Raw genomic sequence first — 72,089 nt, 5'->3', positions numbered from 1 at the left:
GCTGAAAGTAGCTCTAAGTTGTGTATTCAGTGCTGGAGAGTGACACACTCTACGTAGGTTACACAGCGTGTTGAGAGCAGCAACATGTTTCAAACTGAAACTGCTACAAGGTGTGTGTAGCATGCGGAAAGAAGGCTTGTCATTTCAAAGAAGGAAGAGGAAACCAAAATCCAGGTAGTGAAACGAGCACACCAGTACGGGAGATGTGCATGTGGACAGTTTCAAGCAGCAGCTCTTTGTGGACACTGGGGAAGAGCGCTGTGAAAAAATTTCGTGCAAAGCAGGATTTGGCCAAAGTTGAAAGACCTTCCAAAACCAGCCCTAAAGACCTTAGCCAAACAATGAATGTTTCATTCAGCTCCTGCAGGAAAGGTGCTTCTATGACACAACCCCCGATCAGGTAGCTACATTCTGCACAGTACAAAATGCAAATGAATTCCAGGCTGAAAACTCTCCACAGAAGAATGAAAGGCATGTGTTTCTCTCTGAACGAACACTCAGCCACTATTCTTTTGCTTGCTCCTTCAAAGTCTTTGTAGAAACGTGTTTTCACTGCTGGAATACGTTGTGGGATGCATTGTTTCAATCTCTTGCAAGCCTCATGTTCTTTCTTAGGCGATGTGGAAAAACAAGGAGGATGTTTCCCAAATCACTTGCAATCCAGAAAAACACACACCGCATCACTCTTGCCCAAGCATGCTCTTTCTCCTAATGCGTTGAGAACATTCAAGAAAGCAGAAAGGAAGAGCATTTTGTAGTGAAATTCAGACTGGCATGTACAAAAAGCCATTTCTTTCGGTTTCAGGGTGTAAAAGCATGATGGTCTTCATGTTCTCGATGAAACCCTTACATTTCCAATTGACCACAATTAGGGCTTTCCCAAAAAGATGTGTTTGCGTGTCTGTGGCGAAAGGAGCTCTAAGTTGTGTATTCAGTGCTGGAGAGTGACACACTCTACACAGGTTAGACAGCGTTCTTAGAGCACCAACATGCTTAAAATTGAAACTGCTACAAGATGTGTGTAGCATGCTGAATGAAGGCCTTGTCATTTCAAAGAAAGAAGAGGAAACCAAATTCCAGGTAGTGAAACGAGCATGCCAGTATGGGAGATGTGTATGTGGACAGTATCAAGCAGCCGCTCTTTGTGGACACTTGGAAACGGCGCTGTGAAAAAATTTCGTAGGAAGCGAGATTTGGCCAAGGTTGAAAGACTTTCCAAAACCAACCCTAAAGGACTTAGCCCAACAATGAATGTTGCAATAAGCTCCTGCAGGAAAGGTGCTTCAATGACACAACTCCCGAGCAGGTAGCTACATTCTGCACAGTACAAAATGCATATGAATTCCTGGCCGGAAACTCACTCCAGAAGGAAGAAATGCGTGTGTTTCTCTCTGAAAGAACACTCAGCCACTATTCTTTTGCTTGCTCCTTCAAAGTCTTTGCAGAAACGTGTGTTTTCACTGCTGGAATACGTTGTGGGATGCATTGTTTCCATCTCTTGCAAGCCTCATGTTGTTTCTTAGACACTGTGGAAAAACAAGGAGTATGTTTCCCAAATCACTTGTAATCCAGTGAAACGCACACTGCATCACCCTTGCTCAAACACGCTCTTTCTTCTAATGTATTGAGAACATTCAAGAAACCAGAAAAGAAGTGCATTTTGCAGTGAAATTCAGACAGGTATGTTCAAAAGGACATTTCCCTTGGTTGCAGAGTGCAAAAGCACGACTGACTTCATGTTCTCGATGACACCCTTACATTTCCAAGTGACCTGAAGTAGGACTTTCACAAAAAGATGTCTGCGTGTCTGTGCTGAAAGTAGCTCTAAGTTGTGTATTCAGTGCTGGAGAGTGACACACTCTACGTAGGTTACACAGCGTGTTGAGAGCAGCAACATGTTTCAAACTGAAACTGCTACAAGGTGTGTGTAGCATGCGGAAAGAAGGCTTGTCATTTCAAAGAAGGAAGAGGAAACCAAAATCCAGGTAGTGAAACGAGCACACCAGTATGGGAGATGTGCATGTGGACAGTTTCAAGCAGCAGCTCTTTGTGGACACTGGGGAAGAGCGCTGTGAAAAAATTTCGTGCAAAGCAGGATTTGGCCAAAGTTGAAAGACCTTCCAAAACCAGCCCTAAAGACCTTAGCCAAACAATGAATGTTTCATTCAGCTCCTGCAGGAAAGGTGCTTCTATGACACAACCCCCGATCAGGTAGCTACATTCTGCACAGTACAAAATGCAAATGAATTCCAGGCTGAAAACTCTCCACAGAAGAATGAAAGGCATGTGTTTCTCTCTGAACGAACACTCAGCCACTATTCTTTTGCTTGCTCCTTCAAATTCTTTGTAGAAACGTGTTTTCACTGCTGGAATACGTTGTGGGATGCATTGTTTCAATCTCTTGCAAGCCTCATGTTCTTTCTTAGACGATGTGGAAAAACAAGGAGGATGTTTCCCAAATCACTTGCAATCCAGAAAAACACACACCGCATCACTCTTGCCCAAGCATGCTCTTTCTCCTAATGCGTTGAGAACATTCAAGAAAGCAGAAAGGAAGAGCATTTTGTAGTGAAATTCAGACTGGCATGTACAAAAAGCCATTTCTTTCGGTTTCAGGGTGTAAAAGCATGATGGTCTTCATGTTCTCGATGAAACCCTTACATTTCCAATTGACCACAATTAGGGCTTTCCCAAAAAGATGTGTTTGCGTGTCTGTGGCGAAAGGAGCTCTAAGTTGTGTATTCAGTGCTGGAGAGTGACACACTCTACACAGGTTAGACAGCGTTCTTAGAGCACCAACATGCTTAAAATTGAAACTGCTACAAGATGTGTGTAGCATGCTGAATGAAGGCCTTGTCATTTCAAAGAAAGAAGAGGAAACCAAATTCCAGGTAGTGAAACGAGCATGCCAGTATGGGAGATGTGTATGTGGACAGTTTCAAGCAGCAGCTCTTTGTGGACACTTGGAAACAGCGCTGTGAAAAAATTTCGTAGGAAGCGAGATTTGGCCAAGGTTGAAAGACTTTCCAAAACCAACCCTAAAGGACTTAGCCCAACAATGAATGTTGCAATAAGCTCCTGCAGGAAAGGTGCTTCAATGACACAACTCCCGAGCAGGTAGCTACATTCTGCACAGTACAAAATGCATATGAATTCCTGGCCGGAAACTCACTCCAGAAGGAAGAAATGCGTGTGTTTCTCTCTGAAAGAACACTCAGCCACTATTCTTTTGCTTGCTCCTTCAAAGTCTTTGCAGAAACGTGTGTTTTCACTGCTGGAATACGTTGTGGGATGCATTGTTTCCATCTCTTGCAAGCCTCATGTTGTTTCTTAGACACTGTGGAAAAACAAGGAGTATGTTTCCCAAATCACTTGTAATCCAGTGAAACGCACACTGCATCACCCTTGCTCAAACACTCTCTTTCTTCTAATGTATTGAGAACATTCAAGAAACCAGAAAAGAAGTGCATTTTGCAGTGAAATTCAGACAGGTATGTTCAAAAGGACATTTCCCTTGGTTGCAGAGTGCAAAAGCACGACTGACTTCATGTTCTCGATGACACCCTTACATTTCCAAGTGACCTGAAGTAGGACTTTCACAAAAAGATGTCTGCGTGTCTGTGGTGAAAGTAGCTCTAAGTTGTATATTCACTGCTGGAGAGTGACACACTCTACGTAGGTTACACAGCGTGTTGAGAGCAGCAACATGTTTCAAACTGAAACTGCTACAAGGTGTGTGTAGCATGCGGAAAGAAGGCTTGTCATTTCAAAGAAGGAAGAGGAAACCAAAATCCAGGTAGTGAAACGAGCACACCAGTATGGGAGATGTGCATGTGGACAGTTTCAAGCAGCAGCTCTTTGTGGACACTGGGGAAGAGCGCTGTGAAAAAATTTCGTACAAAGCAGGATTTGGCCAAAGTTGAAAGACCTTCCAAAACCAGCCCTAAAGACCTTAGCCAAACAATGAATGTTTCATTCAGCTCCTGCAGGAAAGGTGCTTCTATGACACAACCCCCGATCAGGTAGCTACATTCTGCACAGTACAAAATGCAAATGAATTCCAGGCTGAAAACTCTCCACAGAAGAATGAAAGGCATGTGTTTCTCTCTGAACGAACACTCAGCCACTATTCTTTTGCTTGCTCCTTCAAAGTCTTTGTAGAAACGTGTTTTCACTGCTGGAATACGTTGTGGGATGCATTGTTTCAATCTCTTGCAAGCCTCATGTTCTTTCTTAGACGATGTGGAAAAACAAGGAGGATGTTTCCCAAATCACTTGCAATCCAGAAAAACACACACCGCATCACTCTTGCCCAAACATGCTCTTTCTCCTAATGCGTTGAGAACATTCAAGAAAGCAGAAAGGAAGAGCATTTTGTAGTGAAATTCAGACTGGCATGTACAAAAAGCCATTTCTTTCGGTTTCAGGGTGTAAAAGCATGATGGTCTTCATGTTCTCGATGAAACCCTTACATTTCCAATTGACCACAATTAGGGCTTTCCCAAAAAGATGTGTTTGCGTGTCTGTGGCGAAAGGAGCTCTAAGTTGTGTATTCAGTGCTGGAGAGTGACACACTCTACACAGGTTAGACAGCGTTCTTAGAGCACCAACATGCTTAAAATTGAAACTGCTACAAGATGTGTGTAGCATGCTGAATGAAGGCCTTGTCATTTCAAAGAAAGAAGAGGAAACCAAATTCCAGGTAGTGAAACGAGCATGCCAGTATGGGAGATGTGTATGTGGACAGTTTCAAGCAGCAGCTCTTTGTGGACACTTGGAAACAGCGCTGTGAAAAAATTTCGTAGGAAGCGAGATTTGGCCAAGGTTGAAAGACTTTCCAAAACCAACCCTAAAGGACTTAGCCCAACAATGAATGTTGCAATAAGCTCCTGCAGGAAAGGTGCTTCAATGACACAACTCCCGAGCAGGTAGCTACATTCTGCACAGTACAAAATGCATATGAATTCCTGGCCGGAAACTCACTCCAGAAGGAAGAAATGCGTGTGTTTCTCTCTGAAAGAACACTCAGCCACTATTCTTTTGCTTGCTCCTTCAAAGTCTTTGCAGAAACGTGTGTTTTCACTGCTGGAATACGCTGTGGGATGCATTGTTTCCATCTCTTGCAAGCCTCATGTTGTTTCTTAGACACTGTGGAAAAACAAGGAGTATGTTTCCCAAATCACTTGTAATCCAGTGAAACGCACACTGCATCACCCTTGCTCAAACACGCTCTTTCTTCTAATGTATTGAGAACATTCAAGAAACCAGAAAAGAAGTGCATTTTGCAGTGAAATTCAGACAGGTATGTTCAAAAGGACATTTCCCTTGGTTGCAGAGTGCAAAAGCACGACTGACTTCATGTTCTCGATGACACCCTTACATTTCCAAGTGACCTGAAGTAGGACTTTCACAAAAAGATGTCTGCGTGTCTGTGCTGAAAGTAGCTCTAAGTTGTGTATTCAGTGCTGGAGAGTGACACACTCTACGTAGGTTACACAGCGTGTTGAGAGCAGCAACATGTTTCAAACTGAAACTGCTACAAGGTGTGTGTAGCATGCGGAAAGAAGGCTTGTCATTTCAAAGAAGGAAGAGGAAACCAAAATCCAGGTAGTGAAACGAGCACACCAGTATGGGAGATGTGCATGTGGACAGTTTCAAGCAGCAGCTCTTTGTGGACACTGGGGAAGAGCGCTGTGAAAAAATTTCGTGCAAAGCAGGATTTGGCCAAAGTTGAAAGACCTTCCAAAACCAGCCCTAAAGACCTTAGCCAAACAATGAATGTTTCATTCAGCTCCTGCAGGAAAGGTGCTTCTATGACACAACCCCCGATCAGGTAGCTACATTCTGCACAGTACAAAATGCAAATGAATTCCAGGCTGAAAACTCTCCACAGAAGAATGAAAGGCATGTGTTTCTCTCTGAACGAACACTCAGCCACTATTCTTTTGCTTGCTCCTTCAAAGTCTTTGTAGAAACGTGTTTTCACTGCTGGAATACGTTGTGGGATGCATTGTTTCAATCTCTTGCAAGCCTCATGTTCTTTCTTAGGCGATGTGGAAAAACAAGGAGGATGTTTCCCAAATCACTTGCAATCCAGAAAAACACACACCGCATCACTCTTGCCCAAGCATGCTCTTTCTCCTAATGCGTTGAGAACATTCAAGAAAGCAGAAAGGAAGAGCATTTTGTAGTGAAATTCAGACTGGCATGTACAAAAAGCCATTTCTTTCGGTTTCAGGGTGTAAAAGCATGATGGTCTTCATGTTCTCGATGAAACCCTTACATTTCCAATTGACCACAATTAGGGCTTTCCCAAAAAGATGTGTTTGCGTGTCTGTGGCGAAAGGAGCTCTAAGTTGTGTATTCAGTGCTGGAGAGTGACACACTCTACACAGGTTAGACAGCGTTCTTAGAGCACCAACATGCTTAAAATTGAAACTGCTACAAGATGTGTGTAGCATGCTGAATGAAGGCCTTGTCATTTCAAAGAAAGAAGAGGAAACCAAATTCCAGGTAGTGAAACGAGCATGCCAGTATGGGAGATGTGTATGTGGACAGTATCAAGCAGCCGCTCTTTGTGGACACTTGGAAACGGCGCTGTGAAAAAATTTCGTAGGAAGCGAGATTTGGCCAAGGTTGAAAGACTTTCCAAAACCAACCCTAAAGGACTTAGCCCAACAATGAATGTTGCAATAAGCTCCTGCAGGAAAGGTGCTTCAATGACACAACTCCCGAGCAGGTAGCTACATTCTGCACAGTACAAAATGCATATGAATTCCTGGCCGGAAACTCACTCCAGAAGGAAGAAATGCGTGTGTTTCTCTCTGAAAGAACACTCAGCCACTATTCTTTTGCTTGCTCCTTCAAAGTCTTTGCAGAAACGTGTGTTTTCACTGCTGGAATACGTTGTGGGATGCATTGTTTCCATCTCTTGCAAGCCTCATGTTGTTTCTTAGACACTGTGGAAAAACAAGGAGTATGTTTCCCAAATCACTTGTAATCCAGTGAAACGCACACTGCATCACCCTTGCTCAAACACGCTCTTTCTTCTAATGTATTGAGAACATTCAAGAAACCAGAAAAGAAGTGCATTTTGCAGTGAAATTCAGACAGGTATGTTCAAAAGGACATTTCCCTTGGTTGCAGAGTGCAAAAGCACGACTGACTTCATGTTCTCGATGACACCCTTACATTTCCAAGTGACCTGAAGTAGGACTTTCACAAAAAGATGTCTGCGTGTCTGTGCTGAAAGTAGCTCTAAGTTGTGTATTCAGTGCTGGAGAGTGACACACTCTACGTAGGTTACACAGCGTGTTGAGAGCAGCAACATGTTTCAAACTGAAACTGCTACAAGGTGTGTGTAGCATGCGGAAAGAAGGCTTGTCATTTCAAAGAAGGAAGAGGAAACCAAAATCCAGGTAGTGAAACGAGCACACCAGTATGGGAGATGTGCATGTGGACAGTTTCAAGCAGCAGCTCTTTGTGGACACTGGGGAAGAGCGCTGTGAAAAAATTTCGTGCAAAGCAGGATTTGGCCAAAGTTGAAAGACCTTCCAAAACCAGCCCTAAAGACCTTAGCCAAACAATGAATGTTTCATTCAGCTCCTGCAGGAAAGGTGCTTCTATGACACAACCCCCGATCAGGTAGCTACATTCTGCACAGTACAAAATGCAAATGAATTCCAGGCTGAAAACTCTCCACAGAAGAATGAAAGGCATGTGTTTCTCTCTGAACGAACACTCAGCCACTATTCTTTTGCTTGCTCCTTCAAAGTCTTTGTAGAAACGTGTTTTCACTGCTGGAATACGTTGTGGGATGCATTGTTTCAATCTCTTGCAAGCCTCATGTTCTTTCTTAGGCGATGTGGAAAAACAAGGAGGATGTTTCCCAAATCACTTGCAATCCAGAAAAACACACACCGCATCACTCTTGCCCAAGCATGCTCTTTCTCCTAATGCGTTGAGAACATTCAAGAAAGCAGAAAGGAAGAGCATTTTGTAGTGAAATTCAGACTGGCATGTACAAAAAGCCATTTCTTTCGGTTTCAGGGTGTAAAAGCATGATGGTCTTCATGTTCTCGATGAAACCCTTACATTTCCAATTGACCACAATTAGGGCTTTCCCAAAAAGATGTGTTTGCGTGTCTGTGGCGAAAGGAGCTCTAAGTTGTGTATTCAGTGCTGGAGAGTGACACACTCTACAGAGGTTAGACAGCGTTCTTAGAGCACCAACATGCTTAAAATTGAAACTGCTACAAGATGTGTGTAGCATGCTGAATGAAGGCCTTGTCATTTCAAAGAAAGAAGAGGAAACCAAATTCCAGGTAGTGAAACGAGCATGCCAGTATGGGAGATGTGTATGTGGACAGTATCAAGCAGCCGCTCTTTGTGGACACTTGGAAACGGCGCTGTGAAAAAATTTCGTAGGAAGCGAGATTTGGCCAAGGTTGAAAGACTTTCCAAAACCAACCCTAAAGGACTTAGCCCAACAATGAATGTTGCAATAAGCTCCTGCAGGAAAGGTGCTTCAATGACACAACTCCCGAGCAGGTAGCTACATTCTGCACAGTACAAAATGCATATGAATTCCTGGCCGGAAACTCACTCCAGAAGGAAGAAATGCGTGTGTTTCTCTCTGAAAGAACACTCAGCCACTATTCTTTTGCTTGCTCCTTCAAAGTCTTTGCAGAAACGTGTGTTTTCACTGCTGGAATACGTTGTGGGATGCATTGTTTCCATCTCTTGCAAGCCTCATGTTGTTTCTTAGACACTGTGGAAAAACAAGGAGTATGTTTCCCAAATCACTTGTAATCCAGTGAAACGCACACTGCATCACCCTTGCTCAAACACGCTCTTTCTTCTAATGTATTGAGAACATTCAAGAAACCAGAAAAGAAGTGCATTTTGCAGTGAAATTCAGACAGGTATGTTCAAAAGGACATTTCCCTTGGTTGCAGAGTGCAAAAGCACGACTGACTTCATGTTCTCGATGACACCCTTACATTTCCAAGTGACCTGAAGTAGGACTTTCACAAAAAGATGTCTGCGTGTCTGTGCTGAAAGTAGCTCTAAGTTGTGTATTCAGTGCTGGAGAGTGACACACTCTACGTAGGTTACACAGCGTGTTGAGAGCAGCAACATGTTTCAAACTGAAACTGCTACAAGGTGTGTGTAGCATGCGGAAAGAAGGCTTGTCATTTCAAAGAAGGAAGAGGAAACCAAAATCCAGGTAGTGAAACGAGCACACCAGTATGGGAGATGTGCATGTGGACAGTTTCAAGCAGCAGCTCTTTGTGGACACTGGGGAAGAGCGCTGTGAAAAAATTTCGTGCAAAGCAGGATTTGGCCAAAGTTGAAAGACCTTCCAAAACCAGCCCTAAAGACCTTAGCCAAACAATGAATGTTTCATTCAGCTCCTGCAGGAAAGGTGCTTCTATGACACAACCCCCGATCAGGTAGCTACATTCTGCACAGTACAAAATGCAAATGAATTCCAGGCTGAAAACTCTCCACAGAAGAATGAAAGGCATGTGTTTCTCTCTGAACGAACACTCAGCCACTATTCTTTTGCTTGCTCCTTCAAAGTCTTTGTAGAAACGTGTTTTCACTGCTGGAATACGTTGTGGGATGCATTGTTTCAATCTCTTGCAAGCCTCATGTTCTTTCTTAGGCGATGTGGAAAAACAAGGAGGATGTTTCCCAAATCACTTGCAATCCAGAAAAACACACACCGCATCACTCTTGCCCAAGCATGCTCTTTCTCCTAATGCGTTGAGAACATTCAAGAAAGCAGAAAGGAAGAGCATTTTGTAGTGAAATTCAGACTGGCATGTACAAAAAGCCATTTCTTTCGGTTTCAGGGTGTAAAAGCATGATGGTCTTCATGTTCTCGATGAAACCCTTACATTTCCAATTGACCACAATTAGGGCTTTCCCAAAAAGATGTGTTTGCGTGTCTGTGGCGAAAGGAGCTCTAAGTTGTGTATTCAGTGCTGGAGAGTGACACACTCTACAGAGGTTAGACAGCGTTCTTAGAGCACCAACATGCTTAAAATTGAAACTGCTACAAGATGTGTGTAGCATGCTGAATGAAGGCCTTGTCATTTCAAAGAAAGAAGAGGAAACCAAATTCCAGGTAGTGAAACGAGCATGCCAGTATGGGAGATGTGTATGTGGACAGTATCAAGCAGCCGCTCTTTGTGGACACTTGGAAACGGCGCTGTGAAAAAATTTCGTAGGAAGCGAGATTTGGCCAAGGTTGAAAGACTTTCCAAAACCAACCCTAAAGGACTTAGCCCAACAATGAATGTTGCAATAAGCTCCTGCAGGAAAGGTGCTTCAATGACACAACTCCCGAGCAGGTAGCTACATTCTGCACAGTACAAAATGCATATGAATTCCTGGCCGGAAACTCACTCCAGAAGGAAGAAATGCGTGTGTTTCTCTCTGAAAGAACACTCAGCCACTATTCTTTTGCTTGCTCCTTCAAAGTCTTTGCAGAAACGTGTGTTTTCACTGCTGGAATACGTTGTGGGATGCATTGTTTCCATCTCTTGCAAGCCTCATGTTGTTTCTTAGACACTGTGGAAAAACAAGGAGTATGTTTCCCAAATCACTTGTAATCCAGTGAAACGCACACTGCATCACCCTTGCTCAAACACGCTCTTTCTTCTAATGTATTGAGAACATTCAAGAAACCAGAAAAGAAGTGCATTTTGCAGTGAAATTCAGACAGGTATGTTCAAAAGGACATTTCCCTTGGTTGCAGAGTGCAAAAGCACGACTGACTTCATGTTCTCGATGACACCCTTACATTTCCAAGTGACCTGAAGTAGGACTTTCACAAAAAGATGTCTGCGTGTCTGTGCTGAAAGTAGCTCTAAGTTGTGTATTCAGTGCTGGAGAGTGACACACTCTACGTAGGTTACACAGCGTGTTGAGAGCAGCAACATGTTTCAAACTGAAACTGCTACAAGGTGTGTGTAGCATGCGGAAAGAAGGCTTGTCATTTCAAAGAAGGAAGAGGAAACCAAAATCCAGGTAGTGAAACGAGCACACCAGTATGGGAGATGTGCATGTGGACAGTTTCAAGCAGCAGCTCTTTGTGGACACTGGGGAAGAGCGCTGTGAAAAAATTTCGTGCAAAGCAGGATTTGGCCAAAGTTGAAAGACCTTCCAAAACCAGCCCTAAAGACCTTAGCCAAACAATGAATGTTTCATTCAGCTCCTGCAGGAAAGGTGCTTCTATGACACAACCCCCGATCAGGTAGCTACATTCTGCACAGTACAAAATGCAAATGAATTCCAGGCTGAAAACTCTCCACAGAAGAATGAAAGGCATGTGTTTCTCTCTGAACGAACACTCAGCCACTATTCTTTTGCTTGCTCCTTCAAAGTCTTTGTAGAAACGTGTTTTCACTGCTGGAATACGTTGTGGGATGCATTGTTTCAATCTCTTGCAAGCCTCATGTTCTTTCTTAGGCGATGTGGAAAAACAAGGAGGATGTTTCCCAAATCACTTGCAATCCAGAAAAACACACACCGCATCACTCTTGCCCAAGCATGCTCTTTCTCCTAATGCGTTGAGAACATTCAAGAAAGCAGAAAGGAAGAGCATTTTGTAGTGAAATTCAGACTGGCATGTACAAAAAGCCATTTCTTTCGGTTTCAGGGTGTAAAAGCATGATGGTCTTCATGTTCTCGATGAAACCCTTACATTTCCAATTGACCACAATTAGGGCTTTCCCAAAAAGATGTGTTTGCGTGTCTGTGGCGAAAGGAGCTCTAAGTTGTGTATTCAGTGCTGGAGAGTGACACACTCTACACAGGTTAGACAGCGTTCTTAGAGCACCAACATGCTTAAAATTGAAACTGCTACAAGATGTGTGTAGCATGCTGAATGAAGGCCTTGTCATTTCAAAGAAAGAAGAGGAAACCAAATTCCAGGTAGTGAAACGAGCATGCCAGTATGGGAGATGTGTATGTGGACAGTATCAAGCAGCCGCTCTTTGTGGACACTTGGAAACGGCGCTGTGAAAAAATTTCGTAGGAAGCGAGATTTGGCCAGGGTTGAAAGACTTTCCAAAACCAACCCTAAAGGACTTAGCCCAACAATGAATGTTGCAATAAGCTCCTGCAGGAAAGGTGCTTCAATGACACAACTCCCGAGCAGGTAGCTACATTCTGCACAGTACAAAATGCATATGAATTCCTGGCCGGAAACTCACTCCAGAAGGAAGAAATGCGTGTGTTTCTCTCTGAAAGAACACTCAGCCACTATTCTTTTGCTTGCTCCTTCAAAGTCTTTGCAGAAACGTGTGTTTTCACTGCTGGAATACGTTGTGGGATGCATTGTTTCCATCTCTTGCAAGCCTCATGTTGTTTCTTAGACACTGTGGAAAAACAAGGAGTATGTTTCCCAAATCACTTGTAATCCAGTGAAACGCACACTGCATCACCCTTGCTCAAACACGCTCTTTCTTCTAATGTATTGAGAACATTCAAGAAACCAGAAAAGAAGTGCATTTTGCAGTGAAATTCAGACAGGTATGTTCAAAAGGACATTTCCCTTGGTTGCAGAGTGCAAAAGCACGACTGACTTCATGTTCTCGATGACACCCTTACATTTCCAAGTGACCTGAAGTAGGACTTTCACAAAAAGATGTCTGCGTGTCTGTGCTGAAAGTAGCTCTAAGTTGTGTATTCAGTGCTGGAGAGTGACACACTCTACGTAGGTTACACAGCGTGTTGAGAGCAGCAACATGTTTCAAACTGAAACTGCTACAAGGTGTGTGTAGCATGCGGAAAGAAGGCTTGTCATTTCAAAGAAGGAAGAGGAAACCAAAATCCAGGTAGTGAAACGAGCACACCAGTATGGGAGATGTGCATGTGGACAGTTTCAAGCAGCAGCTCTTTGTGGACACTGGGGAAGAGCGCTGTGAAAAAATTTCGTGCAAAGCAGGATTTGGCCAAAGTTGAAAGACCTTCCAAAACCAGCCCTAAAGACCTTAGCCAAACAATGAATGTTTCATTCAGCTCCTGCAGGAAAGGTGCTTCTATGACACAACCCCCGATCAGGTAGCTACATTCTGCACAGTACAAAATGCAAATGAATTCCAGGCTGAAAACTCTCCACAGAAGAATGAAAGGCATGTGTTTCTCTCTGAACGAACACTCAGCCACTATTCTTTTGCTTGCTCCTTCAAAGTCTTTGTAGAAACGTGTTTTCACTGCTGGAATACGTTGTGGGATGCATTGTTTCAATCTCTTGCAAGCCTCATGTTCTTTCTTAGGCGATGTGGAAAAACAAGGAGGATGTTTCCCAAATCACTTGCAATCCAGAAAAACACACACCGCATCACTCTTGCCCAAGCATGCTCTTTCTCCTAATGCGTTGAGAACATTCAAGAAAGCAGAAAGGAAGAGCATTTTGTAGTGAAATTCAGACTGGCATGTACAAAAAGCCATTTCTTTCGGTTTCAGGGTGTAAAAGCATGATGGTCTTCATGTTCTCGATGAAACCCTTACATTTCCAATTGACCACAATTAGGGCTTTCCCAAAAAGATGTGTTTGCGTGTCTGTGGCGAAAGGAGCTCTAAGTTGTGTATTCAGTGCTGGAGAGTGACACACTCTACACAGGTTAGACAGCGTTCTTAGAGCACCAACATGCTTAAAATTGAAACTGCTACAAGATGTGTGTAGCATGCTGAATGAAGGCCTTGTCATTTCAAAGAAAGAAGAGGAAACCAAATTCCAGGTAGTGAAACGAGCATGCCAGTATGGGAGATGTGTATGTGGACAGTTTCAAGCAGCAGCTCTTTGTGGACACTTGGAAACAGCGCTGTGAAAAAATTTCGTAGGAAGCGAGATTTGGCCAAGGTTGAAAGACTTTCCAAAACCAACCCTAAAGGACTTAGCCCAACAATGAATGTTGCAATAAGCTCCTGCAGGAAAGGTGCTTCAATGACACAACTCCCGAGCAGGTAGCTACATTCTGCACAGTACAAAATGCATATGAATTCCTGGCCGGAAACTCACTCCAGAAGGAAGAAATGCGTGTGTTTCTCTCTGAAAGAACACTCAGCCACTATTCTTTTGCTTGCTCCTTCAAAGTCTTTGCAGAAACGTGTGTTTTCACTGCTGGAATACGCTGTGGGATGCATTGTTTCCATCTCTTGCAAGCCTCATGTTGTTTCTTAGACACTGTGGAAAAACAAGGAGTATGTTTCCCAAATCACTTGTAATCCAGTGAAACGCACACTGCATCACCCTTGCTCAAACACGCTCTTTCTTCTAATGTATTGAGAACATTCAAGAAACCAGAAAAGAAGTGCATTTTGCAGTGAAATTCAGACAGGTATGTTCAAAAGGACATTTCCCTTGGTTGCAGAGTGCAAAAGCACGACTGACTTCATGTTCTCGATGACACCCTTACATTTCCAAGTGACCTGAAGTAGGACTTTCACAAAAAGATGTCTGCGTGTCTGTGCTGAAAGTAGCTCTAAGTTGTGTATTCAGTGCTGGAGAGTGACACACTCTACGTAGGTTACACAGCGTGTTGAGAGCAGCAACATGTTTCAAACTGAAACTGCTACAAGGTGTGTGTAGCATGCGGAAAGAAGGCTTGTCATTTCAAAGAAGGAAGAGGAAACCAAAATCCAGGTAGTGAAACGAGCACACCAGTATGGGAGATGTGCATGTGGACAGTTTCAAGCAGCAGCTCTTTGTGGACACTGGGGAAGAGCGCTGTGAAAAAATTTCGTGCAAAGCAGGATTTGGCCAAAGTTGAAAGACCTTCCAAAACCAGCCCTAAAGACCTTAGCCAAACAATGAATGTTTCATTCAGCTCCTGCAGGAAAGGTGCTTCTATGACACAACCCCCGATCAGGTAGCTACATTCTGCACAGTACAAAATGCAAATGAATTCCAGGCTGAAAACTCTCCACAGAAGAATGAAAGGCATGTGTTTCTCTCTGAACGAACACTCAGCCACTATTCTTTTGCTTGCTCCTTCAAAGTCTTTGTAGAAACGTGTTTTCACTGCTGGAATACGTTGTGGGATGCATTGTTTCAATCTCTTGCAAGCCTCATGTTCTTTCTTAGGCGATGTGGAAAAACAAGGAGGATGTTTCCCAAATCACTTGCAATCCAGAAAAACACACACCGCATCACTCTTGCCCAAGCATGCTCTTTCTCCTAATGCGTTGAGAACATTCAAGAAAGCAGAAAGGAAGAGCATTTTGTAGTGAAATTCAGACTGGCATGTACAAAAAGCCATTTCTTTCGGTTTCAGGGTGTAAAAGCATGATGGTCTTCATGTTCTCGATGAAACCCTTACATTTCCAATTGACCACAATTAGGGCTTTCCCAAAAAGATGTGTTTGCGTGTCTGTGGCGAAAGGAGCTCTAAGTTGTGTATTCAGTGCTGGAGAGTGACACACTCTACACAGGTTAGACAGCGTTCTTAGAGCACCAACATGCTTAAAATTGAAACTGCTACAAGATGTGTGTAGCATGCTGAATGAAGGCCTTGTCATTTCAAAGAAAGAAGAGGAAACCAAATTCCAGGTAGTGAAACGAGCATGCCAGTATGGGAGATGTGTATGTGGACAGTATCAAGCAGCCGCTCTTTGTGGACACTTGGAAACGGCGCTGTGAAAAAATTTCGTAGGAAGCGAGATTTGGCCAAGGTTGAAAGACTTTCCAAAACCAACCCTAAAGGACTTAGCCCAACAATGAATGTTGCAATAAGCTCCTGCAGGAAAGGTGCTTCAATGACACAACTCCCGAGCAGGTAGCTACATTCTGCACAGTACAAAATGCATATGAATTCCTGGCCGGAAACTCACTCCAGAAGGAAGAAATGCGTGTGTTTCTCTCTGAAAGAACACTCAGCCACTATTCTTTTGCTTGCTCCTTCAAAGTCTTTGCAGAAACGTGTGTTTTCACTGCTGGAATACGTTGTGGGATGCATTGTTTCCATCTCTTGCAAGCCTCATGTTGTTTCTTAGACACTGTGGAAAAACAAGGAGTATGTTTCCCAAATCACTTGTAATCCAGTGAAACGCACACTGCATCACCCTTGCTCAAACACGCTCTTTCTTCTAATGTATTGAGAACATTCAAGAAACCAGAAAAGAAGTGCATTTTGCAGTGAAATTCAGACAGGTATGTTCAAAAGGACATTTCCCTTGGTTGCAGAGTGCAAAAGCACGACTGACTTCATGTTCTCGATGACACCCTTACATTTCCAAGTGACCTGAAGTAGGACTTTCACAAAAAGATGTCTGCGTGTCTGTGCTGAAAGTAGCTCTAAGTTGTGTATTCAGTGCTGGAGAGTGACACACTCTACGTAGGTTACACAGCGTGTTGAGAGCAGCAACATGTTTCAAACTGAAACTGCTACAAGGTGTGTGTAGCATGCGGAAAGAAGGCTTGTCATTTCAAAGAAGGAAGAGGAAACCAAAATCCAGGTAGTGAAACGAGCACACCAGTATGGGAGATGTGCATGTGGACAGTTTCAAGCAGCAGCTCTTTGTGGACACTGGGGAAGAGCGCTGTGAAAAAATTTCGTGCAAAGCAGGATTTGGCCAAAGTTGAAAGACCTTCCAAAACCAGCCCTAAAGACCTTAGCCAAACAATGAATGTTTCATTCAGCTCCTGCAGGAAAGGTGCTTCTATGACACAACCCCCGATCAGGTAGCTACATTCTGCACAGTACAAAATGCAAATGAATTCCAGGCTGAAAACTCTCCACAGAAGAATGAAAGGCATGTGTTTCTCTCTGAACGAACACTCAGCCACTATTCTTTTGCTTGCTCCTTCAAAGTCTTTGTAGAAACGTGTTTTCACTGCTGGAATACGTTGTGGGATGCATTGTTTCAATCTCTTGCAAGCCTCATGTTCTTTCTTAGGCGATGTGGAAAAACAAGGAGGATGTTTCCCAAATCACTTGCAATCCAGAAAAACACACACCGCATCACTCTTGCCCAAGCATGCTCTTTCTCCTAATGCGTTGAGAACATTCAAGAAAGCAGAAAGGAAGAGCATTTTGTAGTGAAATTCAGACTGGCATGTACAAAAAGCCATTTCTTTCGGTTTCAGGGTGTAAAAGCATGATGGTCTTCATGTTCTCGATGAAACCCTTACATTTCCAATTGACCACAATTAGGGCTTTCCCAAAAAGATGTGTTTGCGTGTCTGTGGCGAAAGGAGCTCTAAGTTGTGTATTCAGTGCTGGAGAGTGACACACTCTACACAGGTTAGACAGCGTTCTTAGAGCACCAACATGCTTAAAATTGAAACTGCTACAAGATGTGTGTAGCATGCTGAATGAAGGCCTTGTCATTTCAAAGAAAGAAGAGGAAACCAAATTCCAGGTAGTGAAACGAGCATGCCAGTATGGGAGATGTGTATGTGGACAGTTTCAAGCAGCAGCTCTTTGTGGACACTTGGAAACGGCGCTGTGAAAAAATTTCGTAGGAAGCGAGATTTGGCCAAGGTTGAAAGACTTTCCAAAACCAACCCTAAAGGACTTAGCCCAACAATGAATGTTGCAATAAGCTCCTGCAGGAAAGGTGCTTCAATGACACAACTCCCGAGCAGGTAGCTACATTCTGCACAGTACAAAATGCATATGAATTCCTGGCCGGAAACTCACTCCAGAAGGAAGAAATGCGTGTGTTTCTCTCTGAAAGAACACTCAGCCACTATTCTTTTGCTTGCTCCTTCAAAGTCTTTGCAGAAACGTGTGTTTTCACTGCTGGAATACGCTGTGGGATGCATTGTTTCCATCTCTTGCAAGCCTCATGTTGTTTCTTAGACACTGTGGAAAAACAAGGAGTATGTTTCCCAAATCACTTGTAATCCAGTGAAACGCACACTGCATCACCCTTGCTCAAACACGCTCTTTCTTCTAATGTATTGAGAACATTCAAGAAACCAGAAAAGAAGTGCATTTTGCAGTGAAATTCAGACAGGTATGTTCAAAAGGACATTTCCCTTGGTTGCAGAGTGCAAAAGCACGACTGACTTCATGTTCTCGATGACACCCTTACATTTCCAAGTGACCTGAAGTAGGACTTTCACAAAAAGATGTCTGCGTGTCTGTGCTGAAAGTAGCTCTAAGTTGTGTATTCAGTGCTGGAGAGTGACACACTCTACGTAGGTTACACAGCGTGTTGAGAGCAGCAACATGTTTCAAACTGAAACTGCTACAAGGTGTGTGTAGCATGCGGAAAGAAGGCTTGTCATTTCAAAGAAGGAAGAGGAAACCAAAATCCAGGTAGTGAAACGAGCACACCAGTATGGGAGATGTGCATGTGGACAGTTTCAAGCAGCAGCTCTTTGTGGACACTGGGGAAGAGCGCTGTGAAAAAATTTCGTGCAAAGCAGGATTTGGCCAAAGTTGAAAGACCTTCCAAAACCAGCCCTAAAGACCTTAGCCAAACAATGAATGTTTCATTCAGCTCCTGCAGGAAAGGTGCTTCTATGACACAACCCCCGATCAGGTAGCTACATTCTGCACAGTACAAAATGCAAATGAATTCCAGGCTGAAAACTCTCCACAGAAGAATGAAAGGCATGTGTTTCTCTCTGAACGAACACTCAGCCACTATTCTTTTGCTTGCTCCTTCAAAGTCTTTGTAGAAACGTGTTTTCACTGCTGGAATACGTTGTGGGATGCATTGTTTCAATCTCTTGCAAGCCTCATGTTCTTTCTTAGGCGATGTGGAAAAACAAGGAGGATGTTTCCCAAATCACTTGCAATCCAGAAAAACACACACCGCATCACTCTTGCCCAAGCATGCTCTTTCTCCTAATGCGTTGAGAACATTCAAGAAAGCAGAAAGGAAGAGCATTTTGTAGTGAAATTCAGACTGGCATGTACAAAAAGCCATTTCTTTCGGTTTCAGGGTGTAAAAGCATGATGGTCTTCATGTTCTCGATGAAACCCTTACATTTCCAATTGACCACAATTAGGGCTTTCCCAAAAAGATGTGTTTGCGTGTCTGTGGCGAAAGGAGCTCTAAGTTGTGTATTCAGTGCTGGAGAGTGACACACTCTACACAGGTTAGACAGCGTTCTTAGAGCACCAACATGCTTAAAATTGAAACTGCTACAAGATGTGTGTAGCATGCTGAATGAAGGCCTTGTCATTTCAAAGAAAGAAGAGGAAACCAAATTCCAGGTAGTGAAACGAGCATGCCAGTATGGGAGATGTGTATGTGGACAGTATCAAGCAGCCGCTCTTTGTGGACACTTGGAAACGGCGCTGTGAAAAAATTTCGTAGGAAGCGAGATTTGGCCAAGGTTGAAAGACTTTCCAAAACCAACCCTAAAGGACTTAGCCCAACAATGAATGTTGCAATAAGCTCCTGCAGGAAAGGTGCTTCAATGACACAACTCCCGAGCAGGTAGCTACATTCTGCACAGTACAAAATGCATATGAATTCCTGGCCGGAAACTCACTCCAGAAGGAAGAAATGCGTGTGTTTCTCTCTGAAAGAACACTCAGCCACTATTCTTTTGCTTGCTCCTTCAAAGTCTTTGCAGAAACGTGTGTTTTCACTGCTGGAATACGTTGTGGGATGCATTGTTTCCATCTCTTGCAAGCCTCATGTTGTTTCTTAGACACTGTGGAAAAACAAGGAGTATGTTTCCCAAATCACTTGTAATCCAGTGAAACGCACACTGCATCACCCTTGCTCAAACACGCTCTTTCTTCTAATGTATTGAGAACATTCAAGAAACCAGAAAAGAAGTGCATTTTGCAGTGAAATTCAGACAGGTATGTTCAAAAGGACATTTCCCTTGGTTGCAGAGTGCAAAAGCACGACTGACTTCATGTTCTCGATGACACCCTTACATTTCCAAGTGACCTGAAGTAGGACTTTCACAAAAAGATGTCTGCGTGTCTGTGCTGAAAGTAGCTCTAAGTTGTGTATTCAGTGCTGGAGAGTGACACACTCTACGTAGGTTACACAGCGTGTTGAGAGCAGCAACATGTTTCAAACTGAAACTGCTACAAGGTGTGTGTAGCATGCGGAAAGAAGGCTTGTCATTTCAAAGAAGGAAGAGGAAACCAAAATCCAGGTAGTGAAACGAGCACACCAGTATGGGAGATGTGCATGTGGACAGTTTCAAGCAGCAGCTCTTTGTGGACACTGGGGAAGAGCGCTGTGAAAAAATTTCGTGCAAAGCAGGATTTGGCCAAAGTTGAAAGACCTTCCAAAACCAGCCCTAAAGACCTTAGCCAAACAATGAATGTTTCATTCAGCTCCTGCAGGAAAGGTGCTTCTATGACACAACCCCCGATCAGGTAGCTACATTCTGCACAGTACAAAATGCAAATGAATTCCAGGCTGAAAACTCTCCACAGAAGAATGAAAGGCATGTGTTTCTCTCTGAACGAACACTCAGCCACTATTCTTTTGCTTGCTCCTTCAAAGTCTTTGTAGAAACGTGTTTTCACTGCTGGAATACGTTGTGGGATGCATTGTTTCAATCTCTTGCAAGCCTCATGTTCTTTCTTAGGCGATGTGGAAAAACAAGGAGGATGTTTCCCAAATCACTTGCAATCCAGAAAAACACACACCGCATCACTCTTGCCCAAGCATGCTCTTTCTCCTAATGCGTTGAGAACATTCAAGAAAGCAGAAAGGAAGAGCATTTTGTAGTGAAATTCAGACTGGCATGTACAAAAAGCCATTTCTTTCGGTTTCAGGGTGTAAAAGCATGATGGTCTTCATGTTCTCGATGAAACCCTTACATTTCCAATTGACCACAATTAGGGCTTTCCCAAAAAGATGTGTTTGCGTGTCTGTGGCGAAAGGAGCTCTAAGTTGTGTATTCAGTGCTGGAGAGTGACACACTCTACACAGGTTAGACAGCGTTCTTAGAGCACCAACATGCTTAAAATTGAAACTGCTACAAGATGTGTGTAGCATGCTGAATGAAGGCCTTGTCATTTCAAAGAAAGAAGAGGAAACCAAATTCCAGGTAGTGAAACGAGCATGCCAGTATGGGAGATGTGTATGTGGACAGTATCAAGCAGCCGCTCTTTGTGGACACTTGGAAACGGCGCTGTGAAAAAATTTCGTAGGAAGCGAGATTTGGCCAAGGTTGAAAGACTTTCCAAAACCAACCCTAAAGGACTTAGCCCAACAATGAATGTTGCAATAAGCTCCTGCAGGAAAGGTGCTTCAATGACACAACTCCCGAGCAGGTAGCTACATTCTGCACAGTACAAAATGCATATGAATTCCTGGCCGGAAACTCACTCCAGAAGGAAGAAATGCGTGTGTTTCTCTCTGAAAGAACACTCAGCCACTATTCTTTTGCTTGCTCCTTCAAAGTCTTTGCAGAAACGTGTGTTTTCACTGCTGGAATACGTTGTGGGATGCATTGTTTCCATCTCTTGCAAGCCTCATGTTGTTTCTTAGACACTGTGGAAAAACAAGGAGTATGTTTCCCAAATCACTTGTAATCCAGTGAAACGCACACTGCATCACCCTTGCTCAAACACGCTCTTTCTTCTAATGTATTGAGAACATTCAAGAAACCAGAAAAGAAGTGCATTTTGCAGTGAAATTCAGACAGGTATGTTCAAAAGGACATTTCCCTTGGTTGCAGAGTGCAAAAGCACGACTGACTTCATGTTCTCGATGACACCCTTACATTTCCAAGTGACCTGAAGTAGGACTTTCACAAAAAGATGTCTGCGTGTCTGTGCTGAAAGTAGCTCTAAGTTGTGTATTCAGTGCTGGAGAGTGACACACTCTACGTAGGTTACACAGCGTGTTGAGAGCAGCAACATGTTTCAAACTGAAACTGCTACAAGGTGTGTGTAGCATGCGGAAAGAAGGCTTGTCATTTCAAAGAAGGAAGAGGAAACCAAAATCCAGGTAGTGAAACGAGCACACCAGTATGGGAGATGTGCATGTGGACAGTTTCAAGCAGCAGCTCTTTGTGGACACTGGGGAAGAGCGCTGTGAAAAAATTTCGTGCAAAGCAGGATTTGGCCAAAGTTGAAAGACCTTCCAAAACCAGCCCTAAAGACCTTAGCCAAACAATGAATGTTTCATTCAGCTCCTGCAGGAAAGGTGCTTCTATGACACAACCCCCGATCAGGTAGCTACATTCTGCACAGTACAAAATGCAAATGAATTCCAGGCTGAAAACTCTCCACAGAAGAATGAAAGGCATGTGTTTCTCTCTGAACGAACACTCAGCCACTATTCTTTTGCTTGCTCCTTCAAAGTCTTTGTAGAAACGTGTTTTCACTGCTGGAATACGTTGTGGGATGCATTGTTTCAATCTCTTGCAAGCCTCATGTTCTTTCTTAGGCGATGTGGAAAAACAAGGAGGATGTTTCCCAAATCACTTGCAATCCAGAAAAACACACACCGCATCACTCTTGCCCAAGCATGCTCTTTCTCCTAATGCGTTGAGAACATTCAAGAAAGCAGAAAGGAAGAGCATTTTGTAGTGAAATTCAGACTGGCATGTACAAAAAGCCATTTCTTTCGGTTTCAGGGTGTAAAAGCATGATGGTCTTCATGTTCTCGATGAAACCCTTACATTTCCAATTGACCACAATTAGGGCTTTCCCAAAAAGATGTGTTTGCGTGTCTGTGGCGAAAGGAGCTCTAAGTTGTGTATTCAGTGCTGGAGAGTGACACACTCTACACAGGTTAGACAGCGTTCTTAGAGCACCAACATGCTTAAAATTGAAACTGCTACAAGATGTGTGTAGCATGCTGAATGAAGGCCTTGTCATTTCAAAGAAAGAAGAGGAAACCAAATTCCAGGTAGTGAAACGAGCATGCCAGTATGGGAGATGTGTATGTGGACAGTATCAAGCAGCCGCTCTTTGTGGACACTTGGAAACGGCGCTGTGAAAAAATTTCGTAGGAAGCGAGATTTGGCCAAGGTTGAAAGACTTTCCAAAACCAACCCTAAAGGACTTAGCCCAACAATGAATGTTGCAATAAGCTCCTGCAGGAAAGGTGCTTCAATGACACAACTCCCGAGCAGGTAGCTACATTCTGCACAGTACAAAATGCATATGAATTCCTGGCCGGAAACTCACTCCAGAAGGAAGAAATGCGTGTGTTTCTCTCTGAAAGAACACTCAGCCACTATTCTTTTGCTTGCTCCTTCAAAGTCTTTGCAGAAACGTGTGTTTTCACTGCTGGAATACGTTGTGGGATGCATTGTTTCCATCTCTTGCAAGCCTCATGTTGTTTCTTAGACACTGTGGAAAAACAAGGAGTATGTTTCCCAAATCACTTGTAATCCAGTGAAACGCACACTGCATCACCCTTGCTCAAACACGCTCTTTCTTCTAATGTATTGAGAACATTCAAGAAACCAGAAAAGAAGTGCATTTTGCAGTGAAATTCAGACAGGTATGTTCAAAAGGACATTTCCCTTGGTTGCAGAGTGCAAAAGCACGACTGACTTCATGTTCTCGATGACACCCTTACATTTCCAAGTGACCTGAAGTAGGACTTTCACAAAAAGATGTCTGCGTGTCTGTGCTGAAAGTAGCTCTAAGTTGTGTATTCAGTGCTGGAGAGTGACACACTCTACGTAGGTTACACAGCGTGTTGAGAGCAGCAACATGTTTCAAACTGAAACTGCTACAAGGTGTGTGTAGCATGCGGAAAGAAGGCTTGTCATTTCAAAGAAGGAAGAGGAAACCAAAATCCAGGTAGTGAAACGAGCACACCAGTATGGGAGATGTGCATGTGGACAGTTTCAAGCAGCAGCTCTTTGTGGACACTGGGGAAGAGCGCTGTGAAAAAATTTCGTGCAAAGCAGGATTTGGCCAAAGTTGAAAGACCTTCCAAAACCAGCCCTAAAGACCTTAGCCAAACAATGAATGTTTCATTCAGCTCCTGCAGGAAAGGTGCTTCTATGACACAACCCCCGATCAGGTAGCTACATTCTGCACAGTACAAAATGCAAATGAATTCCAGGCTGAAAACTCTCCACAGAAGAATGAAAGGCATGTGTTTCTCTCTGAACGAACACTCAGCCACTATTCTTTTGCTTGCTCCTTCAAAGTCTTTGTAGAAACGTGTTTTCACTGCTGGAATACGTTGTGGGATGCATTGTTTCAATCTCTTGCAAGCCTCATGTTCTTTCTTAGGCGATGTGGAAAAACAAGGAGGATGTTTCCCAAATCACTTGCAATCCAGAAAAACACACACCGCATCACTCTTGCCCAAGCATGCTCTTTCTCCTAATGCGTTGAGAACATTCAAGAAAGCAGAAAGGAAGAGCATTTTGTAGTGAAATTCAGACTGGCATGTACAAAAAGCCATTTCTTTCGGTTTCAGGGTGTAAAAGCATGATGGTCTTCATGTTCTCGATGAAACCCTTACATTTCCAATTGACCACAATTAGGGCTTTCCCAAAAAGATGTGTTTGCGTGTCTGTGGCGAAAGGAGCTCTAAGTTGTGTATTCAGTGCTGGAGAGTGACACACTCTACACAGGTTAGACAGCGTTCTTAGAGCACCAACATGCTTAAAATTGAAACTGCTACAAGATGTGTGTAGCATGCTGAATGAAGGCCTTGTCATTTCAAAGAAAGAAGAGGAAACCAAATTCCAGGTAGTGAAACGAGCATGCCAGTATGGGAGATGTGTATGTGGACAGTATCAAGCAGCCGCTCTTTGTGGACACTTGGAAACGGCGCTGTGAAAAAATTTCGTAGGAAGCGAGATTTGGCCAGGGTTGAAAGACTTTCCAAAACCAACCCTAAAGGACTTAGCCCAACAATGAATGTTGCAATAAGCTCCTGCAGGAAAGGTGCTTCAATGACACAACTCCCGAGCAGGTAGCTACATTCTGCACAGTACAAAATGCATATGAATTCCTGGCCGGAAACTCACTCCAGAAGGAAGAAATGCGTGTGTTTCTCTCTGAAAGAACACTCAGCCACTATTCTTTTGCTTGCTCCTTCAAAGTCTTTGCAGAAACGTGTGTTTTCACTGCTGGAATACGTTGTGGGATGCATTGTTTCCATCTCTTGCAAGCCTCATGTTGTTTCTTAGACACTGTGGAAAAACAAGGAGTATGTTTCCCAAATCACTTGTAATCCAGTGAAACGCACACTGCATCACCCTTGCTCAAACACGCTCTTTCTTCTAATGTATTGAGAACATTCAAGAAACCAGAAAAGAAGTGCATTTTGCAGTGAAATTCAGACAGGTATGTTCAAAAGGACATTTCCCTTGGTTGCAGAGTGCAAAAGCACGACTGACTTCATGTTCTCGATGACACCCTTACATTTCCAAGTGACCTGAAGTAGGACTTTCACAAAAAGATGTCTGCGTGTCTGTGCTGAAAGTAGCTCTAAGTTGTGTATTCAGTGCTGGAGAGTGACACACTCTACGTAGGTTACACAGCGTGTTGAGAGCAGCAACATGTTTCAAACTGAAACTGCTACAAGGTGTGTGTAGCATGCGGAAAGAAGGCTTGTCATTTCAAAGAAGGAAGAGGAAACCAAAATCCAGGTAGTGAAACGAGCACACCAGTATGGGAGATGTGCATGTGGACAGTTTCAAGCAGCAGCTCTTTGTGGACACTGGGGAAGAGCGCTGTGAAAAAATTTCGTGCAAAGCAGGATTTGGCCAAAGTTGAAAGACCTTCCAAAACCAGCCCTAAAGACCTTAGCCAAACAATGAATGTTTCATTCAGCTCCTGCAGGAAAGGTGCTTCTATGACACAACCCCCGATCAGGTAGCTACATTCTGCACAGTACAAAATGCAAATGAATTCCAGGCTGAAAACTCTCCACAGAAGAATGAAAGGCATGTGTTTCTCTCTGAACGAACACTCAGCCACTATTCTTTTGCTTGCTCCTTCAAAGTCTTTGTAGAAACGTGTTTTCACTGCTGGAATACGTTGTGGGATGCATTGTTTCAATCTCTTGCAAGCCTCATGTTCTTTCTTAGGCGATGTGGAAAAACAAGGAGGATGTTTCCCAAATCACTTGCAATCCAGAAAAACACACACCGCATCACTCTTGCCCAAGCATGCTCTTTCTCCTAATGCGTTGAGAACATTCAAGAAAGCAGAAAGGAAGAGCATTTTGTAGTGAAATTCAGACTGGCATGTACAAAAAGCCATTTCTTTCGGTTTCAGGGTGTAAAAGCATGATGGTCTTCATGTTCTCGATGAAACCCTTACATTTCCAATTGACCACAATTAGGGCTTTCCCAAAAAGATGTGTTTGCGTGTCTGTGGCGAAAGGAGCTCTAAGTTGTGTATTCAGTGCTGGAGAGTGACACACTCTACACAGGTTAGACAGCGTTCTTAGAGCACCAACATGCTTAAAATTGAAACTGCTACAAGATGTGTGTAGCATGCTGAATGAAGGCCTTGTCATTTCAAAGAAAGAAGAGGAAACCAAATTCCAGGTAGTGAAACGAGCATGCCAGTATGGGAGATGTGTATGTGGACAGTATCAAGCAGCCGCTCTTTGTGGACACTTGGAAACGGCGCTGTGAAAAAATTTCGTAGGAAGCGAGATTTGGCCAAGGTTGAAAGACTTTCCAAAACCAACCCTAAAGGACTTAGCCCAACAATGAATGTTGCAATAAGCTCCTGCAGGAAAGGTGCTTCAATGACACAACTCCCGAGCAGGTAGCTACATTCTGCACAGTACAAAATGCATATGAATTCCTGGCCGGAAACTCACTCCAGAAGGAAGAAATGCGTGTGTTTCTCTCTGAAAGAACACTCAGCCACTATTCTTTTGCTTGCTCCTTCAAAGTCTTTGCAGAAACGTGTGTTTTCACTGCTGGAATACGTTGTGGGATGCATTGTTTCCATCTCTTGCAAGCCTCATGTTGTTTCTTAGACACTGTGGAAAAACAAGGAGTATGTTTCCCAAATCACTTGTAATCCAGTGAAACGCACACTGCATCACCCTTGCTCAAACACGCTCTTTCTTCTAATGTATTGAGAACATTCAAGAAACCAGAAAAGAAGTGCATTTTGCAGTGAAATTCAGACAGGTATGTTCAAAAGGACATTTCCCTTGGTTGCAGAGTGCAAAAGCACGACTGACTTCATGTTCTCGATGACACCCTTACATTTCCAAGTGACCTGAAGTAGGACTTTCACAAAAAGATGTCTGCGTGTCTGTGCTGAAAGTAGCTCTAAGTTGTGTATTCAGTGCTGGAGAGTGACACACTCTACGTAGGTTACACAGCGTGTTGAGAGCAGCAACATGTTTCAAACTGAAACTGCTACAAGGTGTGTGTAGCATGCGGAAAGAAGGCTTGTCATTTCAAAGAAGGAAGAGGAAACCAAAATCCAGGTAGTGAAACGAGCACACCAGTATGGGAGATGTGCATGTGGACAGTTTCAAGCAGCAGCTCTTTGTGGACACTGGGGAAGAGCGCTGTGAAAAAATTTCGTGCAAAGCAGGATTTGGCCAAAGTTGAAAGACCTTCCAAAACCAGCCCTAAAGACCTTAGCCAAACAATGAATGTTTCATTCAGCTCCTGCAGGAAAGGTGCTTCTATGACACAACCCCCGATCAGGTAGCTACATTCTGCACAGTACAAAATGCAAATGAATTCCAGGCTGAAAACTCTCCACAGAAGAATGAAAGGCATGTGTTTCTCTCTGAACGAACACTCAGCCACTATTCTTTTGCTTGCTCCTTCAAAGTCTTTGTAGAAACGTGTTTTCACTGCTGGAATACGTTGTGGGATGCATTGTTTCAATCTCTTGCAAGCCTCATGTTCTTTCTTAGGCGATGTGGAAAAACAAGGAGGATGTTTCCCAAATCACTTGCAATCCAGAAAAACACACACCGCATCACTCTTGCCCAAGCATGCTCTTTCTCCTAATGCGTTGAGAACATTCAAGAAAGCAGAAAGGAAGAGCATTTTGTAGTGAAATTCAGACTGGCATGTACAAAAAGCCATTTCTTTCGGTTTCAGGGTGTAAAAGCATGATGGTCTTCATGTTCTCGATGAAACCCTTACATTTCCAATTGACCACAATTAGGGCTTTCCCAAAAAGATGTGTTTGCGTGTCTGTGGCGAAAGGAGCTCTAAGTTGTGTATTCAGTGCTGGAGAGTGACACACTCTACACAGGTTAGACAGCGTTCTTAGAGCACCAACATGCTTAAAATTGAAACTGCTACAAGATGTGTGTAGCATGCTGAATGAAGGCCTTGTCATTTCAAAGAAAGAAGAGGAAACCAAATTCCAGGTAGTGAAACGAGCATGCCAGTATGGGAGATGTGTATGTGGACAGTATCAAGCAGCCGCTCTTTGTGGACACTTGGAAACGGCGCTGTGAAAAAATTTCGTAGGAAGCGAGATTTGGCCAAGGTTGAAAGACTTTCCAAAACCAACCCTAAAGGACTTAGCCCAACAATGAATGTTGCAATAAGCTCCTGCAGGAAAGGTGCTTCAATGACACAACTCCCGAGCAGGTAGCTACATTCTGCACAGTACAAAATGCATATGAATTCCTGGCCGGAAACTCACTCCAGAAGGAAGAAATGCGTGTGTTTCTCTCTGAAAGAACACTCAGCCACTATTCTTTTGCTTGCTCCTTCAAAGTCTTTGCAGAAACGTGTGTTTTCACTGCTGGAATACGTTGTGGGATGCATTGTTTCCATCTCTTGCAAGCCTCATGTTGTTTCTTAGACACTGTGGAAAAACAAGGAGTATGTTTCCCAAATCACTTGTAATCCAGTGAAACGCACACTGCATCACCCTTGCTCAAACACGCTCTTTCTTCTAATGTATTGAGAACATTCAAGAAACCAGAAAAGAAGTGCATTTTGCAGTGAAATTCAGACAGGTATGTTCAAAAGGACATTTCCCTTGGTTGCAGAGTGCAAAAGCACGACTGACTTCATGTTCTCGATGACACCCTTACATTTCCAAGTGACCTGAAGTAGGACTTTCACAAAAAGATGTCTGCGTGTCTGTGCTGAAAGTAGCTCTAAGTTGTGTATTCAGTGCTGGAGAGTGACACACTCTACGTAGGTTACACAGCGTGTTGAGAGCAGCAACATGTTTCAAACTGAAACTGCTACAAGGTGTGTGTAGCATGCGGAAAGAAGGCTTGTCATTTCAAAGAAGGAAGAGGAAACCAAAATCCAGGTAGTGAAACGAGCACACCAGTACGGGAGATGTGCATGTGGACAGTTTCAAGCAGCAGCTCTTTGTGGACACTGGGGAAGAGCGCTGTGAAAAAATTTCGTGCAAAGCAGGATTTGGCCAAAGTTGAAAGACCTTCCAAAACCAGCCCTAAAGACCTTAGCCAAACAATGAATGTTACATTCACCTCCTGCAGGAAAGGTGCTTCTATGACACAACCCCCGATCAGGTAGCTACATTCTGCACAGTACAAAATGCAAATGAATTCCAGGCTGAAAACTCTCCACAGAAGAATGAAAGGCATGTGTTTCTCTCTGAACGAACACTCAGCCACTATTCTTTTGCTTGCTCCTTCAAAGTCTTTGTAGAAACGTGTTTTCACTGCTGGAATACGTTGTGGGATGCATTGTTTCAATCTCTTGCAAGCCTCATGTTCTTTCTTAGGCGATGTGGAAAAACAAGGAGGATGTTTCCCAAATCACTTGCAATCCAGAAAAACACACACCGCATCACTCTTGCCCAAGCATGCTCTTTCTCCTAATGCGTTGAGAACATTCAAGAAAGCAGAAAGGAAGAGCATTTTGTAGTGAAATTCAGACTGGCATGTACAAAAAGCCATTTCTTTCGGTTTCAGGGTGTAAAAGCATGATGGTCTTCATGTTCTCGATGAAACCCTTACATTTCCAATTGACCACAATTAGGGCTTTCCCAAAAAGATGTGTTTGCGTGTCTGTGGCGAAAGGAGCTCTAAGTTGTGTATTCAGTGCTGGAGAGTGACACACTCTACACAGGTTAGACAGCGTTCTTAGAGCACCAACATGCTTAAAATTGAAACTGCTACAAGATGTGTGTAGCATGCTGAATGAAGGCCTTGTCATTTCAAAGAAAGAAGAGGAAACCAAATTCCAGGTAGTGAAACGAGCATGCCAGTATGGGAGATGTGTATGTGGACAGTATCAAGCAGCCGCTCTTTGTGGACACTTGGAAACGGCGCTGTGAAAAAATTTCGTAGGAAGCGAGATTTGGCCAAGGTTGAAAGACTTTCCAAAACCAACCCTAAAGGACTTAGCCCAACAATGAATGTTGCAATAAGCTCCTGCAGGAAAGGTGCTTCAATGACACAACTCCCGAGCAGGTAGCTACATTCTGCACAGTACAAAATGCATATGAATTCCTGGCCGGAAACTCACTCCAGAAGGAAGAAATGCGTGTGTTTCTCTCTGAAAGAACACTCAGCCACTATTCTTTTGCTTGCTCCTTCAAAGTCTTTGCAGAAACGTGTGTTTTCACTGCTGGAATACGTTGTGGGATGCATTGTTTCCATCTCTTGCAAGCCTCATGTTGTTTCTTAGACACTGTGGAAAAACAAGGAGTATGTTTCCCAAATCACTTGTAATCCAGTGAAACGCACACTGCATCACCCTTGCTCAAACACGCTCTTTCTTCTAATGTATTGAGAACATTCAAGAAACCAGAAAAGAAGTGCATTTTGCAGTGAAATTCAGACAGGTATGTTCAAAAGGACATTTCCCTTGGTTGCAGAGTGCAAAAGCACGACTGACTTCATGTTCTCGATGACACCCTTACATTTCCAAGTGACCTGAAGTAGGACTTTCACAAAAAGATGTCTGCGTGTCTGTGCTGAAAGTAGCTCTAAGTTGTGTATTCAGTGCTGGAGAGTGACACACTCTACGTAGGTTACACAGCGTGTTGAGAGCAGCAACATGTTTCAAACTGAAACTGCTACAAGGTGTGTGTAGAATGCGGAAAGAAGGCTTGTCATTTCAAAGAAGGAAGAGGAAACCAAAATCCAGGTAGTGAAACGAGCACACCAGTACGGGAGATGTGCATGTGGACAGTTTCAAGCAGCAGCTCTTTGTGGACACTGGGGAAGAGCGCTGTGAAAAAATTTCGTGCAAAGCAGGATTTGGCCAAAGTTGAAAGACCTTCCAAAACCAGCCCTAAAGACCTTAGCCAAACAATGAATGTTTCATTCAGCTCCTGCAGGAAAGGTGCTTCTATGACACAACCCCCGATCAGGTAGCTACATTCTGCACAGTACAAAATGCAAATGAATTCCAGGCTGAAAACTCTCCACAGAAGAATGAAAGGCATGTGTTTCTCTCTGAACGAACACTCAGCCACTATTCTTTTGCTTGCTCCTTCAAAGTCTTTGTAGAAACGTGTTTTCACTGCTGGAATACGTTGTGGGATGCATTGTTTCAATCTCTTGCAAGCCTCATGTTCTTTCTTAGGCGATGTGGAAAAACAAGGAGGATGTTTCCCAAATCACTTGCAATCCAGAAAAACACACACCGCATCACTCTTGCCCAAGCATGCTCTTTCTCCTAATGCGTTGAGAACATTCAAGAAAGCAGAAAGGAAGAGCATTTTGTAGTGAAATTCAGACTGGCATGTACAAAAAGCCATTTCTTTCGGTTTCAGGGTGTAAAAGCATGATGGTCTTCATGTTCTCGATGAAACCCTTACATTTCCAATTGACCACAATTAGGGCTTTCCCAAAAAGATGTGTTTGCGTGTCTGTGGCGAAAGGAGCTCTAAGTTGTGTATTCAGTGCTGGAGAGTGACACACTCTACACAGGTTAGACAGCGTTCTTAGAGCACCAACATGCTTAAAATTGAAACTGCTACAAGATGTGTGTAGCATGCTGAATGAAGGCCTTGTCATTTCAAAGAAAGAAGAGGAAACCAAATTCCAGGTAGTGAAACGAGCATGCCAGTATGGGAGATGTGTATGTGGACAGTATCAAGCAGCCGCTCTTTGTGGACACTTGGAAACGGCGCTGTGAAAAAATTTCGTAGGAAGCGAGATTTGGCCAAGGTTGAAAGACTTTCCAAAACCAACCCTAAAGGACTTAGCCCAACAATGAATGTTGCAATAAGCTCCTGCAGGAAAGGTGCTTCAATGACACAACTCCCGAGCAGGTAGCTACATTCTGCACAGTACAAAATGCATATGAATTCCTGGCCGGAAACTCACTCCAGAAGGAAGAAATGCGTGTGTTTCTCTCTGAAAGAACACTCAGCCACTATTCTTTTGCTTGCTCCTTCAAAGTCTTTGCAGAAACGTGTGTTTTCACTGCTGGAATACGTTGTGGGATGCATTGTTTCCATCTCTTGCAAGCCTCATGTTGTTTCTTAGACACTGTGGAAAAACAAGGAGTATGTTTCCCAAATCACTTGTAATCCAGTGAAACGCACACTGCATCACCCTTGCTCAAACACGCTCTTTCTTCTAATGTATTGAGAACATTCAAGAAACCAGAAAAGAAGTGCATTTTGCAGTGAAATTCAGACAGGTATGTTCAAAAGGACATTTCCCTTGGTTGCAGAGTGCAAAAGCACGACTGACTTCATGTTCTCGATGACACCCTTACATTTCCAAGTGACCTGAAGTAGGACTTTCACAAAAAGATGTCTGCGTGTCTGTGCTGAAAGTAGCTCTAAGTTGTGTATTCAGTGCTGGAGAGTGACACACTCTACGTAGGTTACACAGCGTGTTGAGAGCAGCAACATGTTTCAAACTGAAACTGCTACAAGGTGTGTGTAGCATGCGGAAAGAAGGCTTGTCATTTCAAAGAAGGAAGAGGAAACCAAAATCCAGGTAGTGAAACGAGCACACCAGTATGGGAGATGTGCATGTGGACAGTTTCAAGCAGCAGCTCTTTGTGGACACTGGGGAAGAGCGCTGTGAAAAAATTTCGTGCAAAGCAGGATTTGGCCAAAGTTGAAAGACCTTCCAAAACCAGCCCTAAAGACCTTAGCCAAACAATGAATGTTTCATTCAGCTCCTGCAGGAAAGGTGCTTCTATGACACAACCCCCGATCAGGTAGCTACATTCTGCACAGTACAAAATGCAAATGAATTCCAGGCTGAAAACTCTCCACAGAAGAATGAAAGGCATGTGTTTCTCTCTGAACGAACACTCAGCCACTATTCTTTTGCTTGCTCCTTCAAAGTCTTTGTAGAAACGTGTTTTCACTGCTGGAATACGTTGTGGGATGCATTGTTTCAATCTCTTGCAAGCCTCATGTTCTTTCTTAGGCGATGTGGAAAAACAAGGAGGATGTTTCCCAAATCACTTGCAATCCAGAAAAACACACACCGCATCACTCTTGCCCAAGCATGCTCTTTCTCCTAATGCGTTGAGAACATTCAAGAAAGCAGAAAGGAAGAGCATTTTGTAGTGAAATTCAGACTGGCATGTACAAAAAGCCATTTCTTTCGGTTTCAGGGTGTAAAAGCATGATGGTCTTCATGTTCTCGATGAAACCCTTACATTTCCAATTGACCACAATTAGGGCTTTCCCAAAAAGATGTGTTTGCGTGTCTGTGGCGAAAGGAGCTCTAAGTTGTGTATTCAGTGCTGGAGAGTGACACACTCTACACAGGTTAGACAGCGTTCTTAGAGCACCAACATGCTTAAAATTGAAACTGCTACAAGATGTGTGTAGCATGCTGAATGAAGGCCTTGTCATTTCAAAGAAAGAAGAGGAAACCAAATTCCAGGTAGTGAAACGAGCATGCCAGTATGGGAGATGTGTATGTGGACAGTATCAAGCAGCCGCTCTTTGTGGACACTTGGAAACGGCGCTGTGAAAAAATTTCGTAGGAAGCGAGATTTGGCCAAGGTTGAAAGACTTTCCAAAACCAACCCTAAAGGACTTAGCCCAACAATGAATGTTGCAATAAGCTCCTGCAGGAAAGGTGCTTCAATGACACAACTCCCGAGCAGGTAGCTACATTCTGCACAGTACAAAATGCATATGAATTCCTGGCCGGAAACTCACTCCAGAAGGAAGAAATGCGTGTGTTTCTCTCTGAAAGAACACTCAGCCACTATTCTTTTGCTTGCTCCTTCAAAGTCTTTGCAGAAACGTGTGTTTTCACTGCTGGAATACGTTGTGGGATGCATTGTTTCCATCTCTTGCAAGCCTCATGTTGTTTCTTAGACACTGTGGAAAAACAAGGAGTATGTTTCCCAAATCACTTGTAATCCAGTGAAACGCACACTGCATCACCCTTGCTCAAACACGCTCTTTCTTCTAATGTATTGAGAACATTCAAGAAACCAGAAAAGAAGTGCATTTTGCAGTGAAATTCAGACAGGTATGTTCAAAAGGACATTTCCCTTGGTTGCAGAGTGCAAAAGCACGACTGACTTCATGTTCTCGATGACACCCTTACATTTCCAAGTGACCTGAAGTAGGACTTTCACAAAAAGATGTCTGCGTGTCTGTGCTGAAAGTAGCTCTAAGTTGTGTATTCAGTGCTGGAGAGTGACACACTCTACGTAGGTTACACAGCGTGTTGAGAGCAGCAACATGTTTCAAACTGAAACTGCTACAAGGTGTGTGTAGCATGCGGAAAGAAGGCTTGTCATTTCAAAGAAGGAAGAGGAAACCAAAATCCAGGTAGTGAAACGAGCACACCAGTATGGGAGATGTGCATGTGGACAGTTTCAAGCAGCAGCTCTTTGTGGACACTGGGGAAGAGCGCTGTGAAAAAATTTCGTGCAAAGCAGGATTTGGCCAAAGTTGAAAGACCTTCCAAAACCAGCCCTAAAGACCTTAGCCAAACAATGAATGTTACATTCAGCTCCTGCAGGAAAGGTGCTTCTATGACACAACCCCCGATCAGGTAGCTACATTCTGCACAGTACAAAATGCAAATGAATTCCAGGCTGAAAACTCTCCACAGAAGAATGAAAGGCATGTGTTTCTCTCTGAACGAACACTCAGCCACTATTCTTTTGCTTGCTCCTTCAAAGTCTTTGTAGAAACGTGTTTTCACTGCTGGAATACGTTGTGGGATGCATTGTTTCAATCTCTTGCAAGCCTCATGTTCTTTCTTAGGCGATGTGGAAAAACAAGGAGGATGTTTCCCAAATCACTTGCAATCCAGAAAAACACACACCGCATCACTCTTGCCCAAGCATGCTCTTTCTCCTAATGCGTTGAGAACATTCAAGAAAGCAGAAAGGAAGAGCATTTTGTAGTGAAATTCAGACTGGCATGTACAAAAAGCCATTTCTTTCGGTTTCAGGGTGTAAAAGCATGATGGTCTTCATGTTCTCGATGAAACCCTTACATTTCCAATTGACCACAATTAGGGCTTTCCCAAAAAGATGTGTTTGCGTGTCTGTGGCGAAAGGAGCTCTAAGTTGTGTATTCAGTGCTGGAGAGTGACACACTCTACACAGGTTAGACAGCGTTCTTAGAGCACCAACATGCTTAAAATTGAAACTGCTACAAGATGTGTGTAGCATGCTGAATGAAGGCCTTGTCATTTCAAAGAAAGAAGAGGAAACCAAATTCCAGGTAGTGAAACGAGCATGCCAGTATGGGAGATGTGTATGTGGACAGTATCAAGCAGCCGCTCTTTGTGGACACTTGGAAACGGCGCTGTGAAAAAATTTCGTAGGAAGCGAGATTTGGCCAAGGTTGAAAGACTTTCCAAAACCAACCCTAAAGGACTTAGCCCAACAATGAATGTTGCAATAAGCTCCTGCAGGAAAGGTGCTTCAATGACACAACTCCCGAGCAGGTAGCTACATTCTGCACAGTACAAAATGCATATGAATTCCTGGCCGGAAACTCACTCCAGAAGGAAGAAATGCGTGTGTTTCTCTCTGAAAGAACACTCAGCCACTATTCTTTTGCTTGCTCCTTCAAAGTCTTTGCAGAAACGTGTGTTTTCACTGCTGGAATACGTTGTGGGATGCATTGTTTCCATCTCTTGCAAGCCTCATGTTGTTTCTTAGACACTGTGGAAAAACAAGGAGTATGTTTCCCAAATCACTTGTAATCCAGTGAAACGCACACTGCATCACCCTTGCTCAAACACGCTCTTTCTTCTAATGTATTGAGAACATTCAAGAAACCAGAAAAGAAGTGCATTTTGCAGTGAAATTCAGACAGGTATGTTCAAAAGGACATTTCCCTTGGTTGCAGAGTGCAAAAGCACGACTGACTTCATGTTCTCGATGACACCCTTACATTTCCAAGTGACCTGAAGTAGGACTTTCACAAAAAGATGTCTGCGTGTCTGTGCTGAAAGTAGCTCTAAGTTGTGTATTCAGTGCTGGAGAGTGACACACTCTACGTAGGTTACACAGCGTGTTGAGAGCAGCAACATGTTTCAAACTGAAACTGCTACAAGGTGTGTGTAGCATGCGGAAAGAAGGCTTGTCATTTCAAAGAAGGAAGAGGAAACCAAAATCCAGGTAGTGAAACGAGCACACCAGTACGGGAGATGTGCATGTGGACAGTTTCAAGCAGCAGCTCTTTGTGGACACTGGGGAAGAGCGCTGTGAAAAAATTTCGTGCAAAGCAGGATTTGGCCAAAGTTGAAAGACCTTCCAAAACCAGCCCTAAAGACCTTAGCCAAACAATGAATGTTTCATTCAGCTCCTGCAGGAAAGGTGCTTCTATGACACAACCCCCGATCAGGTAGCTACATTCTGCACAGTACAAAATGCAAATGAATTCCAGGCTGAAAACTCTCCACAGAAGAATGAAAGGCATGTGTTTCTCTCTGAACGAACACTCAGCCACTATTCTTTTGCTTGCTCCTTCAAAGTCTTTGTAGAAACGTGTTTTCACTGCTGGAATACGTTGTGGGATGCATTGTTTCAATCTCTTGCAAGCCTCATGTTCTTTCTTAGGCGATGTGGAAAAACAAGGAGGATGTTTCCCAAATCACTTGCAATCCAGAAAAACACACACCGCATCACTCTTGCCCAAGCATGCTCTTTCTCCTAATGCGTTGAGAACATTCAAGAAAGCAGAAAGGAAGAGCATTTTGTAGTGAAATTCAGACTGGCATGTACAAAAAGCCATTTCTTTCGGTTTCAGGGTGTAAAAGCATGATGGTCTTCATGTTCTCGATGAAACCCTTACATTTCCAATTGACCACAATTAGGGCTTTCCCAAAAAGATGTGTTTGCGTGTCTGTGGCGAAAGGAGCTCTAAGTTGTGTATTCAGTGCTGGAGAGTGACACACTCTACACAGGTTAGACAGCGTTCTTAGAGCACCAACATGCTTAAAATTGAAACTGCTACAAGATGTGTGTAGCATGCTGAATGAAGGCCTTGTCATTTCAAAGAAAGAAGAGGAAACCAAATTCCAGGTAGTGAAACGAGCATGCCAGTATGGGAGATGTGTATGTGGACAGTATCAAGCAGCCGCTCTTTGTGGACACTTGGAAACGGCGCTGTGAAAAAATTTCGTAGGAAGCGAGATTTGGCCAAGGTTGAAAGACTTTCCAAAACCAACCCTAAAGGACTTAGCCCAACAATGAATGTTGCAATAAGCTCCTGCAGGAAAGGTGCTTCAATGACACAACTCCCGAGCAGGTAGCTACATTCTGCACAGTACAAAATGCATATGAATTCCTGGCCGGAAACTCACTCCAGAAGGAAGAAATGCGTGTGTTTCTCTCTGAAAGAACACTCAGCCACTATTCTTTTGCTTGCTCCTTCAAAGTCTTTGCAGAAACGTGTGTTTTCACTGCTGGAATACGTTGTGGGATGCATTGTTTCCATCTCTTGCAAGCCTCATGTTGTTTCTTAGACACTGTGGAAAAACAAGGAGTATGTTTCCCAAATCACTTGTAATCCAGTGAAACGCACACTGCATCACCCTTGCTCAAACACGCTCTTTCTTCTAATGTATTGAGAACATTCAAGAAACCAGAAAAGAAGTGCATTTTGCAGTGAAATTCAGACAGGTATGTTCAAAAGGACATTTCCCTTGGTTGCAGAGTGCAAAAGCACGACTGACTTCATGTTCTCGATGACACCCTTACATTTCCAAGTGACCTGAAGTAGGACTTTCACAAAAAGATGTCTGCGTGTCTGTGCTGAAAGTAGCTCTAAGTTGTGTATTCAGTGCTGGAGAGTGACACACTCTACGTAGGTTACACAGCGTGTTGAGAGCAGCAACATGTTTCAAACTGAAACTGCTACAAGGTGTGTGTAGCATGCGGAAAGAAGGCTTGTCATTTCAAAGAAGGAAGAGGAAACCAAAATCCAGGTAGTGAAACGAGCACACCAGTATGGGAGATGTGCATGTGGACAGTTTCAAGCAGCAGCTCTTTGTGGACACTGGGGAAGAGCGCTGTGAAAAAATTTCGTGCAAAGCAGGATTTGGCCAAAGTTGAAAGACCTTCCAAAACCAGCCCTAAAGACCTTAGCCAAACAATGAATGTTTCATTCAGCTCCTGCAGGAAAGGTGCTTCTATGACACAACCCCCGATCAGGTAGCTACATTCTGCACAGTACAAAATGCAAATGAATTCCAGGCTGAAAACTCTCCACAGAAGAATGAAAGGCATGTGTTTCTCTCTGAACGAACACTCAGCCACTATTCTTTTGCTTGCTCCTTCAAAGTCTTTGTAGAAACGTGTTTTCACTGCTGGAATACGTTGTGGGATGCATTGTTTCAATCTCTTGCAAGCCTCATGTTCTTTCTTAGGCGATGTGGAAAAACAAGGAGGATGTTTCCCAAATCACTTGCAATCCAGAAAAACACACACCGCATCACTTTTGCCCAAGCATGCTCTTTCTCCTAATGCGTTGAGAACATTCAAGAAAGCAGAAAGGAAGAGCATTTTGTAGTGAAATTCAGACTGGCATGTACAAAAAGCCATTTCTTTCGGTTTCAGGGTGTAAAAGCATGATGGTCTTCATGTTCTCGATGAAACCCTTACATTTCCAATTGACCACAATTAGGGCTTTCCCAAAAAGATGTGTTTGCGTGTCTGTGGCGAAAGGAGCTCTAAGTTGTGTATTCAGTGCTGGAGAGTGACACACTCTACACAGGTTAGACAGCGTTCTTAGAGCACCAACATGCTTAAAATTGAAACTGCTACAAGATGTGTGTAGCATGCTGAATGAAGGCCTTGTCATTTCAAAGAAAGAAGAGGAAACCAAATTCCAGGTAGTGAAACGAGCATGCCAGTATGGGAGATGTGTATGTGGACAGTATCAAGCAGCCGCTCTTTGTGGACACTTGGAAACGGCGCTGTGAAAAAATTTCGTAGGAAGCGAGATTTGGCCAAGGTTGAAAGACTTTCCAAAACCAACCCTAAAGGACTTAGCCCAACAATGAATGTTGCAATAAGCTCCTGCAGGAAAGGTGCTTCAATGACACAACTCCCGAGCAGGTAGCTACATTCTGCACAGTACAAAATGCATATGAATTCCTGGCCGGAAACTCACTCCAGAAGGAAGAAATGCGTGTGTTTCTCTCTGAAAGAACACTCAGCCACTATTCTTTTGCTTGCTCCTTCAAAGTCTTTGCAGAAACGTGTGTTTTCACTGCTGGAATACGTTGTGGGATGCATTGTTTCCATCTCTTGCAAGCCTCATGTTGTTTCTTAGACACTGTGGAAAAACAAGGAGTATGTTTCCCAAATCACTTGTAATCCAGTGAAACGCACACTGCATCACCCTTGCTCAAACACGCTCTTTCTTCTAATGTATTGAGAACATTCAAGAAACCAGAAAAGAAGTGCATTTTGCAGTGAAATTCAGACAGGTATGTTCAAAAGGACATTTCCCTTGGTTGCAGAGTGCAAAAGCACGACTGACTTCATGTTCTCGATGACACCCTTACATTTCCAAGTGACCTGAAGTAGGACTTTCACAAAAAGATGTCTGCGTGTCTGTGCTGAAAGTAGCTCTAAGTTGTGTATTCAGTGCTGGAGAGTGACACACTCTACGTAGGTTACACAGCGTGTTGAGAGCAGCAACATGTTTCAAACTGAAACTGCTACAAGGTGTGTGTAGCATGCGGAAAGAAGGCTTGTCATTTCAAAGAAGGAAGAGGAAACCAAAATCCAGGTAGTGAAACGAGCACACCAGTATGGGAGATGTGCATGTGGACAGTTTCAAGCAGCAGCTCTTTGTGGACACTGGGGAAGAGCGCTGTGAAAAAATTTCGTGCAAAGCAGGATTTGGCCAAAGTTGAAAGACCTTCCAAAACCAGCCCTAAAGACCTTAGCCAAACAATGAATGTTTCATTCAGCTCCTGCAGGAAAGGTGCTTCTATGACACAACCCCCGATCAGGTAGCTACATTCTGCACAGTACAAAATGCAAATGAATTCCAGGCTGAAAACTCTCCACAGAAGAATGAAAGGCATGTGTTTCTCTCTGAACGAACACTCAGCCACTATTCTTTTGCTTGCTCCTTCAAAGTCTTTGTAGAAACGTGTTTTCACTGCTGGAATACGTTGTGGGATGCATTGTTTCAATCTCTTGCAAGCCTCATGTTCTTTCTTAGGCGATGTGGAAAAACAAGGAGGATGTTTCCCAAATCACTTGCAATCCAGAAAAACACACACCGCATCACTTTTGCCCAAGCATGCTCTTTCTCCTAATGCGTTGAGAACATTCAAGAAAGCAGAAAGGAAGAGCATTTTGTAGTGAAATTCAGACTGGCATGTACAAAAAGCCATTTCTTTCGGTTTCAGGGTGTAAAAGCATGATGGTCTTCATGTTCTCGATGAAACCCTTACATTTCCAATTGACCACAATTAGGGCTTTCCCAAAAAGATGTGTTTGCGTGTCTGTGGCGAAAGGAGCTCTAAGTTGTGTATTCAGTGCTGGAGAGTGACACACTCTACACAGGTTAGACAGCGTTCTTAGAGCACCAACATGCTTAAAATTGAAACTGCTACAAGATGTGTGTAGCATGCTGAATGAAGGCCTTGTCATTTCAAAGAAAGAAGAGGAAACCAAATTCCAGGTAGTGAAACGAGCATGCCAGTATGGGAGATGTGTATGTGGACAGTATCAAGCAGCCGCTCTTTGTGGACACTTGGAAACGGCGCTGTGAAAAAATTTCGTAGGAAGCGAGATTTGGCCAAGGTTGAAAGACTTTCCAAAACCAACCCTAAAGGACTTAGCCCAACAATGAATGTTGCAATAAGCTCCTGCAGGAAAGGTGCTTCAATGACACAACTCCCGAGCAGGTAGCTACATTCTGCACAGTACAAAATGCATATGAATTCCTGGCCGGAAACTCACTCCAGAAGGAAGAAATGCGTGTGTTTCTCTCTGAAAGAACACTCAGCCACTATTCTTTTGCTTGCTCCTTCAAAGTCTTTGCAGAAACGTGTGTTTTCACTGCTGGAATACGTTGTGGGATGCATTGTTTCCATCTCTTGCAAGCCTCATGTTGTTTCTTAGACACTGTGGAAAAACAAGGAGTATGTTTCCCAAATCACTTGTAATCCAGTGAAACGCACACTGCATCACCCTTGCTCAAACACGCTCTTTCTTCTAATGTATTGAGAACATTCAAGAAACCAGAAAAGAAGTGCATTTTGCAGTGAAATTCAGACAGGTATGTTCAAAAGGACATTTCCCTTGGTTGCAGAGTGCAAAAGCACGACTGACTTCATGTTCTCGATGACACCCTTACATTTCCAAGTGACCTGAAGTAGGACTTTCACAAAAAGATGTCTGCGTGTCTGTGCTGAAAGTAGCTCTAAGTTGTGTATTCAGTGCTGGAGAGTGACACACTCTACGTAGGTTACACAGCGTGTTGAGAGCAGCAACATGTTTCAAACTGAAACTGCTACAAGGTGTGTGTAGCATGCGGAAAGAAGGCTTGTCATTTCAAAGAAGGAAGAGGAAACCAAAATCCAGGTAGTGAAACGAGCACACCAGTATGGGAGATGTGCATGTGGACAGTTTCAAGCAGCAGCTCTTTGTGGACACTGGGGAAGAGCGCTGTGAAAAAATTTCGTGCAAAGCAGGATTTGGCCAAAGTTGAAAGACCTTCCAAAACCAGCCCTAAAGACCTTAGCCAAACAATGAATGTTTCATTCAGCTCCTGCAGGAAAGGTGCTTCTATGACACAACCCCCGATCAGGTAGCTACATTCTGCACAGTACAAAATGCAAATGAATTCCAGGCTGAAAACTCTCCACAGAAGAATGAAAGGCATGTGTTTCTCTCTGAACGAACACTCAGCCACTATTCTTTTGCTTGCTCCTTCAAAGTCTTTGTAGAAACGTGTTTTCACTGCTGGAATACGTTGTGGGATGCATTGTTTCAATCTCTTGCAAGCCTCATGTTCTTTCTTAGGCGATGTGGAAAAACAAGGAGGATGTTTCCCAAATCACTTGCAATCCAGAAAAACACACACCGCATCACTCTTGCCCAAGCATGCTCTTTCTCCTAATGCGTTGAGAACATTCAAGAAAGCAGAAAGGAAGAGCATTTTGTAGTGAAATTCAGACTGGCATGTACAAAAAGCCATTTCTTTCGGTTTCAGGGTGTAAAAGCATGATGGTCTTCATGTTCTCGATGAAACCCTTACATTTCCAATTGACCACAATTAGGGCTTTCCCAAAAAGATGTGTTTGCGTGTCTGTGGCGAAAGGAGCTCTAAGTTGTGTATTCAGTGCTGGAGAGTGACACACTCTACACAGGTTAGACAGCGTTCTTAGAGCACCAACATGCTTAAAATTGAAACTGCTACAAGATGTGTGTAGCATGCTGAATGAAGGCCTTGTCATTTCAAAGAAAGAAGAGGAAACCAAATTCCAGGTAGTGAAACGAGCATGCCAGTATGGGAGATGTGTATGTGGACAGTATCAAGCAGCCGCTCTTTGTGGACACTTGGAAACGGCGCTGTGAAAAAATTTCGTAGGAAGCGAGATTTGGCCAAGGTTGAAAGACTTTCCAAAACCAACCCTAAAGGACTTAGCCCAACAATGAATGTTGCAATAAGCTCCTGCAGGAAAGGTGCTTCAATGACACAACTCCCGAGCAGGTAGCTACATTCTGCACAGTACAAAATGCATATGAATTCCTGGCCGGAAACTCACTCCAGAAGGAAGAAATGCGTGTGTTTCTCTCTGAAAGAACACTCAGCCACTATTCTTTTGCTTGCTCCTTCAAAGTCTTTGCAGAAACGTGTGTTTTCACTGCTGGAATACGTTGTGGGATGCATTGTTTCCATCTCTTGCAAGCCTCATGTTGTTTCTTAGACACTGTGGAAAAACAAGGAGTATGTTTCCCAAATCACTTGTAATCCAGTGAAACGCACACTGCATCACCCTTGCTCAAACACGCTCTTTCTTCTAATGTATTGAGAACATTCAAGAAACCAGAAAAGAAGTGCATTTTGCAGTGAAATTCAGACAGGTATGTTCAAAAGGACATTTCCCTTGGTTGCAGAGTGCAAAAGCACGACTGACTTCATGTTCTCGATGACACCCTTACATTTCCAAGTGACCTGAAGTAGGACTTTCACAAAAAGATGTCTGCGTGTCTGTGCTGAAAGTAGCTCTAAGTTGTGTATTCAGTGCTGGAGAGTGACACACTCTACGTAGGTTACACAGCGTGTTGAGAGCAGCAACATGTTTCAAACTGAAACTGCTACAAGGTGTGTGTAGCATGCGGAAAGAAGGCTTGTCATTTCAAAGAAGGAAGAGGAAACCAAAATCCAGGTAGTGAAACGAGCACACCAGTATGGGAGATGTGCATGTGGACAGTTTCAAGCAGCAGCTCTTTGTGGACACTGGGGAAGAGCGCTGTGAAAAAATTTCGTGCAAAGCAGGATTTGGCCAAAGTTGAAAGACCTTCCAAAACCAGCCCTAAAGACCTTAGCCAAACAATGAATGTTTCATTCAGCTCCTGCAGGAAAGGTGCTTCTATGACACAACCCCCGATCAGGTAGCTACATTCTGCACAGTACAAAATGCAAATGAATTCCAGGCTGAAAACTCTCCACAGAAGAATGAAAGGCATGTGTTTCTCTCTGAACGAACACTCAGCCACTATTCTTTTGCTTGCTCCTTCAAAGTCTTTGTAGAAACGTGTTTTCACTGCTGGAATACGTTGTGGGATGCATTGTTTCAATCTCTTGCAAGCCTCATGTTCTTTCTTAGGCGATGTGGAAAAACAAGGAGGATGTTTCCCAAATCACTTGCAATCCAGAAAAACACACACCGCATCACTCTTGCCCAAGCATGCTCTTTCTCCTAATGCGTTGAGAACATTCAAGAAAGCAGAAAGGAAGAGCATTTTGTAGTGAAATTCAGACTGGCATGTACAAAAAGCCATTTCTTTCGGTTTCAGGGTGTAAAAGCATGATGGTCTTCATGTTCTCGATGAAACCCTTACATTTCCAATTGACCACAATTAGGGCTTTCCCAAAAAGATGTGTTTGCGTGTCTGTGGCGAAAGGAGCTCTAAGTTGTGTATTCAGTGCTGGAGAGTGACACACTCTACACAGGTTAGACAGCGTTCTTAGAGCACCAACATGCTTAAAATTGAAACTGCTACAAGATGTGTGTAGCATGCTGAATGAAGGCCTTGTCATTTCAAAGAAAGAAGAGGAAACCAAATTCCAGGTAGTGAAACGAGCATGCCAGTATGGGAGATGTGTATGTGGACAGTATCAAGCAGCCGCTCTTTGTGGACACTTGGAAACGGCGCTGTGAAAAAATTTCGTAGGAAGCGAGATTTGGCCAAGGTTGAAAGACTTTCCAAAACCAACCCTAAAGGACTTAGCCCAACAATGAATGTTGCAATAAGCTCCTGCAGGAAAGGTGCTTCAATGACACAACTCCCGAGCAGGTAGCTACATTCTGCACAGTACAAAATGCATATGAATTCCTGGCCGGAAACTCACTCCAGAAGGAAGAAATGCGTGTGTTTCTCTCTGAAAGAACACTCAGCCACTATTCTTTTGCTTGCTCCTTCAAAGTCTTTGCAGAAACGTGTGTTTTCACTGCTGGAATACGTTGTGGGATGCATTGTTTCCATCTCTTGCAAGCCTCATGTTGTTTCTTAGACACTGTGGAAAAACAAGGAGTATGTTTCCCAAATCACTTGTAATCCAGTGAAACGCACACTGCATCACCCTTGCTCAAACACGCTCTTTCTTCTAATGTATTGAGAACATTCAAGAAACCAGAAAAGAAGTGCATTTTGCAGTGAAATTCAGACAGGTATGTTCAAAAGGACATTTCCCTTGGTTGCAGAGTGCAAAAGCACGACTGACTTCATGTTCTCGATGACACCCTTACATTTCCAAGTGACCTGAAGTAGGACTTTCACAAAAAGATGTCTGCGTGTCTGTGCTGAAAGTAGCTCTAAGTTGTGTATTCAGTGCTGGAGAGTGACACACTCTACGTAGGTTACACAGCGTGTTGAGAGCAGCAACATGTTTCAAACTGAAACTGCTACAAGGTGTGTGTAGCATGCGGAAAGAAGGCTTGTCATTTCAAAGAAGGAAGAGGAAACCAAAATCCAGGTAGTGAAACGAGCACACCAGTACGGGAGATGTGCATGTGGACAGTTTCAAGCAGCAGCTCTTTGTGGACACTGGGGAAGAGCGCTGTGAAAAAATTTCGTGCAAAGCAGGATTTGGCCAAAGTTGAAAGACCTTCCAAAACCAGCCCTAAAGACCTTAGCCAAACAATGAATGTTTCATTCAGCTCCTGCAGGAAAGGTGCTTCTATGACACAACCCCCGATCAGGTAGCTACATTCTGCACAGTACAAAATGCAAATGAATTCCAGGCTGAAAACTCTCCACAGAAGAATGAAAGGCATGTGTTTCTCTCTGAACGAACACTCAGCCACTATTCTTTTGCTTGCTCCTTCAAAGTCTTTGTAGAAACGTGTTTTCACTGCTGGAATACGTTGTGGGATGCATTGTTTCAATCTCTTGCAAGCCTCATGTTCTTTCTTAGGCGATGTGGAAAAACAAGGAGGATGTTTCCCAAATCACTTGCAATCCAGAAAAACACACACCGCATCACTCTTGCCCAAGCATGCTCTTTCTCCTAATGCGTTGAGAACATTCAAGAAAGCAGAAAGGAAGAGCATTTTGTAGTGAAATTCAGACTGGCATGTACAAAAAGCCATTTCTTTCGGTTTCAGGGTGTAAAAGCATGATGGTCTTCATGTTCTCGATGAAACCCTTACATTTCCAATTGACCACAATTAGGGCTTTCCCAAAAAGATGTGTTTGCGTGTCTGTGGCGAAAGGAGCTCTAAGTTGTGTATTCAGTGCTGGAGAGTGACACACTCTACACAGGTTAGACAGCGTTCTTAGAGCACCAACATGCTTAAAATTGAAACTGCTACACGATGTGTGTAGCATGCGGAATGAAGGCTTGTCATTTCAAAGAAAGAAGAGGAAACCAAATTCCAGGTAGTGAAACGAACATGCCCCTATGGGAGACGTGCATGTGGAGAGTTTCAAGCAGCAGCTCTTTGTTGACACTTGGAAACAGCGCTGTGAAAAAATTTAGTAGGAAGCGGGATTTGGCCAAAGTTGAAAGAACTTCCAAAATGAAACCTAAAGGACTTAGCCAAACAATGAATGTTGCAATAAGCTCCTGCTGGAAAGATGCTTCAATGACACAACTCCCGAGCAAGTAGCTACATTCTGCACAATACAAAATGCATATGATTTCCTGGCTGTAAACTCACTCCAGAAGGAAGAAATGCGTGTGTTTCTCTCTGAAAGAGCACTCAGCCACTATTCTTTTGCTTTCTCCTTCAAAGTCTTTGTAGAAACCTGTGCTTTCACTGCTGGAATACGTTGTGGGATGCATTGTTTCAATCTCTTGCAAGCCTCATGTTCTTTCTTAGACGATGTGGAAAAACAAGGAGGATGTTTCCCAAATCACTTGCAATCCAGAAAAACACACACTGCATCACTCTTGCCCAAACATGCTCTTTCTCCTAATGCGTTGAGAACATTCAAGAAAGCAGAAAGGAAGAGCATTTGGTAGTGAAATTCAGACTGGCATGTACAAAAAGCCATTTCTTTCGGTTTCAGGGTGTAAAAGCATGATGGTCTTCGTGTTCTCGATGAAACCCTTACATTTCCAAGTGACCACAGTTAGGACTTTCCCAAAAAGATGTGTTTGCGTGTCTGTGGTGAAAGGAGCTCTAAGTTGTGTATTCAGTGCTGGAGAGTGACACACTCTACATAGGTTTAAAAACGTACTTAGAGCATCAACATGCTTAAAATTGAAACTGCTACAAGATGGGTGTAGCGTGCTGAATGAAGGCTTCTCATTTCAAACAAAGAGGAGGAAGCCAAAATCCAGGTAGTGAAACGAGCCCACCAGTATGGGAGATGTGCATGTGGACAGTTTCAAGCAGCAGCTCTTTGTGGACACTTGGAAACAGCACTCTTAAAATATTTCGTACGAAGCAGGATTTGGCCAAAGTTGAAAGACTGTCCAAAACCATCCCTAAAGGACTTAGCCAAACAATGAATGTTGCAGTAAGCTCCTGCAGTAAAGGTGCTTCAATGACACAACTCCCGAGCATGTAGCTACATTCTGCACAGTACAAAATGCATATGAATTCCAGGCTGAAAACTCACTCCAGAAGAAATGCGTGTGTTTCTCTCTGAAAGAACACTGAGCCACTATTCTTTTGCTTGCTCCTTCAAGGTCTTTGTAGAAACGTGTGTTTTCACTGCTGGAATCCGTTGTGGGATGCATTGTTTTAATCTCTTGCAGACCTCATGTTCTTTCTTACACAATATGGAAAAACTCGGATTATGTTTCCCAAATCACTTGAAATCCAGGAAATCGCAACCTGCATCACTCTTGCTCAAACACGCTCTTTCACCTAATGCGTTGAGAACATTCAAGAAAGCAGAAAATAAGGGCCTTTTGCAGTGAATTTCAGACTGGTGTGTACAAAAAGCCATTTATTTCGGTTGCAGAGTGCAAAAGCATGCTTGACTTCATGTTCTCAATGAAACCCTTACATTACCAAGTGACCTGAAGTAGGACTTTCACAAAAACATGTGTTTGCGTGTCTGTGGTGAAAGGAGCTCTAATTTGTGTATTCAGTGCTGGAGAGTGACACACTCTACACAGGTTAGACAGCGTTCTTAGAGCACCAACATGCTTAAAATTGAAACTGCTACAAGATGTGTGTAGCATGCTGAATGAGGGCTTGTCATTTCAAAGAAAGAAGAGGAAACCAAAATCCAGGTACTGAAACGGGCACACCAGTATGGGAGATGTGCATGTGGACAGTTTCAAGCAGCAGCTCCTTCTGGACACTTGGAAACAGCAATGTAATAACATTTCGTTCGAAGCGGGATTTGGCCAAAGTTGAAAGACCTTCCAACACCAACCCTAAAGAACTTAGCCAAATAATGAATGTTGCAATAAGCTCCTGTAGGAAAGGTGCTTCTATGACACAAACCCCGAGCAGGTAGCTACATTCTGAACAGTACAAAATGCATACGAATTTCAGGCTGAAAATTCACTCCAGAAGGAAGAAATGCGCGTGTTTCTCTCTGAAAGAACACTCAGCCACTATTCTTTTGCTTGATCCTTCAAAGTCTTTGTAGAAACGTGTGTTTTCACTGCTGGAATACGTTTTGGGATGCATTGTTTCAATCTCTTGCAGGCCTCATATTCTTTCTTACACAATGTGGAAAAATGCGGATTATGTTTCCCAAATCACTTGAAATCCAGGAAAACTTACCATGCATCAGTCTTGCTCAAACACGCTTTTAACCTAATGCATTGAGAACATTCAAGAAAGCAGAAAAGAAGGGCCCTAACCCTTGGTCCAATCCTAAACCGAACCGTCTCCCTAACCCTACTCCTCAACATAACCCTAACTCTAGGTCCATTCCTAACCCTAATCGTGTACCAACCGTAGCCGTCAACATAACCCTAACCCTAGGTCCAGTCCTAACCCTAATCGTGTATCTAACCTTAGCCCTAAACATAACCCTAACGCTAGGTCCAATCCTAACCCTAATCGTCTATATAACCCTACCCTTCAACATAACCCTAACCCTATCTCCAATCATATCCCAGATCATCATCCGAACCCTAGCCCTCAGCATAACCCTAACCCTAGCTCCAAACCTACCCTAATCGTCTTCTTAACCCTAGCCCTCAACAAAACCCTAACCCTATGTCCAATCCTATCCCTAATCGTTTATCTAAAAATAGCCCTAAATATAACACTAACCCTAGGTACAATCCTAACCCGAACCGTCTCTCTAACATTAGCCCTCAACATAACCCTAACCCTAGGTCCAATCCTAACCCTAATTGTCGACGTAACCCTAGCCCTCAACATAACCCTAACCCTAGGTCCAATCCTAAACCTAATCGTCTATCTAACCCTAGCCCTAAACATAACCCTAACCCTAGGTCCAATCCTAACCCTAATTGTCTATGTAAACCTAGACCTCAACATAACCCTACCCCTAGCTCCAATCCTAACCCTAATCGTCTACCTAACCCTAGCCCTCAACACAACCATAACCCTAGGTCCAATCGTAACCCTAATCAACTCTCTAACCGTAGCCCTCAACATATCCCTAAACCTAGGTCCAATCCGAACACGAACCGTCTCTCTAACCCTATCCCTCAACATAACCCTAACCCTAGGTCCACTCCTAACCCTAATAGTCTCTCAAACCCTAGCCCTCAACATAACCCTAACCTTAGGTACAATCCTAACAGTAATCGTCTATCTAAACCTAGCCCTAAACATAACCCTAACCCTAGATCCAATCCTATCCCTAACCGTCTACCAAACCCTAGGCCTCAACATAACCCTAACCCTAGCACCAATCCTAACCCTAATCATCCCTCTAACATTATCCCTCAACATAATCCTAACCTTGGCTCCAATCCTCACCCTATCGTCTCTCTATTCCTAGCCCTCAATATAACCTTACCCTAGCTCCAATCCAAACCAAATCCGTCTCTCTAAGCCTAGCTCTCAACATAACCCTAACCCTCGGTCCAATCCTAACCCTAACCGTCTCTCTAACCCTAGTCCTCAACATAACCCTAACCCTAGGTCCAATCCTAAACCCTAACCGTCTCTCTAACCCTAGCCCTCAACCTAACCCTAACCCTAGGTCCAATCCTAACCCTAACCGTCTCTCTAACACTAGCCCTCAACATAACCCTAACCCTACGTCAAATCCTAACCCTAACCGTCTCTCTAAACCTAGCGCTAAACATAAACCTAACCCTAGGTCCAATCCTAACCCTAACCGTCTCTCTAACCCTAGCCCTCAACCTAACCTTAACCCTAGGTCTAATCCTAACCCTAACCGTCTCTCTAACCCTAGCCCTCAACATAACCCTAACCCTAGGTCCAATCCTAACCCTAACCGTCTCTCTAACCCTAGCCCTCAACATAACCCTAACCCTAGGTCCAATCCTAACCCTAACCGTCTCTCTAAACCTAGCCCTCAACATAACCCTAACCCTAGGTCCAATCCTAAACCTAACCGTCTCTCTAACCCTAGCCCTCAACCTAACCCTAGCCCTAGGTCCAATCCTAACCCTAACCGTCTCTCTAACCCTAGCCCTCAACATAACCCTAACCCTAGGTCCAATCCTAACCCTAACCGTCTCTCTAACCCTAGCCCTCAACATAACTCTAACGCTAGGTCCAATCCTAACCCTAACCGTCTCTCTAACCCTAGCCCTCAACATAACCCTAACCCTAGGTCCAATCCTCACCCTAATCGTCTCTCTAACCCTAGCCCTCAACATAACCCTAACCCTAGGTCCAAACGTAACCCTAAGCGTCTCTCTAACCCTAGCCCTCAACCTAACCCTAGCCCTAGGTACAATCCTAACCCTAACTGTCTCTCTAACCCTAGCCCTCAACATAACCCTAAACCTAGGACCAATCGTAACCCTAACCGTCTCTCTAACCCTAGCCCTCAACATAACCCTAACCCTAGGTCCAAACCTAACCCTAAGCGTCTCTCTAACCCTAGCCCTCAACCTAACCCTAGCCCTAGGTCCAATCCTAACCCTAACTGCCTCTCTAACCCTAGCCCTCCACATAACCCTGACCCTTGGTCCAATCCTAACCCTAACCGCCACTCTAACCCTAGCCCTCCACATAACCCTAACCCTAGGTCCAATCCTAAACCTAACCGTCTCTCTAACCCTAGCCCTCAACAAAACCCTAACCCTAGGTCCAATCCTAACCCTAACCGTCTCTCTAAACCTAGCCCTCAACATAACCCTAATCCTAGGTCCAATCCTAACCCTAACTGTCTCTCTAACCCTAGCCCTCAACATAACCCTAACCCTAGGTCCAATCCTCACCCTAACCGTCTCTCTAACCCTAGCCCTCAACATAACCCTAACCCTAAGTCCAAAACTAACCCTAAGCGTCTCTCTAACCCTAGCCCTCAACCTAACCCTAGCCCTAGCTCCAATCCTAACCCTAACTGCCTCTCTAACGCTAGCCCTCAACATAACCCTAACCCTTGGTTCAATCCTAACCCTAACCGCCCATCTAACCCTAGCCCTCCACATAACCCTAACCCTAGGTCCAATCCTAACCCTAACCGTCTCTCTAACCCTAGCCCTCAGCATAACCCTAACCCTAGGTCCAATCTTAACCCTAACCCTCTCTCTAAACCTAGGGCTCAACATAACCCTAACCCTAGGTCCAATCGTAACCCTAACCGGATCTCTAACCCTAGCCCTCAACATAACCCTAACCCTAGGTCCAATCCTAACCCTAACCGTCTCTGTAACACTAGCCCTCAACATAACCCTAACCCTAGGTCCAATCATCACCCTAACTGTCTCTCTAACCCTATCCCTCAACATAACCTTAACCCTAGGTCCAATCCTAACCCTAACAGTCTCTCTAAATCTAGCCCTCAACCTAACCCTAGCCATAGGTCCAATCCTAACCCTAACTGCCTCTCTAACCCTAGCCCTCCACATAACCCTAACCCTTGGTCCAATCCTAACCCTAACTGCCTCTCTAACCCTAGCCCTCAACATAACCCTAACCCTAGGTCCAATCCTAACCCTAACCGTCTCTCTAACCCTAGCCCTCAGCATAAACCTAACCCTAGGTCCAATCCTAACGCTAACCGTCTCTCTAACCCTAGCCCTCAACATAACCCTAACCCTAGGTCCAATCCTAACCCTAACCGTCCCTCTAAGCCTAGCCCTCAACATAACCCTAACCCTAGGTCCAATCCTAACCCTAACTGTGTCTCTAACCCTAGCCCTCAACATAACCCTAAACCTAGGACCAATCGTAACCCTAACTGCCTCTCTAACCCTAGCTCTCAACCTAACCCTAGCCCTAGGTCCAATCCTAACCCTAACTGCCTCTCTAACCCTAGCCCTCCACATAACCCTAACCCTTGGTCCAATCCTAACCCTAACTGCCTATCTAACCCTAGCTTTCCACATAACACTAACCCTAGGTCCAATCCTAACCCTAACCGTCTCTCTAACCCTAGCCCTCAACATAACCCTAACCTTAGGTCCAATCCTAACCCTAATCGTCTCTCTAACCCTAGCCCTCAACATAACTCTAACCCTAGGTCCAATCCTAACCCTAACCGTCTCTCTAACCCTAGCCCTCAACATAACCCTAACCCTAGGTCCAATCCTCACCCTAATCGTCTCTCTAACCCTAGCCCTCAACATAACCCTAACCCTAGGACCAAACATAACCCTAAGTGTCTCTCTAACCCTAGTCCTCAACCTAACCCTAGCCCTAGGTCCTATCCTAACCCTAACTGTCTCTCTAACCCTAGCCCTCAACATAACCCTAAACCTAGGACCAATCATAACCCTAACCGTCTCTCTAACCCTAGCCGTCAACATAACCCTAACCCTAGGTCCAAACCTAACCCTAAGCATCTCTCTAATCCTAGCCCTCAACCTAACCCTAGCCCTAGGTCCAATCCTAACCCTAACTGCCTCTCTAACCCTAGCCCTCCACATAACCCTAACCCTTGGTCCAATCTTAACCCTAACCGCCTCTCTATCCCTAGCCCTCCTCATAACCCTAACCCTAGGTCCAATCCTAACGCTAACCGTCTCTCTAACCCTAGCTCTCAGCATAACCCTAACCCTAACCCTAAACCTAGGTCCAATCCTAACCCTAACTGTCTCTCTAACCCTAGCCCTCAACATAACCCTAAACCTAGGACCAATCGTAACCCTAACTGCCTCTCTAACCCTAGCTCTCAACCTAACCCTAGCCCTAGGTCCAATCCTAACCCTAACTGCCTCTCTAACCCTAGCCCTCCACATAACCCTAACCCTTGGTCCAATCCTAACCCTAACCGCCTATCTAACCCTAGCTTTCCACATAACACTAACCCTAGGTCCAATCCTAACCCTAACCGTCTCTCTAACCCTAGCCCTCAGCATAACCCTAACCCTAGGTCCAATCTTAACCCTAACCGTCTCTCTAAACCTAGCCCTCAACATAACCCTAACCCTAGGTCCAATCCTAACCCTAACCGTCTCTCTAACCCTAGCCCTCAACATAACCCTAACCCTAGGTCCAATCCTAACCCTAACCGTCTCTGTAACACTAGCCCTCAACATAAGCCTAACCCTAGGTCCATTCATTACCCTCACTGTGTCTCTATCCCTAGCCCTCAACATAACCCTAACCCTAGGTCCAATCCTAACCCTAACAGTCTCTCTAAACCTAGCTCTCAACCTAACCCTAGCCCTAGGTCCAATCCTAACCCTAACCGTCTCTCTAAGCCTAGCCCTCAACATAACCCTAACCCTAGGTCCAATCCTAACGCTAACTGTCTCTCTAAACCTAGCCCTCAACATAACCCTAAACCTAGAACCAATCGTAACCCTAACCGTCTCTCTAACCCTAGCCCTCAACATAACCCTAACCCTAGGTCCAATCCTAACCCTAACCGTCTCTCTAACCCTAGCCCTCAACATAACCCTAACCCTAGGTCCAATCCTAACCCTAACCGTCTCTCTAACCCTAGCCCTCAGCATACCTGTAACCCTAGGTCCAATCCTAACCCTAACCGTCTCTCTAACCCTAGCCCTCAACATAACCCTAACCCTAGGTCCAATCCTCACCCTAACAGTCTCTCTAACCCTAGCCCTCAACATAACCCTAACCCTAGGGCAAATCCTAACCCTAACAGTCTCTCTAACCCTAGCCCTCAACCTAACCCTAGCCCTAGGTCCAATCCTAACCCTAACCCTCTCTCTAACCCTAGCCCTCAATATAACCCTAACCCTAAGTCCAAACCTAACCCTAAGCGTCTCTCTAACCCTAGCCCTCAACCTAACCCTAGCTCTAGGTCCAATCCTAACCCTAACTGCCTCTCTAACCCTAGCCCTCAACATAACCCTAACCCTTGGTCCAATCCTAACCCTAACCGCCTATATAACTCTAGCCCTCCACATAACCCTAACCCTAGGTCCCATCCTAACCCTAACCGTCTCTCTAACCCTAGCCCTCAGCATAACCCTAACCCTAGGTCCAATCTTAACCCTAACCATCTCTCTAAACCTAGCCCTCAACATAACCCTAACCCTAGGTCCAATCCTAACCCTAACCGTCTCTCTAACCCTAGCCCTCAACATAACCCTAACCCTAGGTCCAATCCTAACCCTAACCGTCTCTGTAACACTAGCCCTCAACATAACACTAACCCTAGGTCCAATCATCACCCTAACTGTCTCTCTAACCCTAGCCCTCAACATAACCCTAACCCTAGGTCCAATCCTAACCCTAACAGTCTCTCTAAACCTAGCCCTCAACCTAACCCTAGCCATAGGTCCAATCCTAACCCTAACCACCTCTCAAACCCTAGCCCTCCACATAACCCTAACCCTAGGTCCAATCCTAACACTAACCGTCTCTCTATCCGTAGCCCTCAGCATAACCCTAACCCTAGGTCCAATCCTAACCCTAACCGTCTCTCTAAGCCTAGCCCTCAACATAACCCTAACCCTAGGTCCAAACCTAACCCTAACTGTCCCTCTAACCCTAGCCCTCAACATAACCCTAACCCTAGGTCCAATCCTAACCCTAACCGTCTCTCTAACCCTAGACCTCAACATAACCCTAACCCTAGGTCCAATCCTAACCCTAACCGTCTCTCTAACCCTAGACCTCAACATAACTCTAACCCTAGGTCCAATCCTTACCCCAACCGTCTCTCTAACCCTAGCCCTCAAGATAACCCTAACCCTAGGTCCAATCCTCACCCTAACCGTCTCTCTAACCCTAGCACTCAACATAACCCTAACCCTACGTCCAATCCTAACAGTAACCGTCTCTCTAAGCCTAGCCCTCAACATAACCCTAACCCTAGGTTCAATCCTAACCCTAACTGTCTCTCTAAACCTAGCCCTCAACATATCCCTAAACCTAGAACCAATCGTAACCCTAACCGTCTCTCTAACCCGAGCCCTCAACCTAACACTAACCCTAGGTCGAATCCTAACCCTAACCGTCTCTCTAAACCTAGCCCCCAACACAACCCTAACCCTAGGTCCAATCCTAACCCTAACCGTCTCTCTAACCCTAGTCCTCAACATAACCCTAACCCTAGGTCCAATCCTAAACCCTAACCGTCTCTCTAACCCTAGCCCTCAACCTAACCCTAACCCTAGGTCCAATCCTAACCCTAACCGTCTCTCTAACACTAGCCCTCAACATAACCCTAACCCTACGTCAAATCCTAACCCTAACCGTCTCTCTAACCCTAGCCCTCAACATAACCCTAACCCTAGGTCCAATCCTAACCCTAACCGTCTCTCTAACCCTACCCCTCAACATAACCCTAACCCTAGGGCCAATCCTAACCCTAACCGTCTCTCTAACCCTAGCCCTCAACCTAACCTTAACCCTAGGTCTAATCCTAACCCTAAACGTCTCTCTAACCCTAGCCCTCAACATAACCCTAACCCTAGGTCCAATCCTAAACGTAACCGTCTCTCTAACCCTAGCCCTCAGCATAACTCTAACCCTAGGTCCAATCCTAATCCTAACCGTCTCTCTAACCCTAGCCCTCAACATAAACCTAACCCTAGTCCAATCCTCACCCTAACCGTCTCTCTACCTCTAGCCCTCAACATAACCCTAACCCTAGGTCCAATCCTAACCCTAACCGTCTCTCTAACCCTAGCCCTCAACATAACCCTAACCCTAGGTCCAATCCTAACCCTAACCGTCTCTCTAACCCTAGCCCTCAACCTAACCCTAGCCCTAGGTCCAATCCGAACCCTAACAGTCTCTCTAACCCTAGCCCTCAACATAACCCTAACCCTAGGTCCAATCCTAACCCTAACCGTCTCTCTAACCCTAGCCCTCAACATAACTCTAACGCTAGGTCCAATCCTAACCCTAACAGTCTCTCTAACCCTAGCCCTCAACATAACCCTAACCCTAGGTAAAATCCTCACCCTAATCGTCTCTCTAACCCTAGCCCTCAACATAACCCTCACCGTAGGTCCAAACGTAACCCTAAGCGTCTCTCTAACCCTAGCCCTCAACCTAACCCTAGCCCTAGGTCCAATCCTAACCCTAACTGCCTCTCTAACCCTAGCCCTCCACATAACCCTAACCCTTGGTCCAATCCTAACCCTAACCGCCGCTCTAACCCTAGCCCTCCACATAACCCTAACCCTAGGTCCAATCCTAACTCTAACCGTCACTCTAACCCTAGCCCTCAGCATAACCCTAACCCTAACCCTAACCCTAGGTCCAATCCTAACCCTAACTGTCTCTTAAACCTAGCCCTCAACATAACCCTAACCCTAGGTCCAATCCTAACCCTAACCGTCTCTCTAACCCTAGCCCTCAACGTAACACTAACCCTAGGTCCAATCCTAACCCGAACCGTCTCTCTAACCCTAGCCCTCAACATAACCCTAATCCTATATCCAATCCTAAACCCTAACCGTCTCTCTAACCCTAGCCCTCAACCTAACCCTAAGCCTAGGTCCAATTCTAACCCTAACCGTCTCTCTAACACTAGCCCTCAACATAACCCTAACCCTACGTCCAATCCTAACCCTTACAGTCTCTCTAACCCTAGCCCTCAACATGACTCTAACCCTAGGTCCAAACCTAACCCTACCTGTCCCTCTAACCCTAGCCCTCAACATAACCCTAACCCTAGGTCCAATCCTAACCCTATCCGTCTCTCTAACCCTAGACCTCAACATGACTCTAAACCTAGGTCCAATCCTTACCCTAACCGTTTCTCTAAACCTAGCCCTCAACATAACCCTAACCCTAGGTCCAAACCTAACCCTAACCGTCTCTCTAACCCTAGCCCCCAACCTAACCCTAACCCTAGGTCCTATCCTAACCCTAACCGTCTCTCTAACACTAGCCCTCAACATAACCCTAACCCTAGGTCCAATCCTAAACCTAAGCGTCTCTCTAACCCTAGCCCTCAGCATAACTCTAACCCTAGGGCCAATCCTAACCCTAACCGTCTCTCTAACCCTAGCCCTCAGCATAACTCTAACCCTAGGGCCAATCCTAACCCTAACCGTCTCTCTAACCCTAGCCCTCAACATAACCCTAACCCTAGGTCCAATCCTCACCCTAACCGTCTCTCTATCCCTAGCCCTCAACATAACCCTAACCCTAGGTCCAATCCTAACCCTAACCGTCTCTCTAACCCTAGCCCTCAACATAACCCTAACCCTAGGTCCAATCCTAACCCTAACCGTCTCTCTAACCCTAGCCCTCAACCTAACCCTAGCCCTAGGTCCAAACCTAACCCTAAGCGTCTCTCTAAACCTAGCCCTCAACCTAACCCTAGCCCTAGGTCCATTCCTAACCCTAACCGTCTCTCTAACCCTAGCCCTCAACATAACCCTAACCCTAGGTCCAATCCTAACGCTAACCGTCTCTGTAAACCTCGCCCTCAACATAACCCTAACCCTAGGTCCAATCCTAACCCTAACCGTCTCTCTATACCTCGCCCTCAACATAACCCTAACCCTAGGTCCAATCCTAAACCTAACCGTCTCTCTAACCCTAGCCCTCAGCATAACTCTAACCCTAGGTCCAATCCTAACCCTAACCGTCTCTCTAACCGTAGCCCTCAACATAACCCTAACCCTAGGTCAATCCTCACCCTAACCGTCTCTCTATCCCTAGCCCTTAACATAACCCTAACCCTAGGTCCAATCCTAACCCTAACCGTCTCTCTAACCCTAGCCCTCAACATACCCTAACCCTAGGTCCAATCCTAACCCTAACCATCTCTCTAACCCTAGCCCTCAACCTAACCCTAGCCCTAGGTCCAATCCGAACCCTAACCGTCTCTCTAACCCTAGCCCTCAACATAACCCTAACCTTAGGTCCAATCCTAACCCTAACCGTCTCTCTAACCCTAGCCCTCAACATAACTCTAACCCTAGGTCCAATCCTAACACTAACCGTCTCTCTAACCCTAGCCCTCAACATAACCCTAACCCTAGGTCCAATCCTCACCCTAATCGTCTCTCTTACCCTAGCCCTCAACATAACCCTAACCCTAGGTCCAAACCTAACCCTAAGCGTCTTTCTAACCCTAACCCTCAACCTAACCCTGGCCCTAGGTAAAATCCTAACCCTAACTGTCTCTCTAACCCTAGCCCTCAACATAACCCTAAACCTAGGACCAATCATAACCCTAACCGTCTCTCTAACCCTAGCCCTCAACATAACCCTAGCCCTAGGTCCAATCCTAACCCTAACCCTCTCTCTAACCCTAGCCCTCAATATAACCCTAAACCTAGTTCCAATCCTCACCCTAACCGTCTCTCTAACCCTAGCCCTCAACATAACCCTAACCCTAGGTCCAATCATAACCCTAACAGTCTCTGTAAACCTAGCCGTCAACCTCACCCTAGCCCTAGGTCCAATCCGAACCCTAACCGTCTCTCTAACCCTAGCCCTCAACATAACCCTAACCCTAGGTCCAATCCTAACCCTAACCGTCTCTCTAACCCTAGCCCTCAACATAACTCTAACCCTAGGTCCAATCCTAACCCTAACCGTCTCTCTAACCCTAGCCCTCAACATAACCCTAACCTTAGGTCCAATACTCACCCTAACTGTCTCTCGAACCCTAGCCCTCAACATAACCCTAAGCGTAGGTCCAAACCTAACCCTAAGCGTCTCTCTAACCCTAGCCCTCAACCTAACCCTAGCCCTAGGTCCAATCCTAACCCTAACTGCCTCTCTAACCCTAGCCCTCTACATAACCTTAACCCTTGGTCCAATCCTAACCCTAACCGCCTCTCTAACCCTAGCCCTCCACATAACCCTAACCCTAGGTCCAATCCTAACCCTAACAGTCTCTGTAAACCTAGCCGTCAACCTCACCCTAGCCCTACGTCCAATCCGAACCCTAACCGTCTCTCTAACCCTAGCCCTCAACATAACCCTAACCCTAGGTCCAATCCTAACCCTAACCGTCTCTCTAACCCTAGCCCTCAACATAACTCTAACCCTAGGTCCAATCCTAACCCTAACCGTCTCTGTAACACTAACCCTCAACATAAACCTAACCCTAGGTCCAATCCTCACCCTAACCGTCTCTCGAACCCTAGCCCTCAACATAACCCTAACCCTAGGTCCAATCCTAACCCTAACAGTCTCTCTAAACCTACCCCTCAACCTAAACCTAGCCCTAGGTCCAATCCTAACCCTTACCTCCTCTCTAACCCTAGCCCTCCACATAACCCTAACCCTAGGTCCAATCCTAACCCTAACCGTCTCTCTAACCCTAGCCCTCAGCATAACCCTAACCCTAGGTCCAATCCTAACCCTAACCGTCTCTCTAACCCTAGCCCTCAATATAACCCTAACCCTAGGTACAATCCTAACCCTAACCGTCTCTGTAACACTAGCCCTCAACATAACCCTAACCCTAGGTCCAATCATCACCCTAACTGTCTCTCTAACTCTAGCCCTCAACATAACCCTAAACCTAGGACCAATCGTAACCCTAACTGTGTCTCTAACCCTAGCCCGCAACATAACCCTAACCCTAGGTTCAAACCTAACCCCAAGCGTCTCTCTAACCCTAGCCCTCATCCTAACCCTACCCCTAGGTCCAATCCTAACCCTAACTGCCTCTCTAACCCTAGCCCTCCACATAACCCTAACCCTTGGTCCAATCCTAACCCTAACCGCCGCTCTAACCCTAGCCCTCCACATAACCCTAAGCCTAGGTCCAATCCTAACCCTAACCGTCTCTCTAACCCTAGCCCTCAACATAACCCTAACCCTAGGTCCAATCCTAACCCTAACCGTCTCTGTAACACTAGCCCTCAACATAAGCCTAACCCTAGGTCCAATCATCACCCTGTCTCTCTAACCCTATCCCTCAACATAACCCTAACCCTAGGTCCAATCCTAACCCTAACAGTCTCTCTAAACCTAGCCCGCAACCTAACCCTAGCCCTAGGTCCAATCCTAACCCTAACCGCCTCTCTAACCCTAGCCCTCAACATAACCCTAACCCTAAGTCCAAACCTAACCCTACCTGTCCCTCTAGCCCTAGCCCTCAACATAACCCTAACCCTAGGTCCAATCCTAACCCTAACCGTCTCTCTAACCCTAGACCTCAACATGACTCTAAACCTAGGTCCAATCCTTACCCTAACCGTTTCTCTAAACCTAGCCCTCAACATAACCCTAACCCTAGGTCCAAACCTAACCCTAACCGTCTCTCTAACCCTAGCCCCCAACCTAACCCTAACCCTAGGTCCTATCCTAACCCTAACCGTCTCTCTAACACTAGCCCTCAACATAATCCTAACCCTAGGTCCAATCCTAAACCTAACCGTCTCTCTAACCCTAGCCCTCAGCATAACTCTAACCCTAGGGCCAATCCTAACCCTAACCGTCTCTCTAACCCTAGCCCTCAACATAACCCTAACCCTAGGTCCAATCCTCACCCTAACCGTCTCTCTATCCCTAGCCCTCAACATAACCCTAACCCTAGGTCCAATCCTAACCCTAACCGTCTCTCTAACCCTAGCCCTCAACATAACCCTAACCCTAGGTCCAATCCTAACCCTAACCGTCTCTCTAACCCTAGCCCTCAACCTAACCCTAGCCCTAGGTCCAAACCTAACCCTAAGCGTCTCTCTAACCCGAGCCCTCAACCTAACCCTAGCCCTAGGTCCAATCCTAACCCTAACCGTCTCTCTAACCCTAGCCCTCAACATAACCCTAACCCTAGGTCCAATCCTCACCCTAACCGTCTCTCTATCCCTAGCCCTTAACATAACCCTAACCCTAGGTCCAATCCTAACCCTAACCGTCTCTCTAACCCTAGCCCTCAACATACCCTAACCCTAGGTCCAATCCTAACCCTAACCATCTCTCTAACCCTACCCCTCAACCTAACCCTAGCCCTAGGTCCAATCCGAACCCTAACCGTCTCTCTAACCCTAGCCCTCAACATAACCCTAACCTTAGGTCCAATCCTAACCCTAACCGTCTCTCTAACCCTAGCCCTCAACATAACTCTAACCCTAGGTCCAATCCTAACACTAACCGTCTCTCTAACCCTAGCCCTCAACATAACCCTAACCCTAGGTCCAATCCTCACCCTAATCGTCTCTCTTACCCTAGCCCTCAACATAACCCTAACCCTAGGTCCAAACCTAACCCGAAGCGTCTTTCTAACCCTAACCCTCAACCTAACCCTGGACCTAGGTCCAATCCTAACCCTAACTGTCTCTCTAACCCTAGCCCTCAACATAACCCTAAACCTAGGACCAATCATAACCCTAACCGTCTCTCTAACCCTAGCCCTCAACATAACCCTAGCCCTAGGTCCAATCCTAACCCTAACCCTCTCTCTAACCCAGCCCTCAATATAACCCTAAACCTAGTTCCAATCCTCACCCTAACCGTCTCTCTAACCCTAGCCCTCAACATAACCCTAACCCTAGGTCCAATCATAACCCTAACAGTCTCTGTAAACCTAGCCGTCAACCTCACCCTAGCCCTAGGTCCAATCCGAACCCTAACCGTCTCTCTAACCCTAGCCCTCAACATAACCCTAACCCTAGGTCCAATCCTAACCCTAACCGTCTCTCTAACCCTATCCCTCAACATAACTCTAACCCTAGGTCCAATCCTAACCCTAACCGTCTCTCTAACCCTAGCCCTCAACATAACCCTAACCTTAGGTCCAATACTCACCCTAACTGTCTCTCGAACCCTAGCCCTCAACATAACCCTAAGCGTAGGTCCAAACCTAACCCTAAGCGTCTCTCTAACCCTAGCCCTCAACCTAACCCTAGCCCTAGGTCCAATCCTAACCCTAACTGCCTCTCTAACCCTAGCCCTCTACATAACCTTAACCCTTGGTCCAATCCTAACCCTAACCGCCTCTCTAACCCTAGCCCTCCACATAACCCTAACCCTAGGTCCAATCCTAACCCTAACAGTCTCTGTAAACCTAGCCGTCAACCTCACCCTAGCCCTAGGTCCAATCCGAAACCTAACCGTCTCTCTAACCCTAGCCCTCAACATAACCCTAACCCTAGGTCCAATCCTAACCCTAACCGTCTCTCTAACCCTAGCCCTCAACATAACTCTAACCCTAGGTCCAATCCTAACCCTAACCGTCTCTGTAACACTAACCCTCAACATAAACCTAACCCTAGGTCCAATCCTCACCCTAACCGTCTCTCGAACCCTAGCCCTCAACATTACCCTAACCCTAGGTCCAATCCTAACCCTAACAGTCTCTCTAAACCTACCCCTCAACCTAAACCTAGCCCTAGGTCCAATCCTAACCCTTACCTCCTCTCTAACCCTAGCCCTCCACATAACCCTAACCCTAGGTCCAATCCTAACCCTAACCGTCTCTCTAACCCTAGCCCTCAGCATAACCCTAACCCTAGGTCCAATCCTAACCCTAACCGTCTCTCTAACCCTAGCCCTCAATATAACCCTAACCCTAGGTACAATCCTAACCCTAACCTTCTCTGTAACACTAGCCCTCAACATAACCCTAACCCTAGGTCCAATCATCACCCTAACTGTCTCTCTAACCCTAGCCCTCAACATAACCCTAAACCTAGGACCAATCGTAACCCTAACTGTGTCTCTAACCCTAGCCCTCAACATAACCCTAACCCTAGGTCCAAACCTAACCCCAAGCGTCTCTCTAACCCTAGCCCTCATCCTAACCCTAACCCTAGGTCCAATCCTAACCCTAACCGTCTCTGTAACACTAGCCCTCAACATAAGCCTAACCCTAGGTCCAATCATCACCCTGTCTCTCTAACCCTATCCCTCAACATAACCCTAACCCTAGGTCCAATCCTAACCCTAACAGTCTCTCTAAACCTAGCCCGCAACCTAACCCTAGCCCTAGGTCCAATCCTAACCCTAACCGCCTCTCTAACCCTAGCCCTCAACATAACCCTAACCCTAAGTCCAAACCTAACCCTACCTGTCCCTCTAGCCCTAGCCCTCAACATAACCCTAACCCTAGGTCCAATCCTAACCCTAACCGTCTCTCTAACCCTAGACCTCAACATGACTCTAAACCTAGGTCCAATCCTTACCCTAACCGTTTCTCTAAACCTAGCCCTCAACATAACCCTAACCCTAGGTCCAAACCTAACCCTAACCGTCTCTCTAACCCTAGCCCCCAACCTAACCCTAACCCTAGGTCCTATCCTAACCCTAACCGTCTCTCTAACACTAGCCCTCAACATAACCCTAACCCTAGGTCCAATCCTAAACCTAACCGTCTCTCTAACCCTAGCCCTCAGCATAACTCTAACCCTAGGGCCAATCCTAACCCTAACCGTCTCTCTAACCCTAGCCCTCAACATAACCCTAACCCTAGGTCCAATCCTCACCCTAACCGTCTCTCTATCCCTAGCCCTCAACATAACCCTAACCCTAGGTCCAATCCTAACCCTAACCGTCTCTCTAACCCTATCCCTCAACATAACCCTAACCCTAGGTCCAATCCTAACCCTAACCGTCTCTCTAACCCTAGCCCTCAACCTAACCCTAGCCCTAGGTCCAAACCTAACCCTAAGCGTCTCTCTAACCCGAGCCCTCAACCTAACCCTAGCCCTAGGTCCAATCCTAACCCTAACCGTCTCTCTAACCCTAGCCCTCAACATAACCCTAACCCTAGGTCCAATCCTAACCCTAACCGTCTCTGTAAACCTCGCCCTCAACATAACCCTAACCCTAGGTCCAATCCTAACCCTAACCGTCTCTCTATACCTCGCCCTCAACATAACCCTAACCCTAGGTCCAATCCTAAACCTAACCGTCTCTCTAACCCTAGCCCTCAGCATAACTCTAACCCTAGGTCCAATCCTAACCCTAACCGTCTCTCTATCCCTAGCCCTCAACATAACCCTAACCCTAGGTCCAATCCTAACCCTAACCGTCTCTCTAACCCTAGCCCTCAACATACCCTAACCCTAGGTCCAATCCTAACCCTAACCATCTCTCTAACCCTAGCCCTCAACCTAACCCTAGCCCGAGGTCCAATCCGAACCCTAACCGTCTCTCTAACCCTAGCCCTCAACATAACCCTAACCTTAGGTACAATCCTAACCCTAACCGTCTCTCTAACCCTAGCCCTCAACATATCTCTAACCCTAGGTCCAATCCTAACACTAACCGTCTCTCTAACCCTAGCCCTCAACATAACCCTAACCCTAGGTCCAATCCTCACCCTAATCGTCTCTCTAACCCTAGCCCTCAACATAACCCTAACCCTAGGTCCAAACCTAACCCTAAGCGTCTCTCTAACGCTAGCCCTCAACCTAACCCTAGCCCTAGGTCCAATTCTAACCCTAACTGTCTCTCTAACCCTAGCCCTCAACATAACCCTAACCCTAGGTCCAAACCTAACCCTAAGCGTCTCTCTAATCCTAGCCCTCAACCTAACCCTAGCCCTAGGTCCAATCCTAACCCTAACTGCCTCTCTAACCCTCGCCCTCCACATAACCCTAACCCTTGGTCCAATCCTAACCCTAAGCGCCTCTCTATCCCTAGCCCTCCTCATAACCCTAACCCTAGGTCCAATCCTAACGCTAACCGTCTCTCTAACCCTAGCCCTCAGCATAACCCTAACCCTAACCCTAACCCTAGGTCCAATCCTAACCCTAACTGTCTCTCTAACCCTAGCCCTCAAAATAAACCTAAAACTGGGACCAATCGTAACCCTAACCGTCTCTCTAACCCTAGCCCTCAACATAACCGTAACCCTGGGTCCAATCCTAACCCTAACCGTCTCTCTAACCCTAGCCCTCAACATAACCCTAATCCTAGGTCCAATCCTAAACCTAACCGTCTCTCTAACCCTAGCCCTCAACATAACCCTAACCCTAGGTCCAATCCTAACCCTAACCATCTCTCTAACCCTAGCCCTCAACATAACCCTAACCCTAGGTCCAATCCTCACCCTAACCGTCACTCTAAACCTAGCCCTCAACATAACCCTAACCCTAGGTCCAATCCTAACCCTAACCGTCTCTCTAAGCCTAGCCCTCAACATAACCCTAATCCTAGGCCAATCCTAACCCTAACTGTCTCTCTAACCCTAGCCCTCAACATAACCCTAAACCTAGGACCAATCGTAACCCTAACCGTCTCTCTAAACCTAGCCCTCAACATAACCCTAACCCTAAGTCCAAAACTAACCCTAAGCGTCTCTCTAACCCTAGCCCTCAACCTAACCCTAGCCCTAGCTCCAATCCTAACCCTAACTGCCTCTCTAACGCTAGCCCTCAACATAACCCTAACCCTTGGTCCAATCCTAACCCTAACCGCCCATCTAACACTAGCCCTCCACATAACCCTAACCCTAGATCCAATCCTAACCCTAACCGTCTCTGTAACACTAGCCCTCAACATAACCCTAACCCTAGGTCCAATCATCACCCTAACTGTCTCTCTAACCCTAGCCCTCAAAATAACCCTAAACCTAGGACCAATCGTAACCCTAACTGTGTCTCTAACCCTAGCCCTCAACATAACCCTAACCCTAGGTCCAAACCTAACCCCAAGCGTCTCTCTAACCCTAGCCCTCATCCTAACCCTAGCCCTAGGTCCAATCCTAACCCTAACTGCCTCTCTAACCCTAGCCCTCCACATAACCCTAACCCTTGGTCCAATCCTAACCCTAACCGCCGCTCTAACCCTAGCCCTCCACATAACCCTAAGCCTAGGTCCAATCCTAACCCTAACCGTCTCTCTAACCCTAGCCCTCAACATAACCCTAACCCTAGGTCCAATCCTAACCCTAACCGTCTCTGTAACACTAGCCCTCAACATAACCCTAACCCTAGGTCCAATCATCACCCTGTCTCTCTAACCCTAGCCCTCAACATAACCCTAACCCTAAGTCCAAACCTAACCCTACCTGTCCCTCTAACCCTAGCCATCAACATAACCCTAACCCTAGGTCCAATCCTAACCCTAACCGTCTCTCTAACCCTAGACCTCAACATGACTCTAAACCTAGGTCCAATCCTTACCCTAACCGTTTCTCTAAACCTAGCCCTCAACATAACCCTAACCCTAGGTCCAAACCTAACCCTAACCGTCTCTCTAACCCTAGCCCCCAACCTAACCCTAACCCTAGGTCCTATCCTAACCCTAACCGTCTCTCTAACACTAGCCCTCAACATAACCCTAACCCTAGGTCCAATCCTAAACCTAACCGTCTCTCTAACCCTAGCCCTCAGCATAACTCTAACCCTAGGGCCAATCCTAACCCTAACCGTCTCTCTAACCCTAGCCCTCAACATAACCCTAACCTTAGGTCCCATCCTCACCCTAACCGTCTCTCTATCCCTATCCCTCAACATAACCCTAACCCTAGGTCCAATCCTAACCCTAACCGTCTCTCTAACCCTAGCCCTCAACATAACCCTAACCCTAGGTCCAATCCTAACCCTAACAGTCTCTCTAACCCTAGCCCTCAACCTAACCCTAGCCCTAGGTCCAAACCTAACCGTAAGCGTCTCTCTAAACCTAGCCCTCAACCTAACCCTAGCCCTAGGTCCAATCCTAACCCTAACCGTCTCACTAACCCTAGCCCTCAACATAACCCTAACCCTAGGTCCAATCCTAACCCTAACCGTCTCTGTAAACCTCTCCCTCAACATAACCCTAACCCTAGGTCCAATCCTAACCCTAACCGTCTCTCTATACCTCGCCCTCAACATAACCCTAACCCTAGGTCCAATCCTAAACCTAACCGTCTCTCTAACCCTAGCCCTCAGCATAACTCTAACCCTAGGTCCAATCCTAACCCTTACCGTCTCTCTAACCCTAGCCCTCAACATAACCCTAACCCTAGGTCCAATCCTCACCCTAACCGTCTCTCTATCCCTAGCCCTCAACATAACCCTAACCCTAGGTCCAATCCTAACCCTAACCGTCTCTCTAACCCTAGCCCTCAACATACCCTAACCCTAGGTCCAATCCTAACCCTAACCATCTCTCTAACCCTAGCCCTCAACCTAACCCTAGACCTAGGTCCAATCCGAACCCTAACCGTCTCTCTAACCCTAGCCCTCAACATAACCCTAACCTTAGGTCCAATCGTAACCCTAACCGTCTCTCTAACCCTAGCCCTCAACATAACCCTAACCCTAGGTCCAATCCTCACCCTAATCGTCTCTCTTACCCTAGCCCTCAACATACCCCTAACCCTAGGTCCAAACATAACCCTAAGCGTCTTTCGAACCCTAGCCCTCAACCTAACCCTAGCCCTAGGTCCAATCCTAACCCTAACTGTCTCTCTAACCCTAGCCCTCAACATAACCCTAAACCTAGGACCAATCGTAACCCTAACCGTCTCTCTAACCCTAGCCCTCAACATAACCCTAACCCTAAGTCCAAACCTAACCCTAAGCGTCTCTCTAACCCTAGCCCTCAACCTAACCCTAGCCCTAGCTCCAATCCTAACCCTAACTGCCTCTCTAACGCTAGCCCTCAACATAACCCTAACCCTTGGTCAAATCCTAACCCTAACCGCCCATCTAACCCTAGCCCTCCACATAACCCTAACCCTAGGTCCAATGCTAACCCTAACCGTCTCTCTAACCCTAGGCCTCAGCATAACCATAACCCTAGGTCCAATCTTAACCCTAACCGTCTCTCTAAACCTAGCCCTCAACATAACCCTAACCCTAGGTCCAATCCTAACCCTAACCGTCTCTCTAACCCTAGCCCTCAACATAACCGTAACCCTAGGTCCAATCCTAACCCTAACCGTCTCTGTAACACTAGCCCTCAACATAACCCTAACCCTAGGTCCAATCATCACCCTAACTGTCTCTCTAACCCTAGCCCTCAACATAACCCTAAACCTAGGACCAATCGTAACCCTAACTGTGTCTCTAACCCTAGCCCTCAACATAACCCTAACCCTAGGTCCAAACCTAACCCCAAGCGTCTCTCTAACCCTATCCCTCATCCTAACCCTAGCCCTAGGTCCAATCCTAACCCTAACTGCCTCTCTAACCCTAGCCCTCCACATAACCCTAACCCTTGGTCCAATCCTAACCCTAACCGCCGCTCTAACCCTAGCCCTCCACATAACCCTAAGCCTAGGTCCAATCCTAACCCTAACCGTCTCTGTAACACTAGCCCTCAACATAACCCTAACCCTAGGTCCAATCATCACCCTGTCTCTCTAACCCTAGCCCTCAACATAACCCTAACCCTAGGTCCAATCCTATCCCTAACAGTCTCTCTAAACCTAGCCCTCAACCTAACCCTAGCCCTAGGTCCAATCCTAACCCTAACCGCCTCTCTAACCCTAGCCCTCAACATAACCCTAACCCTAAGTCCAAACCTAACCCTACCTGTCCCTCTAACCCTAGCCCTCAACATAACCCTAACCCTAGGTCCAATCCTAACCCTAACCGTCTCTCTAACCCTAGACCTCAACATGACTCTAAACCTAGGTCCAATCCTTACCCTAACCGTTTCTCTAAACCTAGCCCTCAACATAACCCTAACCCTAGGTCCAAACCTAACCCTAACCGTCTCTCTAACCCTAGCCCCCAACCTAACCCTAACCCTAGGTCCTATCCTAACCCTAACCGTCTCTCTAACACTAGCCCTCAACATAACCCTAACACTAGGTCCAATCCTAAACCTAACCGTCTCTCTAACCCTAGCCCTCAGCATAACTCTAACCCTAGGGCCAATCCTAACCCTAACCGTCTCTCTAACCCTAGCCCTCAACATAACCCTAACCCTAGGTCCAATCCTCACCCTAACCGTCTCTCTATCCCTAGCCCTCAACATAACCCTAACCCTAGGTCCAATCCTAACCCTAACCGTCTCTCTAACCCTAGCCCTCAACATAACCCTAACCCTAGGTCCAATCCTAACCCTAATCGTCTCTCTAACCCTAGCCCTCAACCTAACCCTAGCCCTAGGTCCAATCCTAACCCTAACCGTCTCTCTAACCCTAGCCCTCAACATAACCCTAACCCTAGGTCCAATCCTAACCCTAACCGTCTCTGTAAACCTCGCCCTCAACATAACCCTAACCCTAGGTCCAATCCTAACCCTAACCGTCTCTCTATACCTCGCCCTCAACATAACCCTAACCCTAGGTCCAATCCTAAACCTAACCGTCTCTCTAACCCTAGCCCTCAGCATAACTCTAACCCTAGGTCCAATCCTAATCCTAACCGTCTCTCTAACCCTAGCCCTCAACATAACCCTAACCCTAGGTCCAATCCTCACCCTAACCGTCTCTCTATCCCTAGCCCTCAACATACCCTAACCCTAGGTCCAATCCTAACCCTAACCGTCTCTCTAACCCTAGCCCTCAACATACACTAACCCTAGGTCCAATCCTAACCCTAACCATCTCTCTAACCCTAGCCCTCAACCTAACCCTAGCCCTAGGTCCAATCCGAACCCTAACCGTCTCTCTAACCCTAGCCCTCAACATAACCCTAACCTTAGGTCCAATCCTAACCCTAACGTCTCTCTAACCCTAGCCCTCAACATAACTCTAACCCTAGGTCCAATCCTAACACTAACCGTCTCTCTAACCCTAGCCCTCAACATAACCCTAACCCTAGGTCCAATCCTCACCCTAATCGTCTCTCTTACCCTAGCCCTCAACATAACCCTAACCCTAGGTCCAAACCTAACCCTAAGCGTCTTTCTAACCCTAGCCCTCAACCTAACCCTAGCCCTAGGTCCAATCCTAACCCTAACTGTCTCTCTAACCCTAGCCCTCAACATAACCCTAAACCTAGGACCAATCATAACCCTAACCGTCTCTCTAACCCTAGCCCTCAACATAACCCTAACCCTAGGTCCAAACCTAACCCTAAGCGTCTCTCTAATCCTAGCCCTCAACCTAACCCTAGCCCTAGGTCCAATCCTAACCCTAACTGCCTCTCTAACCCTCGCCCTCCACATAACCGTAACCCTTGGTCCAATCCTAACCCTAACCGCCTCTCTATCCCTAGCCCTCCTCATAACCCTAACCCTAGGTCCAATCCTAACGCTAACCGTCTCTCTAACCCTAGCACTCAGCATAACCCTAACCCTAACCCTAACCCTAGGTCCAATCCTAACCCTAACCGTCTCTCTAACCCTAGCCCTCAACATAACCCTAACCCTGGGTCCAATCCTAACCCTAACCGTCTCTCTAACCCTAGCCCTCAACATAACCCTAACCCTAGGTCCAACCCTAACCCTAACCGTCTCTCTAACCCTAGCCCTCAGCATAACTCTAACCCTAGGTCCAATCCTAACCCTAACCGTCTCTCTAACCCTAGCCCTCAACATAACCCTAACCCTAGGTCCAATCCTAAACCCTAACCATCTCTCTAACCCTAGCCCTCAACCTAACCCTAAGCCTAGGTCCAATCCTAACCCTAACCATCTCTCTAACACTAGCCCTCAACATAACCCTAACCCTAGGTCCAATCCTAACCCTTACCGTCTCTCTAACCCTAGACCTCAACATAACCCTAACCCTAGGTCCAATCCTAACCCTAACCCTCTCTCTAACCCTAGCCCTCAACCTAACCATAACCCTAGGTCCAATCCTAACCCTAACCGTCTCTCTAACCCTAGCCCTCAACATAACCGTAACCCTGGGTCCAATCCTAACCCTAACCGTCTCTCTAACCCTAGCCCTCAACATAACCCTAACCCTAGGTCCAATCCTAACCCTAACCATCTCTCTAACCCTAGCCCTCAGCATAACCCTAACCCTAGGTCCAATCCTAACCCTAACCGTCTCTCTAACCCTAGCCCTCCACATAACCCTAACCCTAGGTCCAATCCTCACCCTAACCGTCTCTCTAAACCTAGCCCTCAACATAACCCTAACCCTAGGTCAAATCCTAACCCTAACCGTCTCTCTAACCCTAGCCCTCAACCTAACCCTAGCCCTAGGTCCAATCCTAACCCTAACCCTCTCTCTAACCCTAGCCCTCAATATAACCCTAAACCTAGGTCCAATCCTCACCCTAACCGTCTCTCTAACCCTAGCCCTCAACATAACCCTAACCCTAGGTCCAATCCTAACCCTAACAGTCTCTGTAAACCTAGCCGTCAACCTCACCCTAGCCCTAGGTCCAATCCGAACCCTAACCGTCTCTCTAACCCTAGCCCTCAACATAACCCTAACCCTAGGTCCAATCCTAACCCTAACCATCTCTCTAACCCTAGCCCTCAGCATAACCCTAACCCTAGGTCCAATCCTAACCCTAACCATCTCTCTAACCCTAGCCCTCCACATAACCCTAACCCTAGGTCCAATCCTCAACCTAACCGTCTCTCTAAACCTAGCCCTCAACATAACCCTAACCCTAGGTCAAATCCTAACCCTAACCGTCTCTCTAACACTAGCCCTCAACCTAACCCTAGCCCTAGGTCCAATCCTAACCCTAACCCTCTCTCTAACCCTAGCCCTCAATATAACCCTAAACCTAGGTCCAATCCTCACCCTAACCGTCTCTCTAACCCTAGCCCTCAACATAACCCTAACCCTAGGTCCAATCCTAACCCTAACAGTCTCTGTAAACCTAGCCGTCAACCTCACCCTAGCCCTAGGTCCAATCCGAACCCTAACCGTCTCTCTAACCCTAGCC

This window comes from Miniopterus schreibersii (assembly GCF_964146895.1).
Source record: "Miniopterus schreibersii genome assembly, chromosome: 5".
NCBI lineage: Eukaryota > Metazoa > Chordata > Mammalia > Chiroptera > Miniopteridae > Miniopterus > Miniopterus schreibersii.
Note: the sequence above shows the minus strand (reverse complement) of the source record.